Source organism: Amblyomma americanum, unplaced genomic scaffold, assembly GCF_052857255.1.
Source record: "Amblyomma americanum isolate KBUSLIRL-KWMA unplaced genomic scaffold, ASM5285725v1 scaffold_428, whole genome shotgun sequence".
NCBI lineage: Eukaryota > Metazoa > Arthropoda > Arachnida > Ixodida > Ixodidae > Amblyomma > Amblyomma americanum.
The window spans coordinates 385,686-446,633 of record NW_027526899.1 but is presented as its reverse complement, the minus strand read 5'-3'; the positions used below and the strand labels follow the sequence as shown (position 1 = coordinate 446,633).

The window sequence follows — 60,948 nt, the reverse complement described above, 5'->3', positions numbered from 1 at the left end:
CGCAAACAGATGGCGCCACTGCCGCCATTCAGCGAAAAAGTGTCGTCTGCGGGTTTTGGTTGCCGATCTCTACGTAGACGATTATGTTTTCGCATCATGCACGGCTCAACTAAGTAAGTACCGCAGTCAAACTTGCTACGATACAAAAGTTACCATAATACGCAAGCTCTGTGTGCAGTTTCACCGCAAACGAGCCAGCGGTTGAAGCGGGGAAATTTTTGAAAGTGTCAGCGATAAAAACGCACGATACTGTATGAGACAGATACTGCGCCATAATAAATTGATTCCATATGGCACGCATCTTAAGATTCAAGCTTTTCGTATGTTCAAATGCGGCACTAAAGCTGCCAAAGATATATGGGCAATATTAATTGATACAGTTTGCGCATCCAATATCCGTGTTTGTTGGACACACATTAGAACATAATTTGCGCATCGAGTGTTCACGCTTGGTGGACATGCACTAGCTATATATTAGGCATCTAGTGTCCACGCTTTGCGGACGTGCTCTAGATGTAAAAAACATTCATGTTATTGACGTCCTGTCAACGTTTAACACGTCCATATGGTGATCCTTATGATGGACATCTAATAGACGCTCCTTTCAGGACATGACGTTTGGATCTTTCCGGCACGTCGAATGGATATTTGTGGTTTACTGGGTGGTGAGAACACACAGGTTTAATCGTAGCAAGCGCCAACAAGCCCAACAACAAAGCACTGCATTATACATAACTTATATGAGAAACATGCACTCACGTTAGTATACAAGAAGTTACTAAGAGCTCATGAATGCTTATATATACTCCCTGATTAAGGGCATCCCACAGGTGTTAGTGGGGAACAGTTAATAACCATAGTTTTCTAACTAAATTTTAGCACTATTTCTGCAATTTATAGCAGAAAAACTTAAAGACATTTAAGTGAAAAATTTTGTTATTTAAGGAATACCATTGGAACATACACAACAGCAAAAAGTTGTCAATCGAACAACACAAAGTTCTCTGCAGGAACCAGTAGACACTTCAGAACCAGAAGCCCAGCAGTGACCAGAAGAGGCTCGATTCCTACAGGGACCATTTCAATTGACCAGCAGCGCAAACCAGAAGGCTTCCTTCTGGGAGCAGTAGACCCCAGCACAAGACCAGAAGGAATTTCTTCTGGGACCAGTGGATCCATTGCAAACAAAAAACCACTTGGTGCATATCAACCAGTGGCAAACCACAGAAAAAAAAAAGCAGGTGCTCATAAAGCTTGCGTTCTGCACAGCTGGATACAGGAAAGAGTCCTCGGGAGAAAAGCGCTGGAGTACGGGCTTTGCAGATAAGGTGGCTCGAACCCCACGCCTTCTTTATGCTCGGCGAGTGAGAAAAATGTGTTCTATATAGCATGCAAAAATGGCTTGAAATTTGCAAGAAATAGAAAACAAAGAGAGGTATCCGTAATCCGCAAGTTTAAAGCATTGAAACCATGCAGAGAACAACATATGTGAAAAGGAAACTTAGAATCTATTCCAGTGCTGGCATAATTCTGTAAAAATGTCTTGCATGTGGTAAGATGTTCTTTTGGCGCTTCATATTGCCGCTTTCTCCTTCCTTTCACTCTGTCCCTCCGCCCCAACCCGAGTTTTTCCTCTTCCCTCCCTTTTATTTCTGATCGTTGTACTTTTTCCTTATGCCCTGAAGCTCTTGCTGTCATTTCTCAGGAACCCTTGGCTTCCGCATTCCCTCCCCCTTCCTCTCGCAATTTTTCTAATCTCGCCCCTATTCTCTATTTCCTCTAATTCCCTTTTTCGTTGTTCTCCCGCATTTCCCTCTGCCTTCAAAGTGCTGCTTCAAATTGTTTCATCATATTCTTTTCGTTTTTCAGGTCAACGAAGCCAGTCGTACCACGCCACCTGTTGCAGGTGGACACAAAGCCCCCACGTTCGCCATATCTCTCCACGCTCAATATACCCTCATATTCCTTTCTGATGAGCCAGCCTTTTTATTTTCTCTATTTGGCAGGTCCACCGGTCAAGCCGCTTTAGCAGCCGCCAAGCCTAGACAAGATTCACCCTCCCCATTCCAACACCCTTCCAACTTAAAACCTTTTCCCCCCCACCGGGCCTTTTTCCTCGGTGGCAAGGCGTTACTCCCCGCCATCGGCTTTACCCAGACGACGACAACTCCTCTAGTTGAAACGTTGGCAAGCACTCTGAGGCTTTCCCCTCCCTTGATGTCACCGAAAACAAGGAGCGTATGTTTTTTTTTTACATTGTGGTGTTCATGCAGTAATTGCAGATTCATAGGGTAATTATTTAAAGATAATTGTTTCGAAGCAGAAGGCCTAGCTTCTTCACTTTGTGAGTGCCAAGACACCATCTGCACACCCTCTCCCTACCATGTAAACATAAATGTTGCCGCATTACGTTCCACTTTCGTTATGTTGTCGATCTATATAGTCAGCGACCTCACAGTTGCAGGTTACATGCAGTGGCTCAATAGCAGTGGACGTGGTTCTTCTAGGACTGTAGTCGACCACGTGTCCCTGCCTGCCGTGCCCGAGGGGTTAACCATCACGCAGGGACCTTCGGCTGCCCAGGGATCCAGGGGGAAGCTGCGTGTGAGGGACCTGACGAAGAAGGCGAGAAGAGGCGAACGGCGTCTGGCGGCCTGCCGTGTTGTCCCTAAGAGTGGCATTTACTTGACATATCTGTTTACTTGACAAGCAAATATCTGGACAGCAGTAAGGGGGCAAATCAGCAATTATCGGTTAAGAAAAAGATTAAAGAAACATAGAGAGCTCTGTGGAAAACAGGGATGATGATGAAATCGGCACTGGGAACATACAGGATCTTTAAGCAGGAAATTGCCAAAGAAAATATCTATCATAATAGTAGGGGAAGGTCTTTGTTGTTTGAGGCCAGGACTGGAGTTTTGCGGACAAAGACATACAGAGTTAGGTACCACGAGATAGACACGTTAACTTGTGCATTGCTTGTGGAGAAGAGGAGGAAACGGCTGAACACTTGATACTTTTCTGTAAAGGGCTTCACCCTACAGTGGAAAGCAGCGGGGCTGATTTATCCAAGGCATTGGGGTTTAAGGACAGTGAAGGGAAAGTAGATTTTAAGCGGGTAGTAGTAGCCAAGCGAAGGTTATATGATTGGTGGCTAAAAGCAAGACAAGAGTAATATTTCATAAGTCATGGCTATATGGCTTGAGCCACCACCCGATTTAAAGGGTTCAGCCGTATCCATCCATCCAATTTCGGTTTCAATGGCTGGGAGACTGTGATGTGCGGCACTCGATTATGGTCTTTCATCCTTATTTTCGGGCTTTGAGCAACAACTGTTATTTTGTTAATGGCAAAAAACTTGTTTTTGAATGTCTCAGAGTGCAGCAAATGCTTAAGAAGTCTGAGCTGACTTCCACATAATACTGCAAGAGGATCATGAGCTTCGATTTCGAAATCTGAAAGCATGCTATGCACGCTGTTCTATCATGCCGTTAGGACCATTTGTCTGCTGCATAATCAGTAACTTTTGGACGATTTACAACAAAAGGAACATGTTCGTAACATCCATATAGCAACCAGTGCTTGAAGTGGCTAGAAATGCAGCAAAATAAGTATTTTCACTGCATGATGCATGGTTGTATATTGTACTGCTGCCAGTGGCAAGAAATCGAGACAAGTACTTAGGACAAGCAAAAAGGGAAAATAATCCATGAGATAGAATAAGGGCTGGAGGAACTCCGGAATTACCTGCGCTCTCAACTGTAGTCAGGTGACCCGTGGGAAAGGAGGACTGAATGGCGCTCAATGGATGAATGCCGAAACGACGCGGTAACCTAGCTTCCTGGGGAGTCCCTGGTCCGCAGGGGGCACGTCCCTCATATCTATAATGTTCTTAGAACATTGTGAAGCACTCCTCTGTAACAATCTTGCTGCGGAGCATTGTGAGAGATCTCTTGATCGGATGAAGCAGATCTTGGAAGGCCCCGCCTGCGCTGTTTCTGGACATTTTTCCGACGAGCTTTCGCTGAACGGTACCCTCTTGAATAACGTTGACAAATTTCAAATAAACCCATGACCCTCCTCTCTATTTTTTCCGCAAGAAACACAGCTCACTAGGTTCCTGTGTGATGTACACGCGCACAGTGACGTTGGGAGTAACACAGCAGGCCTGACTGACCGGATTTCACCAAATGACAAGCGCGTGCGTTAATGAAATGACAACTGGCACAAGAGGAGTATCAGACATATGGCGGGCGACTTGTTAATACTAAAAAAAACTGCACTTGAAGACAGAGACACGTTAGCACTCACAAGGAAAAATGGCATGTGTAGGTGCGATGAGGGCGGCGGAATTCGTTTTACTCCAGTTTCAATAATTTCTGGAAAGAGGTTTCTTGTTGTGCATCTTTGCAACTGCGTTCTTGTCTGTTAATTATGTCAAGTGCATGGTTTATTAGCAATGGTTTGATGAACTTCTTGCACATAATATGCCGCTGTCCTTGTTATCAGGACAGGCAAACCCGCGATTTTATTCACACTGTAGAGCAAGCATGTGTCCAATGGCCTTTGAAGATGCGTTCGCCGGCTTTGAGCATGATATCGACGTACATACTTCTTGGGGCCATGTAACACTCTTAGGAGCGCTGATGTCAGGTAAAAGAGTCCACACCTGTCTTGATGGAAAGTAAACTGTCTACGTGTAGCATTTCCTAGGCTGGAAATGCAAGCTACAAACTGCAGAATAATTTGATATTGTGTTTTGCTGCCAGTCCTTTCTTCGAGTTACCTTGAGCAGTATTTCCCAAAGGTCTTAGTCGGCAGGAATTTCATGGAATGAAACGCCGGGTTTCTTGTTTCGCTGACTGAACATGCGAAACGGAACGCAACAGCAATGCATTTTCGCTCGCTACTCTCTCCAGCAACTGCAGTCATCAACGCGTCACTTGTAAAACGGTAACACTAAACACACGTACCACACAAATATGAGAAACAGCGCACCAAAAGGCATACATTTTGCTGCAACGGCAGTCACAAGAAAATTTTGTGCTGCATGCGTGTCGTCTGCTAGATGGATGGATGGATACGGCCGACCCTTTACATTAGGCTGTGGCTCAAGGCACCTAGCCATGACTTATTAAATTTTACTCTTCTCTTGATTTTAGCCACCAATCAGATAACCTTCGCTTGGTTACTTCTACCCGCTTAAAATCTACTTTCCCTTCAATTTCCTTAAACTCCAATGCCTTGGATAAATCAGCTGCGCTGCTTTCCACTGTAGGGTCACATGAAGCCCTTTACCGAAAACTATCAAGTGTTCAGCCATTTCCTCCTCCTCTCCGTACGCAACACACAACGTGTCTATCTCATATGGTACCTGACTCTATACGTCTTAGTCCGCAAAACTCCAGTCCTGGCCTCAAACAACAAAGAGCTTCCCCTACAATTATCTTAGATATTTTCTTTGGTAATTTCCTGCTTAAAAATCCTGTATGTTCCCAGTGCTGATTTCGTCAGCATACCTGTTTTCCACAGAGCTCTCTCTGCTTCTTTAACCCTTTTCTTAACCGATAATTGCTGATTTGCCCCCCTACTGCTGTCCAGGTATTTACTTGCCAATTTACTAGTTCTTGTCAAATTACTTTACTAGTTCGCTTTCTCCATTTCGTATCAACATATCCTTATATACAGGTATCTGAAAACTTTCCTAGCCCACTGCTTTTCTCACATTTTTTTTATCAATCGCTCCTCAAGTGCTATCTTAATTACTGCTAGCTTCTCTTCTCTCGAACGACGCCCATCCCATATCACTCTGTACCCCTTGGTTTGGTGTATTGCCATGTGCTCCCAAAGATAGCCTCCCTAAGCCACGTTGTTTAATTTCTAACCTTGCTTGAACGTCTGATGAAGACGATTAGAGCGAATTAGCCGGCGAGAAGAGGCGATCACGGCATCTGGTGGCCTGCCGTGTTCGCCCCAAGAGCGGCATTTACTTGACATCTTTTCTGCGCCGTGTTCCCTGCTCCATATAAAACCTGTCCACTTAACTCTATATACAAATGTTTCTTTCATGCAGTTTGGTTTCAGCAGTGAAGCAGTGTAACATGTAAATTTAGTGCTCACGTAACATATGTACAAAAAGCTACAATGACTCCCTCGCGGTTTTATTAACCTGTGCCTCTTAACCGTATAGTAGCCTTCCCCATGAGCCGGAATGTGAGCGACCGAACAAACAACTGTCTTTGTGATCGCAATCATAGTCTGTTTACCGGGTACCTATAGTTGATTACCACGTGGTTATCTATATATTTACCACTGTATGAGAAAATGCGAAATGCAAAAATTTTAATCCTTTCCCATTTAAAGGTGCAGTTGTGGAGTTTTGGGGGACCGCTCAAGCTGATTTAAAATAGTATTTTCCTTGCCTACTATTCGAAATGAAGATTATGTACAACATTTTCGATTTAAAAACAATGAAGAATACCTACTTTAGCTGATTTTTCTTTCATTTCTACTGCACACATGCTCTCATTATAGCCTGATGTGCGGAGATGGTGCTATATTATGTCTAAATTACTGCAATCTTTTTCTTCGTGCAGTTAAGTGCAATGCGCCCATGCTTTTGAATAAAACTATCCTTGTTGCATACGCTGCACTGCAGTTCAGAAAGGCGGCTTGATTGTACTTCTGAATTCACTCATACTTCCACAGTGACAAGAACGAAGTGTGCCCACTTTATCGATGACCTAGCCGTCCATGCTTCGCAATCATGCATCTCGCGCATCCTTCGGCGGACATGTTTAACCGATGGCTGCAGGATCCTTAACGCATTAACGTTCGCTGCATTGTGTGTTGTGAGCCGCCGCCAAGTCTGAGCTGATCCAGTTGTGATTTTTTTCCCTCTTTCACAAGTTGAAAGAAAACACTACAGTCACCTCGCAGACGAAAACTCCGTTCAGTGATCGACAGCGTACCTGCGTTATAGTGAACTAGAATACCTAATAGTATTCTAGTTCACTGTAGTCTGCGTGACGCACTCTGCAGCTGGCAGACGTCAAGCTGAACGAAACAATTCCCAGCACTGTTTGAAGGGCGTGTTTGTATTACTCATCTGCTAAAAGCACAGATCGGAGCTTGGAGAGTAACGTCGTATGTGCTCTAAACGCGCATTCAAAATTGGCACTGCGTGGCACGGAGATTCAGGCCAAATATGTTTCGACAAGGTGAAGTCCACGGTAGCAGCAAGGCAGCACTGCACAAACTTGTTTCGGTTGTCTTTTTTTTTAGCTAGCACGACTTGTTTGCACTAAAATAAACTGTGATTTAAAATAAATCAAAATAAAATATACCGCTCATTCAGCGGGAATTGAACTCTAGTCTTCCGCGTGTGAAGCGAGTTCACTAACCACAGCGGTACTTATGCTTTTTTTCTTTATTGCCTGGCTTTGGCTCATAACATTTAACAAAAAAAACATTCAACAAAAAAACACACAAAACACTATGTACATAAGACACTGTCGTGGTCAGCCAGCATGAGTCTGGCTTCGTCATTCTAAAATTCACGAAGCATACAGAGCGGTTCTAGCCTCGAGAGCCACTCGGGAGGCTCCGCAGCTGCTTTCTGGATGGCCAGAAAGCAGTCCATTCTTTCCCGAAAATAAATTCGGGCAGGTCGTGCGTCTTTGTCACAATAATAGCCTGCCATTCTGGAGCGCCATATACAGTAGAGGCCCAAGAGCATTATGAGATCAAATGGTACCCCATCCTCATTGTCTGTGCTTAAATAACGAATTCCCTGCGCGTCAAGTGGTAGCTCTTTCTTTATTGTCCTTTGTAACACATCCCAAAAATAAACCCCTTCCCAGCAATGCAAAAAAACATGGTCTATTGTTTCGGGCTGTTTACAAATTAAGCTGTTCGATCCCCACGGTAAAAAGAAATCCTTTCCTTCCAAAAACTTTTTAACTGGGAGTGTCCCGGTGTGTAATTTAAAAAAGATGGTCTTTACTCCTGGTGGCACCTGCATTTTCTTTACCCTTTTTAAAACATCAGCTCCAGGACCTCCACTGTACAAGGCCCTGTACATAGGCTCTGGGAAAACAATATCACAAAGATCATGGTACAACTTCTTTCTTCTAGTTATATACAAATAATCGCTAGAAAAACGCGTTGAAAGAAACCTAACGCTTGCTACAATCTCTTTGTAGTAACCAAAAATTCCACCCGAGAGCTCTTCTGTGGTAACAACAAACTCGGGCAGCAATCGCCGCAGCCTCACCTGGCACACGGTGCGCAAGAACGGGTCTGAGACGTCGCGAAAAAACAAAAAACGGTTCAAAAGCTGCCTTAAAAAGAGGTGCCCTAGCCCCAACCCACCGTCTTTTACCCGCCGGAACAGGTTCGTTCGGCTGCAACGTTCCCATTCGGAACCCCATATAAAGACGGCAAAAATCCGGTGTAACTTCTGAATGTGCACCCGAGAGCAATGCAAAACCTGCATCACATACCAGAGCTTGCTAATAAAATACAGGTTGCAGACTGTAGCTCTGGCGAAAATGGAGAGATTGGTGCCTTTCCATTTTCCAGCTCTGTCACGTGCTTCTTTCGTTTGCTGTTTCCAATACTCCTCGCTTTCGCGATAAGCATCGAGCGGAACGCCCAAATACTTGCCCGGTGTCGTCGCCCACGGTACGTTGGCAAAATGGTCCGGGTGGGATGGCCACCATCCATGCCAGAGTCCGAGGCATTTGGACCAATTAACCCCGCTACCGGTGACTTCGCTGAACTCGCGTACACACCCGACAGCTTCGCTTATGCTCCCCTGATCAACCGTGAATACAGCAACGTCGTCAGCATACGCCAGCAGCTTAACTTCAGCAGCTTGCAACCTAAAGCCATTAATACTATTGTCTTCTATTATTTTCCTACACAGTGTTTCGATGTAAATACAAAATAAGAGAGGGCTGAGGGGGCAGCCCTGACGCACCGAACGCTGCACGCTAATGGGGGCCCCCAGGCACTTGTTAACAATCAATCTTGTCGTGCAGTTTCGATACGCCAGGGCTACACCCTCGCGGATAACTGAACCGACATTCACATGGTCTAAAACGGAAAACAAGATTTCATGAGAAACACAATCAAAAGCTTTTTCGAGATCAATCTGAAGCATGGCCACCCGCCCATTAATTGCATCGCAGGTTTCAATTAAGTACACTGCGTGCTTTGTGAATGTTGGAAAAAATCGATCGCCCTTTTATTCCACATGTCTGGTGGGGTCCAACAATATCCATTATCACTGTCTGTAGTCTTCGCGCCATATTACCTTCATAAAAATTTTGTAGTCCACATTAGTGAGTGCTATCGGTCGATATGCGGTAACAGATTTTAATTTCTCTATATCATCAGTTTTCGGTATGAGTACCGTATGGGAAGTCCCAAAAGACGGAGGCAAAAAGTTTATTCCATAGGCTTCGTTAAACATTGTACATAGCACCGGGGCAATTTCATGCTTAAATTCTTTATAAAATGCCTCACTGAATCCATCTGGTCCTGGTGATTTTCCGAGGTTTAATTCATCTATCGCATGCCCTACTTCGTTTTCAGTTATTTCTAGTTCCATTTTCTTTTTCCTTTCTTCGTCCAACCGTGGCATTGCACCAAGAAACTGATGCTTAAATGCAACTGCGTCTGCCGGATGCCACGAAAAAAGCCTCTGGTAGAATTGTGTAAAGGCTGCTTCGATGTGGTCATTGTCTGCCGATAAGATACCCCCCCATTCTATTTCATCGATGTGATTACTTTCAGCGTGGGCTTTTTCTAAACCGAGAGCACGTTTTGATGGCGCTTCGCCAGCAGCTGTGTCTTCCGCCCTCGCCCTCACCAGTGCTCCGCGATAACGCCGTTCTTCGATGAGTTCTATCTTTTGCTTGGTTTTCCTGACATCTTCAATCCATTTCCCAGGCGCCTTGCATTCCTGCTTCAGCAACGTTTGCAGTTGTGCCTTTAACTCAGCTTCGTCTTGTTTTTCCTTATACCGGATGCAAGTGGCCCTTTCTATTGCTTTGATTTTTAAAGATTCTTTGCTTAACTCCCACTGTTGCCATATCTTCAGGGACTTGCACGGGTTTATTTTTCCTATTTCATCCTTTACTGCTCAACAGTAGACATCGTCGAAGAAGCGTGTTGTTTAGCTTCCACATTTCCCATGAAAATGCCTTGCTTCGCTTGACACTTCCGAGGCAGCACTCAACTAAACAGTGGTCTGAGAATGACACTCCCACAACTTCGTACTGGCTGCATACAGGGGCAAGGTCAACTGATGTATAAATGCGGTCCAGTCGTGCATGGCTTGAGCCCTGAAAATGGGTGAACTTCTCTGCCCGCGCACCCTCAAGACATTCAGCCACATCTTCGAGGTTTCCGTTATCAATAATTCTGATCAACACTTCAGTGCTCCTGTCTCGAAACCCCCGGATGCTTGACTTATCGCGAGCATTTAGGACACAATTGAAGTCACCTAAGACGATGAGCTGCCTCTCCGTGCAAACGCGCTCTAGGAGGCTTTGGAAAAAAGCAACTCTTTCCTCTACCCCATTCGGTGCATACACGACAACAATGCGCCACTCAATGCTATTCAGGGAAAAGTCAAGGACAATACACCGGCCAGACACACACGAAAAATACGCTTGCACCTCTAGCCCCGGGATCTTCTTTACAAAGAGCACGCAACCAGTAGATGTCCCCACTGCATGACTGACGACAGCAAAAAATCTAGTCGTGAAACGTTGCACCATGCTGTCGGTTCCTTCGTTGCCGTCCACTTTCGTCTCTTGCACGGCCAATACATCTATCTCGCGCTCCGTAATAAGTCGATACACCTGACCTTGTTTTTTCCTAGTCGCCAGGCCTCGTACATTCAGCGTAGCGACTTTAAAGGCAGAGGCGGGAGCCATTTTAACTTAAGAGGAAGGACCCAACAGCATGGCGCTTACCTCCCACGTCTAGCGCGCGGCTAGACACCACTGTGGCCGCCGGTATCATCCGGCGGAAGAACATCGGCCTGCTCGTGGAGTACTTTGCCGCCGGCCCGCTTGTCATCCGAAAGGTTCGGGCGCGGCCGTAACTTCGGACGCCGGGATTGAGCCGTCTTTGCAGGGGGTTCCTCGACGCCGGGCGCTACCACCTTGTCCCCTTCGGGGCTGGTCTGGTCGTGGGGACGCTTCGCCGTTGTAGTGACGGGGGGCGTGACGCTAGTTACACGGGCGCCGCTCTTCTCGTGGATGTCCTCGCTCGGCTCTTTTGCCTCGACGTCCTCAGGCTCTGTTGGGCAGGCCCCGTTCCCTGACGTCTCGTTAGCAAAGCGGGGGCAGTCTACCGTCGGCGGTTGGCTCGCTGGTTCGTCGGCCGCCTTGGTGCTATTCCTGGAACTCACACACGTGGCAAGCGTTGAAGCCGGCTTGCCCGCCTCGTCCGTGCCAGTCGCTGCTTCCTCCGCCTCGGCGACGTCCATGAGTTCCGCGGTGTCGTTCGCCTTTCCGAGACCGGTAGCCGACGCGTAGGTACGGACGCAGTCCGCGTGTCCATAGCGCCTGCACTGGGAACACCTGGGAACCTTGCATTCTACTTCCGGCCACCGAGCGTGACGGACGCGGGATCATGAGCTCCGGCGGAGCGGCGATTGCGGCTCTTGCTGGCCGCGGAAACAGGCTTGTTGCCGACGCAGATAAGGGCTACGAGATTGTTCTGCCTACTCTGCCAACAGGACGTGTTGTGTTTAACACGGTGTTTCTGCATGGTGACGTGCGAGCGAGGCCCTACCGGGTGGAAGATTTTCGGGACGCCAACGCTGGTGCGCTCCCCGACGTCGTGGCGTTGGGGGCGTATCAGATAAATCATGTGTGGGCGGTGACGCTCAGCAGTGCTGAAGCCACGAAAAAGCTTGCTGCATTGAAGGAGCTACAAGTGAAAGGACGCCGGTGCATCATTTTCGACCCGGAGGATCAGCAGGTTAAGCTGCGCCTGCATTGGATGCTCCACGGTGTGGCTGACGAAGACATCAGGACTGCTTTCGCGGCGTTCGGAAACGTGACGGAGGTGACGCGGGAGCGTTGGCGCGTCCAAGGGATGAAGGAGAAAGGCTCAACCACCAGGACCGTGCTACTCAAGTTGAAGCCTGGAATGAAGGTGGATGATTTGCCACACCAGTTGCGAGTAGCCGGTGAGCTGGCCCTCGTGGTTGTGCCCGGGCGACCGATGCAGTGCTTGCGTTGTCACGGCACGGGCCACGTTCGCCAGCGGTACTTATGCACCGCGTGGGTTCTGCCGCCTTTAAAGAGGTAATTAGGCAAGGATAACGTTCGCAGCGCTCCAAGCGGAAATTACCGGTTTTTACCTCAATTTTGATACACAGGCGGCATATGCGTTTGACACTCTTCTAGTTCACTCTACCAGCGCTGACTCTACCCGCGCACCACACTGCACGACACGACCACCGACAGAGCCTCCAAAGAACGCAACGGCGGACACGCCGCTGCTAACACTAAAAGGCAAAAAAAAAAAAACATTCGATCACGCCGCTGCCGCCGCTGCTGAAGCGCCGCTGCCAGCAGTTGTGAGATGCGGACGATTTCTTTGGCTGTCAACTCTCGATGCCGAGCGCCGGCGAGGTAGTCCTGGACGTTTGCTGCGCCGCACAACACACTGGTAGTGATACGAAGCCTGCCGCCTGCTATTAAAGTGAGGTAGGGCTTGGCGTCGCGCAGTTCGTTATATACGTTTAATGCCGAACTGCGTTCGCTATAGCGAAGAAGTTAAATATACACGTTTGACCAAAATTTTTGCGAGAGTTTGATATATCCAATTATTCGTTATATATGTGTTCATTATATCGAAGTTTGACTGCTTCATGTATCATTCAAGCATCTCTAATATCTGCACTTTGTTTCCATTGTCACAAAAAAGCAAAGTCATCATGTCATGTCAAACAACAACTCTTCTAGCTACAAGTAACAGCAAAACAAAACCAGCAAGGTTGACATAAATGCAAGTTTAATACAGTTCACATATCATATCAATAACAAGGAAATGACCAGATCTTTCCTTTGGCTGTAAAGATGCCTCAATACAAATGGAGAACCTTGCCTCAAAAGACAGCACAGTGTTAAAGTGATGACAAGGCTGTAAAGGGAATCATTTGGAAAATAACGGCAGAAAACTGATTACTCTGTACCCAGCAAGCATGTTAAGCAATCATTACCATATTTTTTTTTTCTGGGAATCAATATTTCCACAGTAATTATCTGCCACCGAAAGGGAAGCATTATCTAGGGTAAGTAGGGGTTTCCATAGCATAGTTCTAGTTCTGTGAAGCAGACAGTAGGAGAAAAAGACTAAGGGAGATCTCTGGTCCTGTTGTGTTTGTTTCTCTTTTGTACCCGTATTTCACACCATTTTCTTTGTGCAAGGGAGATGCTTAAACGTAAAGATAGTAAAGCATAAAACGGTAAAGCATAGTGGTCTGGTTTCTCTACATCTCCTTTTCTATCCTTGTCTGCTATAAAGTGGACTAGCAACTCACCCCGAAATACCCTTTGGTGCTGTATGTACACAATTGTGTACATAGAAAGTAAACTCACAGCTTTTTCTGATAGTGGGCTACATCTAGTGGTGATTTCTTTGTATCAGATGAATTTTTTATCCTTTATCTCGCAAATAAGGTTGTTTTTTATGCTATACAGTCAACGTAGCCAATGACATTTTCCAAAACAGTAAGTGGTGTAGCTCATTGTACACCATATTTGTGCGCACATATTTAGCTACCAGTCGCAGCATTATTTTCATCGCATGTTCAAGTATTAAGTGCATATTCATAATAGAAATTATTTCTACAATCCTTTGGGTGTTTAGCTGCGGGTGTGATAAGTCCCAGCACTTGAAAAGGAATATTGGATTTGAGGAAAGGAAATGACTCAGTAATTGTCTCACTTATCTTGGCGGACACTACATAAGAGAAAGGATAAAGGAGGGAGTGGAAGAAGAAAAGAAGAGAGGTGCTGTTGTGGAGGGCTCCGACAACCTGGGCATCTTTAATCCACCAATATCACACAGCACACGGTGCCTTTTGTGTTTCGCCTCTACCGAAACATGGCCACTGCGGTCGGGTTCCAACCCTGGGATTTACTGTACCACCTGCGAGTACACTAACACGTGCTGCTGGTGTTTCTCATAATGAGACAAGCAATGCTTTTGCTTTAAAAAGATATATACATGTCACCACAACCAGCGGCTTTTGCAAGCAGTCTGCAGTGCATCAAGACAGTTCTTTTCATGTGATCCATGAGGCTACGCCGCCATTCACTTATAAACAGTCATCGTAGAGTTTGTCTTGATCTTGATGTCACGAGTTTGAATTCGGTGGGGGCCAAACTTTTATAATCAAATTTTCCTGGCAATAATTGCATTTTTTTGCCACTGAACAGACATCATCATAGCCAGAAAGAGCCACATAACTATTTTTATTGTGAACAATACAGTGTAAGTGTGAACTAACACTGCCCCAATAAAGTAAAAACATTGATGCCAGTTGAACCTCTACGACCTGCAAACATGTCGGACAAGATTAGAGCTGCTATAAAGGAATGCTGCACTGCTTTTCTCCACAAATTTTTCAGACAGCCCTATAGACGGATGCAACCAGAACTTGGGGAATAATTTTTAAGAGCCCAGTTCTGGTTGCCGCATGTTTATTTGTTAACAACCCTAACTTAAGTAAACAACCGTTGATGTGCAGAATGAAAAGTAAACAAATTTCTCCGAACAAACCAACTAAACCTCTGTACAATGTTGTGTCAATAGGCAGGGAATGCAACCACACAGAGTAGTATAGTTGCAGACATTGCGCTGAGCAATACAACTAGTGACACCAAAAATTATTTTCGGGCGGGAGGCTAGAACTGCCTGTCAACATAAAAGCTCAGTTTAGGGAGAGGAGCAGCTTAGCTACTCACAGAAATGGGAAACCAAAGAGTATGAATGCTTTTGAGTTTTAATGCACAGTATAGTAATAAAAGGAATTAGTACTGCAAAGAGCCAAAATGTTGAGACCACTTTTTGACACCAGCTGTAACAAAATATTCATACAAGGGAACCAAGAACACACAAGAAGAAATAAAATAGAATCTGAAAATACACTGAAAGACTTCTTGCCTCAGTGGACTAAATGTTTCTAAAAGCACATCAGCTGAACAGCTTATAATGAATCAGAGAAATTAGAACAACACTGACATCAGTGGTGACAAACCCAATAGCCTTCTTGTCATTAACACCCATTGAAAATGTCACAAGGCTAGCTTCAGTAACACATACACCTTACAAACAAGTTAACTCAAAGCACAAATCCAGCACAACTGCTATTCTGACCAAAAAGGCTGAAAAAAGGCTGCAATATTCTGCCAAATCTGCCATTTGCATGCAGCACCGAAACAGTGTTCTGAGAAGTGGTACTGGTGCAGTTAAACTCTTTTAACGTTTTTGGTTAAAAAAGTAGTTTTAAAGAATAAAAACAAAAGCATGCCACACAATCTTTTGTTCTCTCCTCTCATACATTCTGCTAGTACTACAAGAACACAACACTGAAAAAACATCACAGCAGCATATTATCTTTTGGTGTTATGCAAATAGAGCTGCTGCATTAGGAATCCGTAAATTGATAAAACATTTAAATAACACAAGTGTGCTTAGGGAAATAAATTTCAATGAATAATCAGGCCACATTTTCTTCTGATCTTCATCGGAAAGCTGAGAACACGAGGCGAAAATATTGGACACATTATCACTGAAAACATTCCTTCAATAGGAAGTGATGTCATCCCTACATGTCAATCTTTTCCTGTCCACGTAAGTCTGGAAGCATAGCAGGCTCGTGGTTCAGAAAGAAGATACAGAATTGCCCAGTGCCAGTGCAGTGTCAACACTAAAGATTACTTGCAAATCAAACTAACTACGGACATAGGGTTTCATTCGGTTTATGGAGTTTAACACACCGATGCGACTCAGGCTACGAGTGGCGCCGTAGTGCAGACCTCTGGTAATTTTGTCCACCTGTGGTGGTCGACATCGCACAGTACACATGCCTTCAACATTTCGCCTCCATTGAAATGCTGCTGTCGCAGCCAGGATCGAAGTCGTGCCTATCGGGACCGCAGTCGAGCGCCATTTTAGGATAGAACACTTGTAACAGGCCACCTAGCTAGCATGCCGTTATCTGGTTGCCAGCAAGATTGCTACCAAAACTCTCTCCAAAGGGCATCACGGAACACTATTATTCCTTTAGTGTCGTGTCTCTTTGTGGTTTTAAATTCCACTTAACTGAGAACGCCTTTGAGCACAAGTCACACTGGAATGGTTTTTCACCCTTGTGGGACCGCACGTGTGCCACAAGAGTTCCCTTTCGTGCAAATGCCATGGGGCACAGCTGGCACTGGAACGGCTTCTCACAAGTGTGGATGCGGACATGATCTACCAGATGGCTCTTTTGTACAAATGCATTGCCACAGTGGCCACAATGGTACGGACGATCACCCGTATGGGTGCGCAGGTGATTGTCCAAATTGCTCTTAACTGCAAATTTGCTGTCACAATGGTCACAATGATATGAACGATCACCGGTATGGGTGCGCAGGTGTCTGACCAGGCTGTTCTTATAAGCGGATGTGCTATCACAGTGACTGCAATGATACGGGCGGTCGCCTGCGTGGGTGCGAATGTGCTCCACCAGGTGTGATCTCTTCTTGAAAATCTTGCCGCAGGGTGGGCATTGGTGAATATGCTTGCCTGTGGACTTGTCCCGGTGAGTACTCATGCTTGTACTAATGGATGGCTCACTGTGTTTGACAGGGCGCTTTTCATCAGGTGGACTATGTCCAGGAAACACGCCAGCCTTGCAGTCTGTGGTGGCCATTCCTGCATTAAAAACCTGACCACTTTTATTAAAACGTGGGGCCCAATACGCCACAGCTCACATACTGCTAGGGCTATCAGATTGTGACTGTAGACAAGAGTGCTATACAATAGCTGCGTTACTTGAGTAGAGTTAAATTTCATATGTAGAGCTTAATCCCTTCAGTCAAGAACAACAGTCCACTAGAATTTTTAGTTTTTATATTTCTATAACAAACATGTCCAACAGCTCAGAAAAAATTCCCACCGTTCCAGTTACCCAATTATTAGGGGTGTGTGAATGCTTAAATTATCAAATGTGAATATTAAGAAAAATATACCTTCCAATATCGAATCGAATGTACGTTTTGTATAAAAACAATTTAAAAATATAAACGTGCAAACATAACTCCATGTTCTTTATCAAAATAGTATCTGGTCTTTGCAACCAAAATATACAAAACTATACTGACTACGATACTAAAAAAAACATGATGTCCATAGAAATGTAGATTTCTTGATTGGACAGCATTAACAGCATGCAATAGGTGATGTAGACACGCAGAATAAGTAACAATACGAAACCATGAATTCATAAGATGCAACATTTAAAGCTAACAGGAAGAATAGTAAAACCTCATTAATTCGGACTTCAAGGGGCTGGAAGATATTCTCTAATTATTCAAAGGTTAAGCTATAAATAGCCCCCTGCCTCATTTCTTCTCAAAGCTGGTTCATAGTTCATACCACAGTCATGGATTGCATAACAAACACATACATCATGAGCAATGGACATAAACACGGTTTCCATTTTCGGTCAGAAAATTATAAAGAATTACATGTAAATATAATATTATTATACTTCATTCAGCAAAAAGTCACCTTCTGTTACCGCAAACCTAAAAATGAAACAGACGTCATGGTGCGAGCTAAACCCATGTAGCAACAGACACTGTTCAGCCAGCCTGTGTGAGCTGTGTTATACACATGAAAATTAATGCCAAGCTTCAATGCCCGGCCACGACAAACCACACTACACTGTGTACTTTGAATTAGCAACTGCAGTGAAATGCACATTAAATGTGGCTTTCATTTCAGAGCAGTTGACATATAACGGATTAAAATGCCACCCTGAATGTCTGGCTGAACAGTAATAAAAGCTGTTGCTGTAGCTTTGGTAGACATGCTTCATCATAAGGTCCCAAATGTGACTAAAGCAAAAACAAAAAACAACAGAGAAAATAACCAAATAATAAGAAATGCACTCGCATGGCACTGTAACAACAAAGACAAGTAAGGCTAGACATTTCTTAAAGTCCATTTAGCACCAGAAGGGAGATTAAGGATGGCCACCAATAGCACATTCATCCAATGGCTACTTATTGCACAGAATGTATTTTTGTTTACAACACCTTGCTCCATGAAAATTTTGAAATAGTGGGGGAAACAAAATATTCTGCTTGCACTGTGCTCTACCAAATGATAACAAGATGTCCTGTATACTCATACCCTTCTTTATGCTTATACCATGTTGCCCCATGATATCTTCAATAATAACCCTCATCGATGCTTAAAGTATCTGTGCTTTTCATGGATGGGGCATTATGCGTCCATGGACACCAGGCACTAAGGTCTAAAAACAAGTTAATTCACAGGCTATGAACATCAGGCCGAAGCATCTGTGAAGGCGAGGATTTATATTCAAGGCTTCTTCCTGTGGTAGCATGTATTCCTTTGGCTTGTCCATATTAGTCTGCAAAATTAACAGAGAAAAGCAGTGTTAAGTGAAAAAAAAACTGCACTGCCATAGACAGCGATGCTTAAATTCTTTCTTTCTAAATGACTGCACGTTGCACAACACACAAAAAGTACTCGGCACCATCCATCAGTTACAGAGAAAAAAAGATATGAAAGAATGTGGACAAGAAAGAAATACCAGCAGACATCGTGCTTATGATACAACTGCTTAGCTTATACTATGGCTGGAAATCAATGCCAGCATTAACAGCATTAACCCAGGTTTTTAATAATTTCGTGATTTCTAGCTCTGATCCTTTTTATATGTAAAGGAGGAGAGATCAAGCTAACAGAAACAGTACTTAAAAGTATGCCACAGGTGATGAGAAACAAAATGAAATCAATGAATTCATATGAAGCAACAATAAGGGTAACATTATGGGTAACAATACCTAATTTTGAATTTCCAGGGACTGGTAGAAACTACCGATTTATCCAACGGTTGAGTTATAAAACGCCCCCTCCCACATCACTGATAAAAAAAATTGCGGTAAATCCTTGTGGGGAGGCTCACAGTGCAAACAGTGATAAGCCCGTGACAAATGTGCAGTTTCGGCGCACTGGAAGAACCACACAGACACAATGTTTCCCTAAATTCCTCACAAATCAGTTTTCCTTTTCCATATTAATAATATGTTAAGTTGCAGAAGTATTTCTCACATGTTGTGAGGCATATTTTGGGAATATATTCTGGATGCAACAACTGCTAGTACCTGATTCGTCCAATCTGTTGGTCCAGTTGAATCCAGTGAGGTTCAATTGGTCGGGTGGCTAAAAACACAGCTAGAATCAATTCGAAGATCCAAATGAAACCAGTTTGAATGTCCAATTGGATCGAAAGAAAATTCCCAACCTTTTTTTTCTGACTGTGGTTAGTGTAGCAGGGGGTGGTAGAAAGTTAGATGGCCTGATGAGATTCAGAAGTTTGCGGGCATTCAGTTGGCACAGCTGGCAAAGGACAGGGATAACTGGAGAGGCATGGGAGTGGCCTTTGGCCTGCAATGGTCGTAGTCAGGCTGCTGCTGCTGATGATGAAAAGATGTGTTCTCATTCTGTGATAGTTTGAAGCAGGTGGTCACGATCATGTTAACAGCTTGTGTGATGTGACCAACCCACCTGCAGAAATTTGCTAAACATCCAAGAAAATCGGTGCCTGGGTGATAACAGTCGACCCGATAAATGACAGAAACAAATGCCATTGTACAGTTTACCTGATACCTTAAACTTAATGTTTGGATAATTTGCCCAGATATTTTGGTTCTGCCATGAATGGATTAATGAAAGTCAGCAAAATATTGGATTGCTGCTAACTAAATATTTCAAAACTTTCGAAAATAAAAAACTCAGATACTAAATTCTTGAACTGAGTACGAGCCGAATAACAAACATGTTCAATTCGATATAGGAATTTCGAATATTTACACTGCCACCCTTATTTTCAATATCGACATCCTCTCATAAGTCTGTATCTGACACAACTTCAGAGCCTCAAACCGTTCCGACTCATTCCTGTCACTAGAGTACCATTTTAGAACTAAGGTATCAAAACAAGCAAATGAAAGCACACATGAAGTAGTCTTGCCAGAACTATTATAATATTATTATAGAAGATGGTTTATGGTATAGGGGAGTTTAACATCCAAAAGCAACTCAGGCTATCAGGGACACTCTAGTGAAGGGCTTCGGAAATATCGACCAGCTGATGTTCTTTAACGTGCACTGACATCACACACTACACCTATTAATAAACAAGAGGCACACATCAAAAACTTTTTCGTTAATTTTACAAGACTGGCTTGAGACGGTTCTCAAAGCCTGCTGCAAAGGGTTCCATATATATAGGTAGCAGCCATTTTCAGCAAAAAAATTCACGGCAGTAGTAAAAACAGACAGAAATTTAATGTGCGCACATGAATGAACTATGACTGGAGGGATTAAAAAGTGCACAGTTGTGAAGTGAAATTTCCTTCTTTGAATTCTGCATACAGTTCGCATTTCAGCTGGCAAAAAGCGCATGTTACCGGCAGACCGTAAGAGTGCAAAACCCTCCTATCTTAAAGCTGGTTCATACCTCGTCCCATACCAAGCTAACATACACTTAGTAATAGACATAAACATAGTTTCCATGTTCAGACACAAAATTTAAAAAAAAACACTTAAAGATAAGGAAGATTTTTAAAAATTACAGTTAAAGATGAGAAAGCTACAGTTCATTCTGCAAACAGACACGTGCTGTTAACACAAACCGAAAAGTGGAATCGACGTCAAGGTTTGAGTTAAACTCATGTAGCAACAGATACTGTTTAGCCAGCTAGTGTCAGCAGTGTCATACACATAAAAAATATCATCAGACTTCTATGTGCACTTCAAATAAACCAACCAATTATGGCTTTTGCTCAAGAGCAGGTAAAACAGAACAGGTTAAAGTTCAACACCGAAAATCTGCTTGAACAGTAATAAAAGCTGTTGCTGCAGCTTTGGTAGAGATACTTCATCATACGGTCTCAGACATGACTAAAGCAAAAACAAGAAGCAGCAGAGAAAATAAACAAAATAATCAGAAATGCGCATGGTACTATAACAACAAAGTCAATTAAGGCAAGACATTTCCAAAAACTAAAAGCCCTTTAGCACCAGAAACGAGATCAAGGATGGTTCACCACACATACATCCATTCAATGGCTACTCATTGCACAGAATGTATTACTTTTACTGCTGATAGCATATATTCCTTGGCTCGTTGATATTACCCTGCAAAATTAACAGAGAAAAGCAGCGGAAGTAAAATAAAAACTGTAATGCCCAAAGCAGCTATGTTAATATGCTTCCTTTAAATATGACTGCACTTTGGACAACACATAAAAAGAACTCAAGACCATTCATTACTTAAAGAAGCAAAAGATATGAAAGAATCTGGACAAGAAAGATATGCAAACAGGCACTGTGCTTAACATACAACTACCTAGCCTATAGTATGGTTTGGTTTATAGGGGTTTAACGTCCCAAAGCAACTCAGGCTATGAGAGACGCCGTAGTGAAGGGCTCCGGAAATTTCGACCATCTGGGGTTCTTTAACGTGCACTGACATCGCACAGTACACGGGCCTCTAGAATTTCGCCTCCATCGAAATTTGAGCGCCGCCGCCGGGATCGAACCCGCGTCTTTCGGTCCGGCAGCCGAACGCCATAACCACTTAGCTGCCGCAGCGGCCCATAGTATGATTGGAAATCAGTGCCTAGAGCCGCCCTAGGCCGCACCTCACTTTTGAAGGTCAGTGGCTGCAAATTGGGATCTTGGAGCTGGGAAATAGTGAGGCTTCATTTCTGCCATAACATGGTACCTATTAGTTTTGAATTATATGTCACGTGGGGTTCTTTGATGTGCATTGACACCACACAGCACATAACTTCTTTGCATTCAACTTCTGTCGAAATGCAGCCGTAGTAGCCAGGATTTCATTCCACAACATTGCACTCGGCAGCCAAACGCCACAGCCACTTAGCCATCGTGACAGTTTGCATGAATATGTATGTTTTATCACATACCCCACCATCTCTAATAAGGTACATACGAGCAGGAAGAAAGGACACTATGAACAAACATGTACGGCATGTACAGAGCGAAACAAGTCAAATGTGTTTCTTCGTTGCATCCAGTCCTCTTCACGCAAGTACGTACCTTATTAGAAATGAACCCGCTCACCTAAACAGAAGTATTAAAGGGGCTGTGAAGGGTGCTCTAATAATGTTGTGGCATGCATGGGATATTGAAGCACGTCACTGCACGAATAGTGTTTAGCAAGGCATATTTAAATGCACTTTGTACAGGCTGAGTAATCTGTAGTTAAAATTCGAATTTCAGCACCTTGGCGCCTTTCCCTCTCCTCTCGTCACTTTTTGCACGCTGGAAGGCAGGCGCTCCTTCGCCGACCCCCCTCTGGGAGCAGAGCTTCCCGACCCGCCGGAGCCAAGCGGCTTATTGGCCGCGGCCACGGTAGCTGCCTAATGTCTGCAAGAATCTAACCAATGGCCACCTCTCATCTTGTATACGCAGATGCGGGGGACGCAGGAGGGTGCGAGGATGAAAACGTCAACGGGAAGGGCTCGCCAACTTTTAAGTGTGATTGTGGGTCGTCTGCTGCATGTAGAAGAGTATTATTTGGCTCTTGTTTTCATGGCAACACAGTGGAGTGATTAAGCGAGTTAATGTGCTCTCCTCGGAAGACGTTTCGGAGCTTCTTTAATACCACACCAATACCCGAAAAAAATGACCAGATCTTCTATTTAGCTTAAAAAAAAAATAGTGTGAATAGCATATCTCGCCTCAAAAGATAACACAGTGTTAAGGTGATGACTAGAAGGATGTGAAGTGAATCATTTGAAAAATTGTAGGAAACTGGTCACAATGTACTCAGCATGTCAGGCAAGCATTGCCAGATTTTTTTGTTCCAGGGGATAAATTTTTCCACAGAAATTATCTGTAACTGCAAGGGAAGCAATGCACAAAGTATTGAGGAATATTCGAAATATAGTTCAAATTTTGTCAAGCAGAAATGGGAGATGCTTAAACATAGAAAAATGGTGAAGCATAAAGTGCCACAATAATGAACTGGTATCTCTCCGTTTACTATTTTTTATCCCTGTCTGCTACAATGTGGAATAGCAACTCGCTCTAAAATACACTTTAACCTTCCGACTTGTTAAGGGCACGATTGCGTATAAAGCGAACTCATAGCTTTTGCAGAGAGTGGGCAGCATCTAACAGTGACTTCTTTGTTTCAGGTGAATTTCGAATCCTTCAAGTTACAAATAAGCTAGATTGGTTATGCCACATAGTGAATGCAGTAAATATTATTTCACAAAACAGTGAGTGTGGTAGGAAGCCATTTGCCATTTTTCTGCGTACATATTTTGCGGGCAGTTGTAAAACGATTTGTTTACTCTCAATGTCAAGCGTAATGTGCACTTTTGAAAAAGAAATTACTTCCTTGACAATTCGGATGTTTACTTTACAAATCGCAGCTTATCTACGTTGCTCTTTTCAATTACGACACTTTGTATACAATTTCTCACATTTCCGCAATAAACACCCAGAAAAACTAACAAATTGTCTTTCTTAAGGCATGAACATATTATTTAGGCTGAAAAATATATAATTCTGATGAAAACAAGAAATAGCACACCAAAGGGACACATGAGACAATTTGAAGCCGACCCAAATAGATACATCACCACACTCTACCGACATGAAAAATAGGTGTCACTACTAGCAGCCGTTTTTGCAAGCAAACATGCAGTGCATCAAGAAAATTTTTTTCATGTGGATCGCTGAGGATACACTGCCATTCACTTATGAAAAGAAACGGCGGATCTGTTTTGATCCTGATATCTTGAGTTTGGATCAGGTGGAGGGAACATTTTTCATCCAATTTTCTTGGCAATAAATGCATTTTTTTCCTGGTGGAGAAACATCAGTACAGCAAGGAAGAGCCACATAACCATTTTTATTGCAATCAATACAGCGCAACTGTGAGCTAAACTTGCCCGATAAAAGAAAGACAATTATGCGAGATGAACCTTTATGACCAGCATACATGTCAAACAAGATTAGAGCTCCACTCTAGAAATGCCGCACTGTGTTTTTCCACAAGTGTTTCAGACAACAGTAATGCAACCACTTTGGGGAATAGTTTTTAAGTAGGCAGTTTATAATTGCTGCCCATCCAATAGTTACCAATCCTAACTCATGTAAATGACTCCTGATGCAAAGAATGAAAGCATCTTTCTCCAATCCAACCAACAAAACAATTGTTCACTGTTGTGTCAGTAGTGAGGGAATGCAACCACACAGAGTAGTAATCTTGCAGGCACAGAGCTGAATAATGCAGCTAGTGATGCCACAAATCATGGGGAGGGCTAAAACCTACACAGATGGGAAACCAAAGAGTACCAATGGTTTTCAGTTTTAAAGTACAGAGCATAAATAAAGGAAAAAAGCACTGCAAATAGCCAAAATGTTGAGACCATTTTTTGACACCAGGTGCAACAAAATATTCATACGAAGGAACAAAGAACACACAAGAAGAAATAAAACGCAATCTGAAGACACACCGATAGACTTCTCGCTGCCACGAAGTGATTGTTTCTACAAGCACATCGGCTGAACAGCCTATGATGAATCAAAGAAATTACAGCAACACTGGCATCAGTGGTGACAAACCCAATAGCCTTCTTGTCATAAACACCTTGAGAAAATGCAACAAGGCTAGCTTCCGTAATATGTATGCCTTACGAAGAAGCTAACTCAAAGCAAAATTCCAGCACTACTGCTACTCCGACGAAAAGGCTGAAAATAGGCCACGATATTCCACAAAATATGCCATTTGCACGCCGCACAGAAAGAGCAATCTGACAAGTGATACCAGTGCAGTGAACCTCTTTCAATGTTTTTGGTTAAAAAAAGTAGTTCTTAAAACCTAAAAACAAAAGCTAGCCATGCAATCTTTTGTTCTCTTCTCTCATACATTCTGCTAGAACTAGAATGCCGCACTGAAAAAAATCACACAGCAGCATCTTTTCTTTTGACGTTATGCAAATAGAGCTGCTGCAATAGGAATCTGTAAAGTGATAAAACATTTAATGAACACAAGTGTGCTTAGGGCAATAAATCTCAATAAACAATAAGGCCAGATTTTCTTCTTCTGATCTTCATCAGAAAGCTGAGAACACGAGGTATAAATCCTGGACACATTATCACTGAAAACCTTTCTTTAATGGTAAGTGATGTCATCCCTATGTGTCACAATTACCTCTACTCCACATAAGTCTGGACGCATAGTAGGCTAGTGGTTCCAAAAGAAGATACGAAATAGCCCATTGCCAGTGTAGTGTCAGCATTAAAAATTAATGCTTGAAATTTAACTAACTACGGACATAGGGTATCATTTGGTTTATGGAGTTTAACATCCCAAAGCGACTCACGCTATGAGCGACGCTGTAGTTAAGGGCTCTGGTAATTTCGACCACCTGGGGTCCTTTAAACATGCACCGACATTGCACAGTACACATGCTTTCAACATTTCGCCTCCACTGAAATGCGGCTGTCGCAGCCGGGATCAAACCCGCATGTTTCGGGACAGTAATCGAGTACCATGTTAGGACAGAACACTTTTCATAGGTCACTTAGCTAGCATGCTGTTATCTGGTTGCCAACAGGATAGCTACCAAAACGTGTTCCAAAGGGCAACATGGAACAATGCTATTCCTTTAGTGTCTTGTCTCTTTGTGGTGTTTTAACTTCCACTTAACTGAGAACGCCTTTGAGCACGAGTCACACTGGAATGGCTTTTCACCCTTGTGGGACCGCACGTGTGCCACAAGGGTTCCCTTTCGTGCAAATGCCATGGGGCACAGCTGGCACTGGAACGGCTTCTCACCAGTGTGGATGCGGACATGATCTACGAGGTGGCTCTTTTGTACATATGCACTGTCACAGTGGTCACAACGGTACGGACGATCACCCGTATGGGTGCGCAGGTGATTGTCCAAACTGCTCTTTACTGAAAATTTTCTGTCACAGTGGTCACAACGGTACGGCCGATCACTCGTATGCGTGCGCAGGTGTCTGACCAGGCTGTTCTTATAAGCGAATGTGCTATCACAGTCACTGCAATGATACGGGCGGTCGCCTGTGTGGGTGCGAATGTGCTCCACTAGGTATGATCTCTTCTTGAAAATGTTGCCGCAGTGGGTGCACTGGTAAATCTGCTTGCCTGTGGGCTTGTCCCGGTGAGTATTCAAGCTTGTACTAGTGGATGGCACACTGTGGTTGAAAAGGCGCTTTTCATCAGGTGGACTTTGTCCAGGAAACAGGCCAAAGTTGTGGTCTGCCATGACTGATCCTGCATTTCAAAACCAGAGCACTTTCATTAAAACCTAGGGCCCAAGATGCCAGAGCTTGTATATAACTAAGGAACAAACGCCAAATTTAGTATTAACCAAATAAAATCATATTTATTTTTCAGAAAACATCTGGATGCCGAGTTTAGGCCCTTCGGTCGAGAAGAACTGACCAGTGGAAGTAAATCTTTAAACTTTTTGGATTTATGCTAGAAACATGGCAACATGGCAAAGAAATAATTCCCACCAACCCAAATGCGCCATTATTAGGAGTCTGCAAATATTGAATATGAATAAAAAGTTTTTATGAAATATTAATAAACAAACATTAGCCAGAGTTCTTTTTCAAAAAAGTGTAAGGCCTTTGCAAACAAAATATAGAACACTATACTGACTCAGCATGATACAAAATAAAATGGTGTGCACAGAAATGTAGTGTTTGATTAGACAGCATTAAACAAGTTTTTTAATAATTTCTGTGTGATTTACAGCTCTGAACTTCTTATATGTAAAAGAGGAGATGAAAGTTATGGACACAGTGAAAAAAAATAAATTGAATTTTTTAAAATGAAAATCGCCGCTTTTTGACTCACATCTCCCCTTAGCAATCTGCAACAGGTGATTTGATCACGAAAAATATCAACAGAAAGACACATCAAAAATACCAACACACATCTATCTCCAACTACAATAAAACAGATTATAACGTGTACTTTGAATTAGCAACCAATTACGGCTTTCAATCAAGATCAGGTAAAACAGAACAGGTTAAAATTCAACACCAAAAATCTGGCTGAGCACTAATAAAAGCTGTTACTGCAGCTTTGGTACAGATTCTATGCTCATAAAGCCTCAAACATGATTGAAGCAAAAAAATAAAACAAGAAACAACAGATTAAATAAACAAAATAATGAGAAATGCACTCGCATGACATTGTAACAAGAAAGACAAGAAAGTCAAGACATTTCCAAAAACTGAAGGCCTTTTAGCACCAGAAGCGAGATCTCAAGGATGGTTGACCAAAGGTACATGCATTCAATGGGTACTCATTGCACAGAATGTATTACTTTTGCTGCACCTTATTCTTTCTGCAAATATCTTGAAAGATTATGGGAAAAAAAATGTTCTGCATGCACTGTGCTCCATCAAATGATAACAAGGTGACCTGCATACGTACACCCTTCTTTATGCTTAGACCATGGTGCCCATGGTATCAAACAATAACCATCATTGATGCCCCAGTATCTGTGCTCTCGATAGATGGGGCATTACACACCCCATTTTGTCCATATACACCATGCACAGAGGTGCATGCAACAAGCTATTTTACAGACTATGAACATCAGGCCATTGAGTCTATGAGGAAAGGTATTGAAGATTTCTTCCTGTGGTAGCATATATCGCTTGGCTTATTGATATTAGACTGCAAAATTAAGCAGAGAAAAGCAGTGTAAGTAAAATACAAACTGCAGTACTGCAAGAAGCAATGCAAAAATGCTTGCTTTAGAAATGACTGCACAACAAACAACACGCAAAAACTACTCTGGATTCACCATTATTTCTCGATGGAAAAAGATAGGAAAGATAACGGACAATAAAAAAAGTACTACAGTCGTCCTGCTTATGATATGCCTACGTAGCTTTGACCATGACAATTGCTGTATGCTTAAGTGCAATGCCACATATTGCATCTTCTACAATGCTCGTAATTTAGGCCTTAGTGATTGGGGACGTTGGATATGAAGACCGATTTGGTTTTCCTGCAGAGTTTCACCCCTTTGGATCACTGAATATGCTCTTCTACAGAATGTGAGCAATAAGCTATATGCATTTGCGTATAGGTTGACTGCAGTTGATTTGAAACATTCTTCCAGCATCTTGTCTTCTCAGCATTGGTTATAATGCCTGCAAAATAAAGAAGAGCAAATTAGCTCATGCAGAAGCAATGCTTCAAAGCCATAGCAGCATTCTTTGTATGCATTCTTTGTGTATTCCAATACTCAAGTTCATAGTGAACTTGGAAGAAGAAGGGATCTTTCTTTACTCAAGGTTCAAAAAAGACAAGGCCTGAAGTATTGTGCTTTGCATGCCAACACAAGACAATGATTACCCAGGATGTATTTGAATGGCCAAGAACACTGAAACACTTAGAAATGTTAATGTTCACAAAAGTTGTTCGGAAAGGTGCTTTGCCGACAGCAGGTGCTTCTTGGCTTGTCTGCGCTGTCTTCTAAGAAAGGCAGAGCAAAGCAGCATAAGCCTCACACATTGCCGCAAGCAGAGGTGCATCCAGCATAAACAATCAATTTTTTAGTCATGTCCAAGAGATTCGGTACAAGCATATTCATTTGGTACAGAGGAACTCTTCACTTTCAAAACCGCTCAGTGACAGACTGAAACCTGTGCCCGGTCTTAATGTTTTTCAGTGTCAACACCTGATTGGCGCTGTATTCTTCCAAGTAGAGACTGCTGACAATAAAGCATTACCAAAACAACACTTATGGCACTCATTGTATCAGACAGTTCTTCCTCGAAGTCAGACCACTCTATCGAATTCTGCCCTGCAGTCCCTATGCTTCCTGATCTAGAGTTTCAGCGCACGCACAGTAACCTAACTCAAGAAGGTATTTACAGGAAAGACGAAGTGTGGGTGGGATGCATGCATTTAGAAAAAAAAAGTCTCTAGCTTTCCCATCTGCAGGGGAGAAGATAACAGTGATATTATAACCAGAGCCCAATTGCAGCCACTAAAATCACTGGATGTCTGAGGTTCATACATCCAACACGAGTGCTTATAGACTGCAGTGTTCGAATAGTGCCACTTCATGGTGCATAACTTGCTTGGTTTACCTAGAAAGAAGTCAAGTGCAATGCCAACTGCAACAATGACAGTGAAGAGACTCATACTCTCATTCTGCTCATAAATAAGGAGCACTGGCAGCTACAAAGAAGGCTCTTAATTGAATCCCCTGCACGGTGGTTGTTCTGCCTTTCCAGTCATAAGTGGTTCACCTTTCTTTCTCCGTACATTAATCAGTGGTGAGGCCAATACAGTACTTTAGTTGAATGCAGAAAAACTGCTAAGGCACCAGCATGAAAACAACATTACAGTAGCCCACGCAGTCTTACTCAAAACATGAAACAGCTCCACTGTCTTTAAGGAAAGAGTGCATACACCAGTGGAAAGGTACACATGTAGACAGGACACACTCACTGTCAGGCCAATGAGGCCACTTTGTTGCCTCCTCAACACTTTTCTTGCAAGAAACGCCTTTGAGAGGCACCCATAGATTTAAAGCAAGGGGTTTCTTTGCTAGAGCGTTGGTACTCATTTCATGCCAGCAGCTAAGCTGGAAAAGAAGTCAGAACTAATTAGAGAAGTGGATGCACATTGTGACCAAATTAAAAGGTACAAAACACCGGTAGCAGACTAACAGAGCACCAGTGTGTGTGAGGTAAGGCCAGAAAAAAAGAGGAAATTTTTATGCAAGCCATCTGACACCTATACACTACCGTAGCGCATATGTTCATTCCTGAATTCACTCTGCAATGTCAACAGGACTGGTATTAAATCAATTCATGTAAGCAATGCATCTGCTTCTGTGCATCACAGTGCGTCCCCCAAAACAATAACTTAAGCCAAAATTTTGGACTGCCTAGAGCAACAAGTTCTACAAGCAAAGCAAGCAAGCAGGTCCGCAGGAGCACCAGAGAAAGCTTGAAAAGGGCACTTTCTTTAGGTGTCATCACATTAATACAAAAAACACAGCCTGGCTTGAACTAGAATGACACATCGTGAGTGACAATTACATCACCTTTCAGTGTTTGACAAAACCAGTAAAAAAAAAGGGTAACACTTTATTTGCATGGCAACTTAAATGTGTAATACAAAACACAAGGAAAAGAATTCCAACTACAGAGCACAGAACGACAGGCACTCTTGATAAGACCGACAACTAAATTTTAGGCATCAAATTTTTTTTCACCACAACAAAAAGCTTACTGTCTAAGCTGTTCGACTACGCAATGGTTTTGCAACAAATGCGATAAAAACTTTTTACCAAGAATTTTTCAAACAGTCGATGAGCGTGTTTCATGTGCCTCTATGCTAAAAACCATGATCAGCAAGCGTGAGAATTGCGCACCTGAAAAAAAATTATGAACTAAAGCTGACATAGTTACAGCCAAAAAAACATTAATTAGGCACTTTTAGTATAGCATAGCGACCATTTCAGTCTCCACACCCAGAGCTGTTATGGTACAGTGATGTGTACCTCTTTGTTGGAAATTTCAGTGGAACATGGTTACCATGTCAACCAAGAAATATAGAGCACTGTGGCACCATCTAGGAATAAAAGTTGAAAAGACAACATTAGTGATGCAAAAATTGAAAACTGAAAAATGGTTTCTGAGGAAACGAAATGCACAGTTATTGTCTCACTTATGTCATGGGCACCCAGACCACATCACAAGGGAAGGGCAGAATGTGGGAGTGAAAGAAGAAAGAGCTGCCATAGTCCTCTCCAGAATAATTTTGACCACTCGGCGATCTTTAATGTGCACTGACATTGCACAGTACACGGGCACTTCTGCCTATCACTTCCATGGAAAGGTGGCTGCTGCAGCAAGGTTCGATCCCGGGAACGGCGGCTTAACCAGTTTTTTCGCATCTTCAATACGCCAACACGTTATTGAGGAGAGTTTGCTCACAACTGAAATGCCAAGCCTTCTTGAGTCAAGTGGTCTATTGTACAATGGTTCTGCTTCACAGAACTTCCTGACAACTATGCACGACTCTCATACAGACACTCTATGGGCAAAATTTTCTATGAGAATGACATCTTCACTGATTCGGCAGCAGCCGTCATTAGGTCTCAAGCTCAAAGTGAAGGATTGAAACCTGATTCCTTTGTACTGTGGCAGTCTAAAGCTTGAAGGGAGAGTTCCCACATCATCATTTTCGAGCAAGAATTCCCTTGACCGCCTTTCAAAGTAACTTTGCTGTGCTTTTGAGGCACGTTTTTCCTCTAAGCGATTATATATCTGATTCAATGCACGACCAGGTTTACGAAGAAGTTTTTTGATTGCCTGTATGTTCTTCTCAAAAGAAAATGCAGGAAAAGAGTCAAGTGTTCCATACAAACGAACGTCTGCTGCTAGATGCAACAAACAGTTTTTGATTGCCTGTATGTTCTTCTCAAAAGAAAATGCAGGAAAAGAGTCAAGCGTTCCATACAAACGAACGTCTGCTGCTAGATGCAACAAACAGTGAACGTTGTACAATACCTCCTCCTGTTCATTAAGTCTACCAAAGCATTTCACAAAATGCTGAAGAAGTGTTTCTGCAGAGTCTGCATACTGTTGGCTGAGTGATGGAGTGCTGAGAATTGTTGCAGCTGCATGCAAAGTCAGAAAATTCAAAAGCATGGGACTTGGCAGTGACTCCCTTAGCACTAGTGGGCCAGTGTAATGCAGAAAAAGCCTACACTCTGTAGCCTTCCAGCGGTCTTTCTCATCCAGAGTCCTAGGTTTCCTAGCGAACTCATGTGGAACACAACCCTCAAGGGCGAAACCTTTGGCTATTTCTTTACGATCTGTGAGACCAAGGTGGACTGTCAGTGGCCTCGCAAACCACAAGTTTATCAACTTACGAACTACAGCAAGGTACAGCAAATTCATGGGATCAAGTGTCACGTTGCTCACACAGTCAATAGGAAGTTCCGTCAACAATGACACACCGTGGTGGTGCTCAAAATCTTCCTGTTTCCGGAATGATTTATCCGTTCTTAGCGTCGATTCTGAGGTAGGAAAAAACATCTTCTCATTGAAACTGCCTTCTGCAGTACATTTAGGGCACACTGCGTAGCCAGCATGTAATTTTGTCAAGAATATAAATGCGCACGCCAGTGCGTCGCAGATAAAGCTTCTCATTTCTACCTTAACCAGTTTGCCAGAGATCATTAGACCTACCCGAACTAAATTTTTTAGCTCGAGAACAAAAGGGTGAAGGAATTCATGGGCAGAGTTTGGCTTTGCAGGGCCCAGAAAAGCACCAACGATCACTGGCTCTGGGAATTTATGGGTAGCATTAAGTTGAATGTGGCATTGAATTGGCCAGAGCTGCAGACGGGAGCTCTTTGACAAAGGCATGCCATCTATGTTGAAAGAAAGGCCAACAACCTGTGTCGGGTGCTTTGCGGGACACAGAACATATCCTCCAAGCCTTTCTTAAGCCCGAAATTGCAGTAGTGTCCAGGAGGCAATTCAGTAACACCAGCTATAATTGCAGTTCGACGAGGAGTTTTAAGCAACGTTCGTGCGTCTGTTGGCAAATCAGAAAAGCAGCTTTGACCTTTCAAAAGACGCAGCAAGTCCGTTAGAGAGCGATGGGATATGTTGTGTTCAAGTGGCGCCCAACCAACCAGCCGAGAACGAAACTCGTCAACCGTTCCAACGCTTTCAATTGTCGGGACGTCGTGTCCCAATTCTTGGGAACCAGCGACCAGTGCACACTGAGAACTGCCACTCGCCACACTGCTCATTATGTCGGCATCGCTAGAGTCACTTAATTGAGCCTGCAGTGTGCTCCGAAGGCAAGTCGAGGGGAGCGTACGTACGAAGAATCAGCAGCTTGCTCAAAAACGCTGGCGCAAGGGTCGTCTGTCGAACCGCTGGCACCGCTTGCATTGTCGCAAGGGAGTGCAAATTAAGTAGTCGGCATCACTCGCTTCGCGCCGAGTTTTGACATCCGGTTCACCTGAATGACTCGGAATTGAGCTCGTAAAGCGAGCCCGCAAAGAGCTCGGCACTTCCGATGCTTGGAAAAGCGCCTGAACTTCTAACCGGGCTTTGATCCGAACAGACCGCGCTTTGCTTAGTTTTGGCATCGCAACAAAACCGTGCTACTCAGCAGACACACCAATTATCCTTCGTGGGCATCTACAGTCAACCTACACCGCTACCTAAAGACAAGGATAGTCTTAAATAGTTCAGCACAAATCGTCCGATGCTGCAACAAAGAAGCAAGGTCTAAGCCTTTTCAATCAAACGTTAGTCAACTGACAGCAAACGGCGGCACGGCATGCCGAACACATGGAAAGAAACCGCTATGCAAACGGGGCCATCACACATACTTTTGATGGATGTCGAGCCATATGTGGAGTGCAGAAACGGTAGAACACGCAAAAATATTGTGTGGTAGGCCGCCAGAACCCAACAAACCAACAACTTCAGCGCTATTGCTGGCAAAGCTAAAGCAGCTAAAGCTGAGCTACCGCGCCGAGTCGAAGACCGCGCTACCACGCAACATGCGGAGCAGCGAGTACTACTGGTACTACTATGTGCCGATAGGTGCCGTTAGGTGAGGCTGGCATGAGTTTTTCCTGCTGTGGCTTTTTGGGCTCATACATAACCTTTCAGGCCAGAAAATATGTTTCTGTTGTCTTTCTCATGCAAAATTTATGCAAAGAAAGAGTGCTTGAAGTTTTTTTTTTTCGTGTCTGTGTGGACACGTGACAAACTCGCGCGCCCACGGGTGCCGAATGGCCTGCGCATGTCGCGGCCAGGCCCGTCGTCTGCTACGGTATGCACTTCGCTCAACACGCCTTTCGATAACTGCCTTCACTGTAAAGCTGTTTCTCTAGATTGCCTATTTCGAACAACTCAGTTTGCAAGCAAATGCACCGCACGTATGCTTAAGAATTTTGGAATACGCAGGAATTAAGCTTCCGATTCGCAAGAAATGCACAGGTAACAGTATGCTTTACAACTTAATAGCAAAGCGGCGGAAGACCCGTTAATAACTCAGTAGCACTACTAGCCGCATTCCTGCATATTCAGCCTCATGACCGAGTGTATGTTTTGCCGAAACCAATAATTAAGGAGGAAGTTTAGGAAAGGAAAAGTGTGCGCGAGCGCCGCTCTAGAACACGTGCGGCGTAGCACGTGACTTTTTTTGCATGCCTCTCGCGCTTTCCTCTAGGTCACAAGGTCACAACACCGCCACTACCTCGTGGTTACATCACAAACGATGGGAATGTTTCGCATTATCAATGTGCCGCATTATCGCCAAAAAGCTCTTTAATTGCCCATGGAAAACCTTAATAAATTAATTCCATATGACATGCGTCTTAGGATTCAGGCTTTTCTTATGTTCGAATGCGGCACTAAAGCTGCCAGAGATATATGGGATATATTAATTGATAGTTTTTGCGTCCAATATCTGTGTTTGTTGGACAAACATTAGAACATAACTTGCGCATCGAATGAGTGAATGAAAAACTTTATTGGTTCCTTTAGGAAGTAGCGGTAGAGGACGAAGTCTTCATCTTGAAGCTTGGGTCCTCCTTGGCCGTGGGTGGGCCCCTAGTCCAGGGCTCCACTGAGTCAGGCCACCTCGCTTGCGTGTGCTATGAGGGCCCTTTGGACCCCTAGCTCGCAGCTGGTGAGCCGGCTCTCCCATTGCTCCGCACTTGGTGTTTTGTGTTTGTGGAATGCTTGATTTCTTCCGCACTCCCATGTGACATGATATAGTGTTGGTTTTGCTCCGCAACACGGACAGGTGGCGCTATACTGTGTGGGGAACATCTTGTTTAATATGTATATGATTGGGAAGGAGCCTGTTTGCAGTCTTCGCCATCCTGTGGCTTCCTCCTTGGATAATGCTTTATGTGGTGGGGGGTATTGGAATCTTAGCCCCTTATATAGGTTTAATAATTCCGAATAGCTGTCCCCGCAATTAATCTGGGGCCCCTCCGGGGGTAATGACGTTCCTGTTCGGCTGGGCATTCCTCGAGCTAGGTTGTCTGCCCCTTCGTTGCCCCTGATCCCTGCGTGACTCGGTATCCAGATTATGTTGTGTATTGGTCGTCCCTCAGGGAGCAGAGCTCTACTGAGGATCTTGAGTGCCGTGCTGCTAATTCTGCCTCTAGTATAGTTCCGGCACGCCTCTTGTGAATCCGTTAAGATGTTAAGGGATCTCCCTGTCCTATATCCTTCATTCGCGGCCAGGGCGACAGCAATCTCCTCTGCCTCCGTTATGTTAGATACTTCGGCTGTGAGGCTTGTGATGTGTTCTCCGTGGTAATTTACAACTACTGCTACCGCGCTATTTTTGTGTGCTTGGGGGTATAGGGAGGCATCAATGTAGACTGTGTTGTCCCGATGCCCCATGTTCCTCTCATAAAATTCTGCCCTAACCTGTCTCCTGTTAGCGTGGAGGTTTGGATCCATGTTTCGGGGGATAGGTTGTATGCATAGCTTCTTTCTTAGCGGGTCCGGTATTGCGGCCCTGTTATTTTGTGGATTTTCTATTTCCCGACCTAGCTTTGTCAGGAGCGCCCTTCCAGTCGTCGTGTTGCTAAGTCTTCGTATTTGTGCCTTGAGCTGGCATTCTCTTAATTCTTGGAAGGTGTTACTGATTCCGAGTTGCATGAGCTTGTCGTTGGATGTATTTCTTGGGGGATGAAGAGCTGTTTTGTATGCCTTTCGGAATATTGTCTCCGCTTGCTCCTTCTCTGCTTTGATAGTCACATGGTACGATAATGAATATGTTACCCGGATGACCACTAGGCTGTTGACTAGCCTGAGTGTGTCCTCCTCCATCATGCCATACCTCTTGTGCGCTACTCTGCTGATCATCCGGCTAACTTGTCCTGCCGCTTTGCTTAGCAGTCTGAGTTTATGACTGCCTTTCCGGCTTTTTGAAAGCCACATGCAGAGGATTCTGATCATCTTTTGTTCCGGGATGTTCCGGCCCTCTAGTTTTATTTCGAGTGGAGCATCCGTAGGGCGCCTACCCACTCTGAGGAGCTCAGATTTTTCCGTGGAGCATTTAAGTCCTCTTTGTTTTGTGTATTCGTCAATGCAGGTGGCAGCCTCTTGTAGCGCCTCCTGCTTCTCCCCCAGTGAGCCTTGGGTGGTCCAGATGGTGAAATCGTCTGCGTACATTGCATGACTAATCCCCTGGACTTGGCTGAGTTTCTTGGCGAGGTTGACCATCGCTATGTTAAAGAGTATTGGCGAGATTACTGAGCCTTGCGGAGTGCCCTTGCATGGCGTTTGAAAGGTGTCACTCCGCAGGTCTCCTAGGCCTACCGTCGCTGTTCTGTCCATGAGGAAGCTTCTAACGTAGTCATGGACCTTCTTCCCGCAGTTGGTGGTGTTAAGTCCTTCCATAATGGCGGCATGGGATACGTTGTCAAAGGCCTCTTTAATATCGATGGCCATGACAACGTTCTCCCCGTTCTTTGGCATTATTTCGAGTACCTCTTCTTTTAGTTGTAGCAAGATGTCTTGGGTTGATAAATTTGCCCTGAATCCGAACATGGTGTTGGGGTACCATTCTCCGTCTTCTAGATGCGTTTGTATTCGTCGGGTTACTATTCTCTCGTACAGCTTGCCTAGGCATGATGTTAGCGAGATCGGTCTGAGGTTTTCAATTTGGAGTTTCTTGCCGGGCTTGGGGATCATGACGACTATGGCGTGTTTCCACTCCGCTGGGACCGTCCCTTCTTCCCATTGTTTGTTTAGGTATAGGGTGAGTTGGCTGATTGCTTCGTCGCTTAAATTTCGGATTATCGAGTTATGAATCTTGTCCGCCCCTGCTGCCGAATTTTTCGTTGTTGCCCTTATGGCCTCGACGACCTCTTCTCTTGTGATGGGTCTGTCCGTGGTTGGGTTTTCTTCGCCCTGGTAGTCGCCTTGGTAGCCGTCTACCTGGTCCTACCCGTAGCAATTCTCTCGTACTGCCTGGAGCAGCTGTTCTTCTGTACCTTCGTACTGGTGAATTAGCCTTTGGATGGATTTGCTGCTTCCCGCCTTGCTTTTGCTCGGATCTATGAGTGTTCTGAGGATCTGCCACGTTCTAGCCTTGCAGAGGGTGCCATTCAGCAAGGTACTTGCTGCTACCCTTGTCTTGCCAGCTGCGTTGCATATTCCTCTGCTTGCCTGGTGATTTCGGCAATCTTCTTCTTTAGCTTTTGGCGCTTCCACCACTTGGTCAGGCCTCGTCTTGCCTCCCAGAGCCTGAGAAGTCGCTTGTCCACAATTCTGGTGCTTGTTCTGTTCGATCCACTTCTTTAGTGTAGAGATCCCCGATTTGTCTAAGCTGTTGGCTCCAATCTTCTGCCGAAGTTATGTCGTCCTTAAGTTGTTTGCAGTAGGTGCGGAAGGCATCCCATGGAGTCAGTTAAGTTTGCCTTGCCGTTCTTCCTTTTGATGCTTTCTGCCTCTGTGCTGACCCTAATGATGTAGTGGCCGCTGCCGAGATTTTCTTGCAGGTTCTCCCATTCGACTTGCTTAGCGCCCCTGACAAAGGAAAGGTTCGGTCGGGACATGTGTCCACGCTTACGCTATTACCCTGTCTAGTAGGCTGACTTTCATCTGTGAGTAACTCGCAGCCTATGTTTTCCGCTGCTGTGCAGATGCCGCGCCCCTTTTTATCTTCGATACTGCTGCCCCATTGTGGGCTTTTCGCATTAAAGTCCCCTGCTATTATTAGGGTATTCTGCCCTGCAAGCTTCTTTGCTTCCGCAAAAAGCTTAATGAAGTCTCCTTTATTTTTAGGTGCGCTGTACAAATTTACTATAAAAGTGCTTTTAGCTTTTCTTTTTCTCTTGGGAATCACTTCAGTTATTATGTGTTCTAGCTGTGTGTCTTCAAACTCCTTATGAGCTATGCTTGTGATTTTGTTCCTAATGAGAGTTGCTGTTCTTCCGTTCTCCTGACATGAGTGTCCTTTTAGGGTTGGGGTGCAATTTGTCTCTTGTAGAAGTATTAGACCTGGTGGGTTTCCTCTAGTGTTAATGAATTGCTGTAAGAGCCCTTGCTTACGCCTGTAGCTCCGGCAATTCCACTGCCATATCTCTAGTTGTTGTTGTCCTGCCATGTTATCGTATTGGTACTGTTGTTTGTTCCCTGGGATTCTGATCGAAACCTGCGCTCATTATAGAGGCGGTCCCTAGCGTCATTTACTGTCTTCCGTGTGTTTTGACTCTTTACATAGTTGCGGAAGCTCTGATCTTGCAGGGCTATCTTTTGATTTAGTTGCTGTATCTGCTGCTGCATCTGCTGCATTTGCTGCTGCATGAATGTCTTTAGATAGTCTATTGTTGAGTTTCCTCCTTCATTAGTTTGTAAACTTTCTACACTCTGTTGTGGGGGTGAGGGTGCCCTGACAGGCGAGCAGCCTGCCTTTCGCATCTCTTGCATTTCCGCTATTAATTCGCTTACTTGTTTCTTAAGCTGTCTGTTTTCCTCTCGGGTCTGCTCTTGTTCCTTCCTGATGTTATTAATTTCGGCAGTAAGCCTTTTTTCATTTTCTGTTCGTGTGTTTGTGTTGTTGTTTTTGTGCGGGGCAAAAAGCGCCTTGGGAGGGCCGGCTCCCCAGCTCACCTTGACTCCGCCGCTGTTCTTCTGTTGCTGCTTCGGCTTCACCCAGGACTGCTGGCCGCCCAGGGGTGGGTAGGACTCGTCCCGCTCCCGGCTCCGGCCCTGGCCCTGGCTGCTGCTGCGCCCCCGGCTGCGACTCCTGGATTCGCTCCGGTAGTCACCTTGCCGCTCCTGGTCCTCGTTCCGGAACCAGCGCGGTCTCCGTGCCCCGCCTCTGCTTCGGCTGCGGCCGCGTCGCTGCTGGCTCTGGGGTCCCCATCGCAGTTCGTTGATTGTCTTCAGTCGTTGTGCACAGTCCTTCGTGCCCGCCGCGTGGGAGCCCCCGCATAGCAGGCACTTGGGTGTACATTGATGTCGTTCTTCCGGATCTTTCTGGCCGCATTGTCTGCATGCCTTGATTCCCGGGTTCGGACAGACGTCCGATCGATGTCCGTGTTGGCAACAAACGTAGCATATTTGCCGCGTCGGCCTATAGGGGTAGCACCACATCTCTCGATCCCCCGTATAGTACAAGACTTGCTTGGGGAGGATGGGGCCATCAAAGGTGATGACGACTGTGCTCGATCGGCCTAGCATCCTTGCCGCCAGGATCTTCACCCCTTGTGAGCGGGTTCGTAAATTCGCCTTGAGTTCTTCGGCCGGAGACCCCGGGTCCACTCCGCGGATGACCCCGCGCAGCGTTCCCTCCGGCGCCGCCACGTGTGCGTTGATTCCGTAGCTATGCTCTCCAAACTTCAGTTGCGTGATGCGCCTGATATGTTGAGCAGCGCTTTCGTTATCGGTACTGATTATTATGATATTCGAGCCGGTGCGCAGTCGGATGATGAGATCTTCTGCCTTGCATCCGTGTCCGGTAGCCGCGACCACCGCCCGCGCCACTTGGTGCGTCTGCAGGTTCTTCACTGCCAGTCCTTTCGGCCGAAGTACTACTTTTAAATCATCCCTGGGAAGCGGAGGCAGCCTTCTCCTCGGGGCTCCTTTCCCTATCCTTGTTTAGGTGCAGTTGGCGTGCCACCTGTGCTCTTCGCCGCGCCTAGGGAATTTTTGTTCCCTAGTGCTTTTCCCGCCAAATCTCCTGCTTGGCATCCACGTTGGCGTTTCTTTTGCCGCTTGGACATGGCTATCTCCCAGTCCGCGTCCAAAACCTTCTTCTGACTTGCCTGTAGCGTTGTTGTCGCTGGGGTGCTGCTTTTTAGGGCTTGAAAGGCTGTCGTTGGTCCGTGGGCGAAGGTCTCCCCGGTAGCGTCTTGATAGTCTTCGTCCATATTTTCTTGGGTTTCCGCCATAAAATTCGTCTGGTCTTTTAGCGGTGCGCGATATACGCTGGGATTTAGTGCATGGGTCATCGCTCCGTCGCTTCTACCGCTGGCCGAGGCCGGGAGGGCCGCAGAACCCCGCTACTGTGTTAGGCCTAATAGGCCTAGCTTCTGTCGGCCACGTGGGAGGTCTTCAAAACCGTATAAATCCAAAAATATTGGACCCAGTGGTTTGAAAGAGGTGTCCTCGTGGCCCGCTTCGCTTGCGACGTCGTCTCCCACCAAAATTTTGGCAGCCCAGTCGAGTTAACCGGGTCAAAAGTCCCGAGAACTGCAGAGCGCATGTGAAGTGCGTCCGCTCTCCTCGGCTGCTCGCAGCGCCACCGAGTGTTCACGCTTGGTGGACATGTACTAGATTATATATTAGGCACCTAGTGTCCACGCTTTGCGGACGTGCTCTAGATATAAAAACATTCATATTATTGACGTCCTATCAACGTGTAGCACGTCCAAATGATGATCCTTATGATGTACATCTAATAGACGCTCCTTTCATCACATGACGTTTGGATCTTTCCGGCACGTCGAATTGATATTTGTGGTTTACTGGGTGGTGAGAACACACAGCTTTAATCGTAGCAAGCGCCAACAAGCCCAGCAACAAAGCACTGCATTATACAGAACTTATATGAGAAACATAGACTCACGTTAGTATACAAACTGTTACTATGAGCTCATGCTTATATATACTCCCTCATTAAGGGCATCCCACAAGTGTTAGTGGGGAACAGTTAATAAACATAGTTTTCTCATTAAATTTCACCACTATTTTTGCAATTTACAGCAGAAAAACACAAACAAATTTAAGTGAAAAATTTTCTTAATTGAGAAATAACATTGGAACATAAACAACAGCAAAAAGTTGTCAATCGAACAACAATAAGCTCTCTGTAGAAGCCAGTAGGTCCCACTTCAGAACCAGAAGCCCAGCAGGTACCAGAAGAGGCTCCTTACAGGGACCATTTCAACCAGCAGCGCAAACCAGAAGGCTTCCTTCTGGGACCAGTAGACAGCACAAAGCCCGAAGGCTTCCTTCTGAAACCAGTAGACCCCAGCACAAAACCAGAAGGCATTCCTTCTGGGACCAGTAGATCCAAGCAAAAAACAAGTTGGTGCACTACAGGGACCGTTTCAGCCATCGGCAAACCGTGGAAAAAAAAAAGCAGGTGCTCATAAAGCTTGCGTTCTGCACAGCTGCATACAGGACGGTGTCCTCGGGACAAAAGCGCTGGCATACGGGCTTTGCAGAAAAGGTGGCTCGAGCCACACAATTTCTTTATGATCGGCTGCTGAGAAAAATGTGTTCTATATAACAAGCAAAAAATGGTTTGAAATTTGCAAGAAATAGAAAACAAAAAGTTGTATCCGTAGTCCACAAGTTTAAAACATTGCAAACCTTGCAGGGAGCAACATATATGCAAAGGAAACTTAGAATCTATTCCAGTACTGGCGTAATTCTTTAAAAAGGTCTGGAACGTGGTAGAATATGTTCTCTCACTGCTTCAATATCGCCGCTTTCTCCTTTCTTTCACTCTGTCCCTCCGCCCCAACCCGAGTTTTTCCCCTTCAGTCCTTTTTCCTTCTCTCTGATTTCTGATCGTTCTACTTTTTCCTTATGCCCTGAAGCTCTTGCTGTCATTTCTCAGGAACCCTTGGCTTCAGCATTAATTCCCTCCCCCTTCCTCTCACAATTCATCTAATCTCGACCCCATTCTCTCTCTTATCCTCTAATTCCTTCTTTTTTTGTTCTCCCGCATTTCACTCCGCCATGCTGCTTCATTGTTTCATCATATTCTTTTCGTTTTTCAGGTCAACGAAGCCAGTCGTGTCACGGTGCACCTGTTGCAGCTGGACACAAAGCCTCCACGTTCGCCACATCTCTCCACCCCCGTATTCCTTTCTGTTGAGCCGGCGTTTTTATTTCAAGCCGCTGTAGCAGCCACCAAGCCTGGACAAGATTCACCCTCCCCATTCTATAACACCCTTCCCACCTTTTCCCCCTCACTGGGCCTTTTTCCTCGGAGGCAAGGCGATACTCCACGCCATTGACGAATGCTTTACCCACACGACGACAACTCCTCTAGTTGAAACGTTGGCAAGCACTCTGAGGCTTTCCCCTCCTTTGATGGAAGCCAACAGTCACCGGAAACAAGGAGCGTATGTTTTTTTTTTTACATTGTGGTGTTCAGTAATTGGAGATAATAGGGTAATTATTTAAAGATAATTGTTTCGAAGCAGAATGCCTTCTTCACTTTGTGAGTGCCAAGACACGTCTGTACACCCTCTCTGTACCACGTAAACATAAATGTTGCCGCATTACGTTCCACCTTCGCGTTGTTGTCGATCTACTCAGCGACCTCACAGTTGCAGGTTAGCAGTGGACGTGGTTCCTCTAGGACTGCAGTCGACCACGTGGCCCTGCCTGCCGTGCCCGAGGGGTTAACCATCACGCAGGGACCTTCGGCTGCCCAGGGATCCAGGGAGAACCTGCGTGTGAGAGACGTACCTGATGAAGACGATTAGAGCGAAGCCGGCGAGAAGAGGAGATCGGCGTCCGGCGGCCTGCCGTGTTGCCCATAAGAGCGGCATTTACTTGACATCTGTTCCGCGCCGTGTTCCCTGCTCCATATAAAACCTGTCCACTTAACACTATATAAAAATGTTTCTTTCATGCAGTTTGGTATCAGCAGTGAAGTGGTGTAAGATGTAAATTTAGTGCTCCCGTCACATATGTACAAAGAGCTACAATAACTCCCTCGCGGTTTTATTAACCTGTGTCTCTTAACCGTACTAGCCTTCCCCATGAGCCGGAATGCGAGCGACCGAACAAACAGCTATGTCTTCGTGACCTCAATCACAGTCTGTTTACCGGGTACCTATAGTTGATTACGTGCTTATCTATATTTGCCAATGTATGAGAAAATGCGAAACACAAATTTTGTTCCTTCCCCCTTTAAATGTGCAGTTGTGGAGTTTTGGGGGCCCGCTCAAGCCGATTTAATATAGCCTTTTCCTTGCCTCCTATTGGAAATGAATATTATTTATGTACAACATTTTCGAGTTAAAAACAATGAAGAATATCTACTTTAGCTGATTTTTCTTTCATTTCTACTGCACACGTGTATACGCTCTCATTATAGCCTGATATGTGCGGAGATAGGTGCTATTATGTCTAAATTACTGCAATCTTTTTCATCGTGCAGTTAAGTGCAATGCGCCCAAGCTTTTGAATAACGCTATCCTCGTTGCATACGCTGCACTGAAGTTCAACAAGGCGGCTTGATTGTACTTCTGAGTTCACTCATACTTTTACATTGACTAGAACGAAGTGTGCCCACTTTGTCGATGAGCTAGCCGTCCATGGTTCGCAATCATGCAGCTCGCGCATCCATCGGTTGACATGTATAACCGGTGGCTTTAGGATCCTTAACAATGCAACGTTCGCTGCATTGTGTGCAGGGAGCCGCCGCCAAGTCTGAGATGATCCAGTTGTGCTTTATTTTCCCTATTCCACAAGCTGAAAGAAAACACTACAGTCACCTCGCAGACGAAAACTCCTTTCAATGATCGACACCGTACGTTTGCGTGACGCACTCTGCAGCTGGAAGACGTCAAGCTGAGCGAAACAATTCCCAGCACGGTTTGAAGGGCGTGTGTGTAGTACTCATCTGCCAAAAGCGCCTATTGGGGTTGGGAGAGTAAAATCGTGGGTGCTCTAAACGCGCATTCAAAAGTGGCGCTGCGTGGCACGGAGAGTCAAAGTCCACGGCAGCAGCAAGACGGCGCGGCACAAACTTCAGTTTCGGTTTCGGTTATTTTTTTTTAGCTAGCACGGCTTGTTCATGCACTGCCAAAGGCTGACATCCGGGACATGCTGCCCAACTTCAGGTGGCTTCACTTTCGGGCGCCCGATGCGGCATCCCAGTGGTTCTGCCGCCTCTAAAAAGGCACCTAGGCAAGGATAACGTGCGCAGCGCTCCAAGCGGAAATTACCTTTTTATTTTTTACCTAGATTTTGATACACAGGCGGCATAGGCGTTTGACACCCTCTCTTCTAGTTCACTTTACCCGCGCACCACACTCGACACGACCACCGACGACCACACGACGACCACACGAGACCCTCTAAAGAACGCAACGGCTGCCACGCCGCTGCTAACACAAGAAGGCAAAAACAACATTCGATCATGCCGCTGCCGCCGCTGCGGAAGTGGCGCTGTAAGCGGTTTTGAGATTAATTAATTTTCTACAGGAAATATATCGAAAGAATAAAGTTGAAATACATGAGAAGGAATTAAGGGTACATCAACTGTCCAGGTACAAAAAAAAAACTAAGGCAAGGTTGTTCTCTATCACCGCTGCTGTTCATGCTTTATATGATAAGTATGGAGAGAAGGCTACAAGGAAGCAACCTAGGTTATGATCTGTGCCGGGTTCGAACCCGACCGCGGCGGCTGCGTTTTTATGGAGGAAAAACGCTAAGGCGCCCGTGTGCTGTGCGATGTCAGTGCACGTTAAAGATCCCCAGGTGGTCAAAATTATTCCGGAGCCCTCCACTACGGCACCTCTTCTTCCTTTCTTCTTTCACTCCCTCCTTTATCCCTTCCCTTACGGCGCGGTACAGGTGTCCAACGCTATATGAGACAGATACTGCACCATTTCCTTCCCCCCAAAACCAATTATTATTATTAGGTTATGATCTGTCATACACATTAGGCGGAAAGGTTGTTGAGCAACGACTACCGGGTTTAATGTATGCGGACGATATTGTACTGTTAGCAAATAACCAGGAAGATTTGCAAACTTTGGTGAACTTCTGTGGAGACGAAGGAGACAGTCTATAGGTTTCAGTTTTAGCGCAACTAGGTCAGGTGTGATGGTTTTCAACGGCACAATTAACTGATCAGGAGCTTACAATACAGGGGCATGAAATACCCAGAGTGGCCGAATACAAATATCTCGGGGTATGGGCAAACAAAGGGCATATGTACACGGAAAAACACGAACAGTCTCTCATAGCAAAAGGGCGAAGAGATGCCGGGATAATGAAACGTAGGGCCTTGTGGGGGTACAACAGGTATGAAGTCCTCAGAGGTATTTGGAAAAGAATAATGGTGCCGGGGCTTACTTTCGGGAATGCGGTTCTATGCTTAAGAGCTGAAGTTCAGTTGCGATTAGAAGTAAATCAGAGAACTGTTGGAAGATTAGCACTAGGTGCCCACGGGAAAACCACAAACGAGGCAGTACAGGGGGATATGGACTTGGCAACGTTCGAAGCACGGGAAGCTCAGAGTAATGTACTATACGAAGAACGCCTGGGGAAATTGGACGATAACAGTTGGGCAGGTAATGTATTTAAATACCTGTACAGAAAGAGCGATGACACACAGTGGCGGAAACGAACTAGAAAGCTGACCAGTAAGTTTGCCAGGGACGAGGAAGGAGAAAGAAAGAGCATTAAACGGCAGGTTAAAAACGTCGAAGGTAAAAATTTGACAGATTCAATGGAAAAGAAGCATAGTGTAGAACTATATCGATGCTAGAAAAGGCAGATCAGGAAGGAAACGTTTTATGATAACTCAAGGGGCAGTGCCCTCCTCTTTGAAGTATAGGTCAGGGAGTCTTAGAACGTTCAGCTACAAAAAGAAATTTAACGAAGAAGATGACCCATGTGCTGTGTGTGGTAAATCTGTAGAAACAACAAACACCTCATTCTAAATTGTGATGGTATCCATCCAGTTGTCGATGCATGCAAAGTGGTTTAGCGCGACTGCAGCACAACCAGAGGATGGGGGGCAAAACACTCATATAAAGAAATAATAAAGCTACAAAATTGGAATGTAATCTGCCAATAAAAAAGAAAAAATATATTAGCACCTTGTTTTATGAAAGAGGTAAGTCATTTTATTAAAACGTGGCAAATTTTGTATTTTTGCAACACTCTTGACTGTCCCCTATTCATGAGTGTGCGGTGCATTACAGCGCGTCTTTGCAGGCCTTGTTTCGATACCCGGCTAACCCGGCCACAGTGGCGGGAGCTTACGAAGCGATTTCTTATCGCCAGCTGTCTGCGATGGCGCGCCTGGTAAAGCGTATAAATTTAGCTCGCTGGTCTCAAAATGCTCCTTTTGCGAAGTTTTCATCGTCCTTGCACGTCGCTTCTTTGTCACCGTACGGTAAGATTTGCACCCCGCTGCACCGCTGCGGCAGTTTTCTCGGTTTTGTCGTTTCCTTCGGCGTGCGGCCAGTGCGAAGTCTTTTTCCGTCTTTGCACGCTTCGCGCTCTTCTTTTGAAGCGCTTAGCGCTTCATTTCAAGATGAGCTTGCGGCATGTGATGAAACGATGCTCCGTGGTACACCAAGGGTACACTGCGACAGCGTGGATAGTACCATTGGTGTCACGCTACACCGATTCCCGCTGGACTTTCACAGGTGTGTCGTCTGCTCTAGGTATGCGCGATAGCTTCGATATGGTTTCGCCGGGCTGTTCGCGCGTGTTTCATAGCTGTAACCCGTTCGTGCGTACTTGGCTTCATGTTTTCGGGGATATTTATGTACTACACTGCAGGGCACACACTTTCAGTGCTGAGGTGTGCGAAAGAGGCCCACATTTTTCTAATTTATAGTGAGTTTCATGCAGCTGACTATCACCAACGTGAACTTCACACCGGGCTCTCAGGAGCAACCACGTGCACGCTACTGACCGGGAGGCCCATTTAGAACAAAGTTTGCTACCTGACGGCTCTGAGTACGACATTGTTTAGTTTTGCAAAACCATGAAGCCAATTTGAGGATCCCCTCGCAGCTGGGAGTATCGAAACTCAGCCTCGTGTATGTGCGCGGCTTTGAGGAGGCTTTAACTAGATTCGCTCAGCAGGAGTTATTGCCTGCCTTGGTATTGCTGTCCTACATATACATGACTGTCAGGGTAATTTTAAACGCACTTCACTCTCGTCACTCGTTGAGCTTAGAAAAGCAGCTAGCCGCGTGGCATGAGGATGAGCGTTACCGCACTCTGGGGCGCAGAGAGCTTGGCGCGAGCATTTACTACCATAGTTCAGATGTAATGCAAGTATAATTTACTGCAGTTAGCAGTGACAGGAATAATGACGCATTGGCGTTTCGAGTATGCGTATTCCTTTTGGTGCAGTTGTATCTAACGTGCATGTTGCATCACGTCCAGGTGCCGAGCGTGGGCGCAGTTCTGCCGCAACGTCAGCCTAGAGAAGAAGGCGCCGTCGCAGCTACGAGAACTCAGGATTTGCTCGAGGCACTTCGAACCATCTATGTATCTGCCGTCAGGAAGGCTGCGACACGATGGTTTGCCTACTTGAGCAAGCATTGCTGGTAATTTTTGTTATCAAACTTTTAAGGCATTCGCCGCTCTTGAAATGTCAGGTTTTGTGAAAAAATGAAATTTTTCCTTTTTGTCGTAACCGTAAACAGTCTAGCGTCTTTTGCAAAACGCAAAACGAATTATGTATCTGTCTTGTGGCTTTAAAAATTACAGTAAATTTTTACCTGCACCCTGCTAAGCGAAAACGAAAATGGAAGTATCGCTTTCACGTGAGCACATATAATTATATACATATCGTGTGTATATATATATATATATATATATATAATATTCGTTTTACATCTCTTGTATGCACTGTACACTGTATGTGAGGTTCTTGACCAATGTCCAACATAGCATAGAATTAGGTTTGTGCTTGTGGTAAGCTAATGGCACAAGCTTAGTAGGCGAAGGGTGCTCAAGCGAATTTCTAGGCACGGGTGCGGAAAAAGTACACTGACGATGTGAATACTCTTGCCTGATATTTCCGGTAAAAAAAAGGATAATGGAAGTGGGATATTCGGTAGTCTGGTATGGCAAAGGACTCCAAAGGATCTTAACGTGAGTCTGTCAGTCTTCCGGTTCAGGCTGTTTGATGCCGCTAGCCACTTCAGCAACGGAAACCAGGCGACTCTACATGTTTTGCAGCAAGTGAGAGTTGAATCTTTCATATTCACCGTGAAACCTTGTCTCATGAATGGTCCCTGTCGTGTCCAGAGGGCATTCTCGTCCTTCCTTTGATAGCTCAAAAGAAGTGAGGGGGAAAAAAGGGTGAGCCTTCCTAAATGTTTGATGAATTTTAGTACTCCAGAACTTTGCTTTCTTGTATGCAGAGCTTCTTTTTTCATCTTCAGTCTTATCAGGATGCAATCTTATGCTGACTTGGGCAAGGTACGCTTGGTGAAAAGCTTCTCGAGATAGTGTGTGCTCATGTGTTATGTATCAAAGCATGCACTGAACGATTATAGAAATGCAATAATTATTGTTTGTGTTGTTGCCTTTTACCTCAATATTCATGCTAGCGAAAGCCAATGTTTGTACAGGTTTTTATTTTTTGCGATAATTGCTTACGAATTCATTCTTGTTGCATCTCATTGCGTAGGCCATAGGCTGACCTGCATAAATCTGTAAACAATATGGGGCACATTACTTGATTTGCGAGCTATCGTTGTTTGTGTGATAGGCGAATTTCGCACTCTTCAAAATAAAACATAGCATATGAAAATTGCAAATGATTTACTGGTGCTCCACAGATGCTGATGACATCAAACTAATGTGCCTAACGATTAAGGGTGGTAAACAGAATTTTATTTCATTGGATAAGCATTTTTCTTTCTAGAGTGATGACAATGTGAACCGCATGCTGTGGAAGCTATAGTTCTTTGGAAATTATTTACTATAAAGGTACTGAATTCTCTTTTCTCTCCGCAATAATGTTGCCATTTCAGACACCTCAAGCGAATGCAGCAGCGACATGGACTGTTCACAATCTCTGAGCGAAACTTCGGCATCAGTGCGCCGGGCTGGAGAACCAGGTGAGCAGGGTTGTATGCATAACTGACATAAATCTTTTGAAAATGGTGACGACTGAAAGCTTATTGGACTGCTTCCTATGATAGCTGCTGTCTCCGGTGAACCTGTTTCCAAGGGGTACGTCCAGAGTCGGTCGTCCCAGTCGCTGCTACTCTTCCAAGAAGGTGATTGTTATTTCGTATCTGCTCGAACAGCCTGAGGAGGTATGGCTCAGAAATATGCTACAATTCCTTGTCTGTGCACTGTGCAGATGCAGATGGTGCCAGCCCTACTGGTTCTACGCTGAACCAAGCTTGTTCCCACGCCAGTGGCTTCATAATGGTTCAGTGTAAGTGTTAATTCCGCCTGTGGCGCTTAGTTATTATTTGTGCATTGTTGGGTTGCTGGCTTCCCTGTCAGAACTGTGCTGTCACTATATTTTGTTCTTTATATTCTGTGGGCGCAGCTGACCACAGATATGCAGGACCAAGCACTGAAGCAAGCGCTTCATCTCTGGAACCTGGCACGGCAGGGGTGGCCGCAACACTGTCAGCGAGTGCTGATCTGTCACCAGGAGCTCCGTTCAGCAGTTCGCCTCTTTCTTATGAAGGTTAGCAATTTTACAACGCTTTCGCAATATTGCGTACTTTTTGGTGCTACAGGACTACATGCAGCTATGACTAAACCCGACGTAGCAACTTATTGCTCTTCCGTCGACTCTGTACGTTGCAGGATCTTTCACCAGCCCCATCAATGAAAGGGCGGCCACTGCAGAAACTTCGAGCCAAGCTCAGGCAGCTGCGTAACCGCAACAAGAGGCTGCAAGGACTGCTGCTTCAGCGCCGTCGCATAAAGACCACTGCCGAATTGGTAGATAGTCTGCGTGAGCATTTAACACCAGCTGTTGCTGCTTTTGTTGAAGCTCAGTTAAAGATGCACAATGTCAGCAGGTTTGGCCGTCGATGGTGCAGCCAAAACAAAACCTTTGCTTTAGGTTTATACTTCCACAGCCCAAAAGGTTACAGATATTGCAGGAAACTCCTGAAACTTCCATCTGTTAGGTCACTGCAGCTGTGGCTTGCACGCGTACCATTGAGGGTTGGATTTTATCCTGAAGTTTTTGATTTGATCGAGAAACGGGCAGCGTCTTTTCCACGGCAAGACAGGGCTTGCACCATAATTTTTGATGAAATGCATGTTTCAAAGGAGCTGTCGTACAATCCAGTGCCGGACAAATTTGAAGGCCTTGAAGAGTACAGTGCAGCACAAGGTCCAAATCTTGCAAACAAGGCACTTGTGTTCATGGCCAAAGGAATATGTACGCCGTAGAAGCAGCCTCTTGGCTACTTCTTTGCAGATAAGGCAGCGCCTGCAACTGTTCTGTATGACCTCCTCTTCAAATGCCACAAAATGTTGGTTGGAGCTGGATTGCAGCCTGTGGCTGTGGTTTGTGATCAGGGGAACCAAAATGTTTCTCTGTTTTCGAAACTTGTGACCCCTGAAAAGCCGTACTTAAGTGTGAATGGTGAACCGCTTTTCTTTATTTTTGATCCACCGCATTTGCTCAAGTGCTTGCACAATATGCTCTTCAAGTATGACTTCAGGGTAGGCAGTGGCACAATTAAAAGCTCGTACATACGGCAGGCTTATGAGAAGGATCGAGAAATGCAAATTCGGTCCATCCCAAAGTTGAGTGCCCGGCACTTTAATTTAACTTTTGCTTCGAAGATGTCTGTGAAACTCGCAGCACAGGTATTCAGCAATCATTGCGCTGCCGCATTGTGCACATTGGTAACATTCCAACAGTTGCCATCAGAGGCTATCCACACAGCCAGATTTGTTGAGAGGATCGATAGACTCTTTGACAGTCTAAATACTTCACAGAAGCGGGGAAAGTCTCCGTATGCATCTGCAATTTGTGCAGGATCTGTGCATGAAGAGTTTTTGGAAGAGTGTATTGCAGTTTTCGAAAACATCGAAGTTCTAGGCTGTGCGCGGCAGCCTCTTTGCATCCGTGGCTTCTGCCAAACTACGAGGGCTGTGCTGCTGTTATGGAACCACCTGGCCTCTCGCTATGGTTTGACATACCTCCTTACCAGGCACCTGAACCAGGATGCACTTGAAAACACCTTTGCTATTGTTAGGTCGAAATCTGGATCGAACAGCAACTCGTCTTGCCGGGAGTTTCAAGCAGCATTTAGGCATCTTTTAGTTAGCAACCTTTTCAAACTGTCGGAAAGCAGCAACTGTGCTGAAGACATGTCTAGCCTTCTAGCCACTCTCCCAGTTTGTCTATCTAAGTCTGCTCCTTCTCTCTGTACAGCTGCCACATCTTTGCCAGTTGCAGTAGAAGTTTTGCCATATGATTATCAGTCTCCAATACTAGAGAACAACATTGTCTATTTTGCTGGCTGGCTTGCCTACAAGTTTATGAATGATCACAGGTGTGTTACAGGGCCACATACGTGCGAGGTGAAGCTAGAAAATGCCGCCTTTGCCGATCAGAGCCAAGTTCTCTTGTACTTAAGTGTCAAAAATCCTGGAGAAGGTGACTTTGGGAGCCTGTCAGTTCCTACACCCTCGTTTGTAGCTTTCATCAATGCTTGCGAGCAGGTTTTTGTCGCATCTAGTTCCAATATTGTGGGAAAAGAACAAGTAGGGCATGATCTGTGCATGTTGCTTCATGCCAAGGTAGAAAAATCGCTGACTGTGTGTGGTGATGACGTTTATGATGGTTTGTTTGCCCTGTTCGTCAGGGTGAGGCTGCATTGGCTTGCACGCAGAAAAAATCTTGAACTGCACAGTCAAACTACTAAACGGAAAGCCACGAAGCAAGCACTGAGGCTAAGCAAATGAAAAGGATGCAATTCCCGAGCTGTTGGCTGAATATTTTGTGAAGTTGCAGGCTATTATGCAGCCTGTGCAACAAATCAGCTTAGTCTGGTTTAACGGTTGCAAAGGGTTTTTTTCTGGTTCACAGCCTGGTTTTATTCTTTTATTTTTTACTTGTGTATTTTGATTTGCTAGGATGTGACGTGGTTGCTCACAGGGGCAATGGTTTAACAATGTAGCATCTTTCATCGTTCATTCCACTATGTCACTCTTTTAGGGTACTTTTATGCCATGTACAGCCTGTTCAAGTGTCACCTATGTACTTGTGCAATATTGTCAGATAAAACGCCATACCGATAAAGCGAATGCCTCTGAAAGGAGACTTTCTAGGCAATGGATTAACCTAGTTTCCGTGGCGCTGGGATTAATTTTTCCACCTGCTCGCCCCCCCTGCAGTTCCGTGCTGGCAGGTATAATGAAATCAACCATTGTCATCATAACTACCACTCGGCACCACTGGCCACCAGGCCACCTTTTAGCAGGCTAGTTGCATCTCAGAGTTTTTAGTAGGATCTTTGTCAGCGCAACGAACATAACAGCGCTTGACTTTTATCTGGCTATATTGTAGCGTACAGTACACTGATTACATGCTTTACTGCCCCGCGAATGTCCTTGCACTTCACTGTATGCTGTACTTCATGTGTACTTTTGTTGACGTAAAATTACTTCAAATTGATCTGGCTAACGACTAGAAGTACTCTGGAGATGGTACGCTGGCTCAATGTATGGTATTTGCTCCTACGTTGAGCACGTTTGAGGGTGCTAAAGCTGGCTTTAACATTGCCTTGCAGATGTAAACGCGCCTGCTATATTCTTTCAGCCGAAGAAATTAAATGTGAAGAATAATCCCAGTGTGCTCTACGGTCTGTGTTGATGCGCCTACTTATGTCATGTTATGTTTGCTTCAATTGAAGCTGTCGTAGCATTGTTTTCTATACTTTTCAATTTCCTAACTGACAACGTTCGTGGCACTTCAGGGCTTTTTCCTATCTGCACTGTGACTATTGAGATGATTAGCCAACTTAAACAATACTGCTTGTGCTGCCTGTGACATGTATTTTTTGTTTGTGTGCCAAGGGTGTGCTTTGTGACTGTATTTGTTTGGTTGCTGCAATAAACAATGAATATGAAACTATGAAAACCATACTTGCCGTACACTCTATTGCGAACTGTGCACTTGAGCCAGTGCTTTGTGCATCATACCTTGCTGTACTCAAAAGCTCTCAAAAGTACTAGCACCAGTATTTGCACTACGAATCATGCATGCTTCGCCAGTGTCTGGAAGTGTTGCTGCCTTTCTATGCTGCCCCTCCTTTACCAGTCACTTTCATTGCGTTCCCAATTGCACATTAACAAGGCCATAACTAGCAGGAACTCGAGCACATTTGACTGGCAAAGGTTGGGGCGCGCTGAAAGGCAGCAACCTTCGAGAGATACGGGCTCGAAAACGCGGTTTCTACAGAAAGACCGCTTTATAATTCGCGCCAAAAGCATACGTGTGCGTGACGTCATTCTACGTCACGTTTGCGTAGTTTGCCCCCCAAAATCCAGGGGGCGCTGGAGTGCCCATGAGCCGCCATTTTTTGGACCAATGGGCGTCTATGGAGCCTTCGCTACCAGTATACATCTACCTTGAACGTTTGTCAGGTGCATGCGCCTCTGTGCTGCTGTATGTTTTCTCGCTGCGTTGCTAGCAATCAGTTTTTTTTTCTGACTACGCTTACCCATTGTTACCTTAACGTGTCGTGAGCACACAGGTAAGAATGGAGAGACGTGTCAACCGTCAAACGCATTGCTCTGCGCCCGGGTGCACGTCAGGATACGTCTCCGCCAGAAACAAGGGCCAGAAAGTCTCCACTTTTGCTGCCCCGAGCGATGAAGAAAGGCTAAAAGTGTGGCAACGGGCGGTACCACGTGCAGACAGGCCCCTGGAGAAAACATCTGTGCTCTGTGAATTGCACTTCGAGCAAAGGTTCATCGTGCGAGACTATATCCACGTTGTGAGTGGGGAGACCGTAAGGATTCCCCGCGGCCGGCCATGCCTGTCTGAGGACGCCGTTCCCACGCTGTTTCCTAACACTCCAGCGTATCTTTCGAAGAGGCTGCCTGTGAAGAGGAAGTCAAGAACATCGAGAGGCGAGGTGCTCGGGAAACGAAGCAAAGGGATCGACGGCTCGCAATGCGAGGTTGCTTCATCCGTGGCTGACAGCACCCGGGACTCCGTGGCAACTGACGACGACGCAGCAGCGGATGGCACAGCGATTCATTACGCCTGCAGCCGGGAGAAATTGGTCAAGTTAACGGGTGAAAATCTTCCAAGTGAATTCTGGTCGAGGAACGTTGTCGCAGAAGCGCCCAAGTCACTTGCATTCAGTGTTTTTTCTCAGGCAGGTGACAGCGTGTGCTTTAAAAAGCTAGTGTTGTGCTCGGCCGAAAATACACACTATCAGTGTGCCGTGTTCGTCCAAGGCGCGGCGTTGAAACAAGTCGACGTGTTTAACCCCCAAGGTGTGGTAAACCTGCTTCAGTTGGTTGATCAAATGAGTGTGTGTCCTGGATTTGAGCAGAGCTTGGCGCCGAGTGAACTGCATCAAAGCCGCAGCCGAGTAAATTACAGACTGCACGGAAATAAGCTGCACAGCAAAGGCTGCCGAGGAGTCTCCCAAGGTGAGAAGCCATGCATTCAGTGCAAGTACCTGCGGAAGCTTTTAGTAAATCAAGCTTGCTATAAGAAGAGGAAGGCGAGGGCGGCTCCTGTTTCCAACGCATCAAAGAAACTTGCGAAGTGCAACCTACAGCGGCGTCGCGAAAAGGAGAAGGTTGCTAAGCTGAAAACAATGATGACAGCAGTGAAAGAAGAAAATGCCGCTATTTCAGAGGGGAAGCTGGAGAAGAGCCTCTCTGGACTGCCTGAAAAGCAGCGGCAGCAAGTTCAAGCATGCTTTCAAGCATCAAAAAGAAAAGGCACGCAGGGAATGACGTATAGCCAAGAATGGGTATTGGAGTGCATCCTAATGAAAATAAGGAGCCCCAAGCTATACGAGTACATACGTAAGCAAAAGGAGATGGTACTACGTAGCAAGAGTTGCCTGCACAAGTATATGAAGGGCTATAAGAGCTCTTTTGGCCTCAATGAGAATATGTTTGCCGCAATCGCCGAACAAACCAAGGGCATGAATCAGTTTGAGAGGCATGGAGGCATTCTGATTGACGAAATGAAGCTTTCAGAAAGCCTGAAAGTGACAAACAGTGGTTTTATTGAGGGCTTCGTTGATCTGGGTGCTTACACTTCTCCAGACCAAAGCAAAGAGACCTGTGACCATGGTCTAGTGGTATTATTTCAGCCATTTTCTGGAAACTCTCAGCAGATCCTTGCCACCTTTGGTTCACATAGCAATGTGAAAGCAGATGTTCTTTCAAAGATTGTGGTTGACATCACATTAGCAGCTGAAAAGTCCGGCCTTTTTGTGGATTTTGTTACAACGGACGCTGCATCATGGAACAGGAGCATGTGGCGTGCTTTTGGCATCGAAGGGACCGCCAAGAAGATAGTCTGCAAAGTCAAGCACCCTGCAGACGACAAAAGAAGTCTGCACTTTTTGTCGGACTTTCCTCATCTGGTTAAATGTGTACGTAATTCTGTTGTGTCCAAAGGCTTTCACACACCTGAAGGATACATTAGAATGGATGTGGTAAGAGAAGCCTGGAAATGAGACAACAGGGATGTTGTAAGGCTAAAAGCAATGCCACATGTAACTAGGGCAGTCATTGAGCCGAATGGATTCGAGAAGATGAAGGTCAACTTTGCTTTTTCACTATTTAGCGACGAGGTACTGAGAGGGCTCTATGCGTACCAAGATGACATTGAACCGGTGTGCGGTGCTGGCTCGAGTGCAGCAACAGCATCATTTGTAAGGCGGATGTCTAAGCTGATAGCAGCTATGACATCCAGGTGCAGTCGTGGTGCTATGCGCATTGGTTCTAAAAGTCGCACCGAGGTGAAGGATTTCTTAGCCTACATAGACGCCTGGGAAGCACAAATAGGAAAAGTAGGCTTTCTTACACAAGGCACAGCTGAAGGGCTTCGTGTTACGCTGACAAGCACAATGTCCCTTCTTGATTACCTCACGGAAGAGCTTGACTACAAGTACCTAATGACCTCTCGTTTGAGTCAGGATCGCTTAGAAAATTTATTCTGTATCCTTAGGCAAATGTCAGGCAATAATGATCACCCTACAGCGTCGCAGTTTTTGATATCAGTGAATTGCTTGTCATTTTGTAGCTTAGCAAAGGCCCCGCCAAATGGAAATGTGTCGCCCTCATTGATGAAGAGCCTGCTCTCGGCAACCAGTGAAAGGCCAGGAAGCATTCAAGGAAAGCTTGATCAGCTGATGGATATTGGGTGCCTGAACGAAGTTCATGAGGTGCTTGCATCTTGCGATCTACTTGCTGATCGTGATGCCACTGTAGCAATAAGGAGTGACTCGCGGCTTTCCTACTATGTCGCAGGATATGTTGCTCGGAAAATGCTCAGCAAAACAAAGTGCCATGACTGCTCTAGAGCACTGCTCCTTCCAGCTGGCTCTCAACTTCCAAAGGAAGCTTGCCTTACACAAGAGGTTGATAATGGAGGCTTGCTATATCCATCTCAGGAGCTTCAGAAATTGATTGTGAAGCTAGAGGATTCGTTCACACATTGTTTCAGTGTCAATGGGCTAAATGCCAACAGTGTGATGGATTTGATTTCCTTTTTGGCAAGGAACTGGCTAAGTACAGTTGGCTGCGACAAACACAGCACAGAAGTAACAAATCATGTTGTGAAGTTTTATGCTCTAACAAGGCTACATTTTCTAGTACAAGCACAGAACAAGGCTAGAGAGGGAAAGAGGCAAAGAATGCGGCACCTTAAGCTGGGGCATGTTACCTGAGGGTGTGTTGTCCCTTGCATGGTGCGTTAATTTTTTGTGTTCTCTTTTAGGCTGCATCACTTGTTTGCCCTTACTGGCTGGCTTTGCCCAAATACTTGTCCATCCCTGCAATAAAATTTTGCGGTGTACTGCAAGGGCCCTGTTGCTTTTTATGGCTTGAGAAAAACACTGTAGAAATCCAGCACTTTTTTTGGCAACAACTTGTTGCGTTCTTTCACGGGCAAAAATAGCTAAAGAAAATTTTTGGCGAGAGCCTCGTACCCGTCGGCTTTACTCGCGCGTCTAGTGCGTTTGCATGTAATGCTAGGCTTGTTAACTTCCTGTTTAGAATGACTGGCCACGTCGGCCGATTAGCATTTTATGTTCTTGTGCTGGGCAAGCGTCACATAGTCAATGCATGCTCCTCGACGCCAAAACAACGCAACACTACCTCGCTCACGGAGCGCGCGAGCAGCGGTAGCGAGCCGCCGGCGCGATCGAAGTGTCGACAGCAGCGCCGCCGCTGCAAGCATGATACCTTGCTACACTCCGCGCCGGCCGATGCTCTCACCTCCCCTTCTAGCCACCGTAGCTACGCCGCCTTTCACCTATAAACAGTCATTGTGGAGCTTTTCTTGATCTTGTTGTCACGAGTAATTTATTCAGGCGCGGGACAAATTTTTATAATCCAATTTTCTTGGCAATAAACGCATTTTTTGCTGCTGAACAGACATCATCATAGCCAGAAAGAGCCACATAACAATTTTTATTGCGAACAATACAATGTAACTTTGAGCTAACACTGCCCCGATAGAGTAAAAACATTGATGCTAATTGAGCCTCTATGACCTGCAAACATGTCGAACAAGATTAAAGCTGCCATCAAGGAATGCTGCACTGTTTTTCTCCACAAATTTTTCAGACAGCCCTATAGACGGATGCAACCAGAACTTGGGGAATAATTTATAAGTGCCCAGTTCTGGTTGCCACATGTTTATTTGTTAACAACCCTAACTTAAGTAAACATCCGTTGATGTGGAGAATGAAAAGTAACCAAATTCCACCAAACAAACCAACAAAACCTCTGTACAATGTTGTGTTAATAGGCAGGGAATCAACCACACAGAGTAGTATAGTTGCAGGCATTCCGCTGAGCAAAACACTAGTGATGCCAAAAATTAGTTTCGAGGGGGAAACTAGAACTGCCTGTCAACATAAAAGCTCAGTTTAGGGAGAGGAGCAGCTTAGCTATTCACAGAAATGGGAAACCAACGAGTACCAATGCTTTTGAGTTTTAATGCACAGAATAGTAATAACAGGAATTAGTACTGCAAACAGCCAACATGTTGAGGCCACTTTTTGACACCAGGTGTAACAAAATATTCATACGAAGGAACCAAGAACACACAAGAAATAAAATAGAATTTGAAAATACACTGAAGGACTTCTTGCCTCAGTGTAGTGAATGTTTCTAAAAGCACATCAGCTGAACAGCTTATAATGAATTGGAGCAATTAGAACAACACTGACATCAATGGTGACAAACCCAACAGCCTTCTTGTCATTAACACCCAATGAAAATGCGACAAGGCTAGCTTCAGTAATACATACACCTTACAAAGAAGCTAACTCGAAGCACAATTCCAGCACGACTGCTATTCTGACCAAAAAGGCTGAAATATTCCACCAAATTTGTCATTTGCATGCAGCACCGAAAGTGATCTGAGAAGTGGTACTGGTGCAGTTGAACTCTTTTAACGTTTATGATTAAAGAAAGTAGTTCTTAAAGAATAAAAACAAAAGCAAGCCATGCAATCTTTTGTTCTCTTCTCTCATACATTCTGCTAGTACCACTGGTACACCACACCCAAAAAACATCACAGCAGCATGTTTTCTTTTGACGTTATGCAAATAGAGCTGCTGCAATAGGAATCCGTAAAGTGATAAAACATTTAAGTAACACAAGTGTGCTTAGGGCAACAAATCTCAATAAACAATAGGGCCAGATTTTCTTCTTCTGATATCCATCAGAAAGCTGAGAACACGAGGTAAAAATCCTGGACATATTATCACTGAAATCCTCTCTTTAATGGGAAGTGATGTCATCCCTATGTGTCACAATTTCCTCTAGTCCACATAAGTCTGGAAGCATAGTAGGCTAGCGATTCCGAAAGAAGATACGAGCCCAGTGACAGTGTAGTGTCAACATTAAAGAATGCTTGCAAATTAAACTAACTACGGACATACAGTTTCATTTGCTTTATGGAGCTTAACGACCCAAAGCAACGCCAAAGTGAAGAGTTCTGGTAATTTCGACCACCTAGGGTGGTCGACATCGCACAGTACACATGCCTTCAACATTTCGCCTCCACTGAAATACGGCCGTCGCAGCCAGGATCGAACTTGTGCTTTTCGAGACAACAGTCGAGCTCCATTTTAGGATAGAACACTTGTCACAAGACACCTAGCTAGCACGCCGTTATCTGGTTGCCAGCAAGATTGCTACCAAAATTTCATCCAAAGGGCACCATGGAACACTATTATTCCTTTAGTGTCGTGTCTTTTTGTGGTGTTTTAAATTCCACTTAACTGAGAATGCCATTGAGCACAGATCACACTGGAATTGTTTTTCACCCTTGTGGGAGTGCACGTGTGCCACAAGGGTTGCCTTTCGTGCAAATGCCATGGGGCACAGCTGGCATTGGAATGGCTTCTCACCAGTGTGGATGCGGAAATGATCTACCAGGTGGCTCTTTTGTACAAATGCATTGCCACAGTGGTCACAACGGTATGGACGATCACCCGTATGGGTGCGCAGGTGATTGTCCAAATTGTTCTTTACTGAAAATTTTCTGTCACAGTGGTCACAATGATATGGACGATCACCCGTATGCGTGCGCAGGTGTCTGTCCAAATTGCTCTTCACAGCAAATGTGCTGCCACAGTGGTCACAACAGTATGGACGATCACCGGTATGGGTGCGCAGGTGTCTGACCAGGCCGTTCTTATAAGCGAATGTGCTATCACAGTCACTGCAATGATACGGGCGGTCGCCTGCGTGGGTGCGAACGTGCGCAGCCAGGACAGATCTCTTCTTGAAAATGTTGCCGCAGTGGGTGCACTGGTGAATCTGCTTTCCTGTGGGCTTGTCCCGGTGAGTACTCGTGCTTGTACTAATGGATGGCACGCTGTGGTTGACTGGGCACTTTTGATCAGGTGAATTTTGTCCGAGAAACACGCCAGCCTTGCAGTCTGTGGTGGCCATTCCTGCATTACAAAACCAGACCACTTTTATTAAAACGTGGGGCCCAATACGCCACAGCTCACATACTGCTAGGGCTATCAGATTGTGACTGTAGACAAGAAAGCTGTGCAATAGCTGCGTTACTTGAGTAGAGTTAAATTTCATATGTAGAGCTTAATCCCTTCAGTCAAGAACAACAGTCCACTAGAAGTAAATTTTTAGTTTTTAGATTTCTATAAGGAACATATCCAACAGCTCAGAAAAAATTCCCACCGTTCCAGTTACCCAATTATTAGGGGTGTGTGAATGCTTAAATTTCAAATGTGAATATTAAGAAAAAATACCTTCCAATATCGAATCGAATGTACGTTTTCTATAAAAACAATTTAAAAATATAAACGTGCAAACATAACTCCATGTTCTTTATCAAAATAGTATCTGGTCTTTGCAACCAAAATATACAAAACTATACTGACTCTACCATACTAAAAAAATCATGGTGTCCATAGAAATGTAGATTTCTTGATTGGACAGCATTAACAGCATGCAATAGGTGATGTAGACACGCAGAATAAGTAACAATACGAAACCATGAATTCATATGATGCAACATTTAAAGCTAACAGGAAGAATAGTAAAACCTCATTAAATCGGACTTCAAGGGGCCGGAAGATATTCCCTAATTATTCAAAGGTTAAGCTATAAATAGCCCCCTGCCTCATT

The 60,948-nt window shown here is 44.9% G+C and overlaps 1 protein-coding gene across 1 annotated transcript; it reads right to left on the bottom strand.

The window, feature by feature from the left end:
* Positions 1–11,008: 11,008 nt before the first annotated feature.
* LOC144112604 (uncharacterized) lies at positions 11,009–33,854 on the bottom strand. The gene is made up of 4 exons (XM_077645401.1): positions 33,762–33,854; positions 26,165–26,629; positions 13,574–13,592; positions 11,009–11,417 (listed from the first exon to the last, which is right to left on the bottom strand). Exons 2-4 carry the CDS (start codon positions 26,619–26,621, stop codon positions 11,009–11,011), a joined length of 885 nt encoding a protein of 294 aa, XP_077501527.1. The 5' UTR covers positions 26,622–26,629; positions 33,762–33,854.
* Between the last annotated feature and the right edge of the window lie 27,094 nt (positions 33,855–60,948).

Excerpts from the sequence above, each read along its gene's own strand:
- LOC144112604 (XM_077645401.1), bottom strand. The coding sequence starts at position 26,621 with ATGGCAGACCACAACTTTGGCCTGTTTCCTGGACAAAGTCCACCTGAT.